The following is a 53432-nucleotide window of genomic DNA, read 5'->3' as shown; positions in this document are numbered from 1 at the left end:
TTGAGGGGAGGGGACGTCATTGTTCTTGAGGGGGAGGAGGAGCATCTCTGATTTAGGAAAGATTTTTTTTTTTTTGGTGCAAATGGAATTTCATAAAAAATGCGGAAAAACTAACGTCATTTAGTTTGTTTTCTTATAATTCAAAATATATAACTTTAGAATACAGAACGAACCAGTTTATTTTCTTAAACATTTGCATTTAATGATGTTTACCATTCTTGAAAATACCAAATACATGAAAAAAAGTACACTTAAAATCGGAAAGAACATTCTCCTTCAGGAAGTGTTTCCAAAAAGGAAAAATAAACTGCAACTGTATTGCTTATGGTATCGCATCTTTTTTTCGTCATCATGTTCGTCGTATTGATAAGAACTCGCCATGAAATAGATGAAGCTGCCAATATGGTAACCATGCACCCAGGATCGTTCCTGCATTGACCGACGTGTAATAAGACACATGTGACCCATCCATCTCCCTTATGAAAATAATACATTAATGTACTATAAATAAAGAAGCATTATTTAAACTTAAAATACTGCAATTTATTTATTGCTTTAGTGGAACGGTTATTCAGGTGAGAGAATATATATTTTTATCTTTTACTTCCTCAATGTATATATTTTATAGAAGTTAAGAAATTTTGTATGATCAAGTCAAGTTTGTAAGAACTTTTTACATGTTAATATTTTTGTTTCTCTCAATAATAGGTGTCAAATAACAGTAACAAAACTACTAGTTCGAGCTTATGAAAATTTTTGTTTTTTATATTTAGCTAAGTCATTAAAGCAATTTGAATTCATTAAATATTTAAGAGGCTGTTTAAAATTTTCCAAGCACATTGTGGTTACTTGACAGCAATTTCACAGAACTATTTTACACAGGGATATTTTTAAGCACAAGATAACATTTCGCTCTCTCCTTTCAAAAACGTCCTATTTCAAAAATTAGCAATTTTGAGTTATGCCTTTTTTTTTTTTTTGAAATCCATGATTGAGTAGCATATTAGTAGCATGATTGAGTAGCATCTGTTCGGATTCAGAAAAGAGAGTTGGAGCAAACACTGGCAGATAACATAGACAGGAATCCCAAGAGGTTTTTTGCGTATGCTAATTCGGGGTAGGTTCGAAATAGTCATATTGGGTCACTGGTTGATGAGCACGGAATTTTAATTCAGGACAATAGTGATATTGTTAATGTTCTTAATAACTCTTTTTGAGTGTTTATAACAACAAATGTATCTCAACAGTTGACACCAGCAAGACACAAACTATAGTACAGCTTGAGGACTTTGTATTTTCCAGGGATGACGTTTTACTTCATTTGAAAAAAATTAAAGAGACTAAGGCTCCGGGCCCTGATAATATTTATCCAAAAATTTTAGTTGAATGTGCAGAGGAATTAGCAGATGTAATTGTAAATATTTTGAATGCTTCTTATCACTCGGGGGACAGCGCCAGAGGATTAGAAGCTGGCTAACATTACACTGCTCTTCAAGAAAGGGTATAAAGGGAGTGCAGGAAATTATAGACCTGTGAGTCTAACTTTGTTGGTTTGCAAAAGTTTTGAAACATTAATAAAAATTAATATTGTAAATTTTTTATAGACTAATAATCTATTGACTAGTTTTCAGTACAGTTTCAGGAAAGGTAAATCTTGTGCAACTAATTTATTACATTTCTATGACAAAGTTACCATGGCTTTGGACAATAAGAAGCCTGTAGATGTTGTTTACATTGATTTTCAAAAAGCTTTTGATAAGGTACCGCATGTTGCTCTACTTAGCAAATTAGCTGATATAGGAATAGGAGGGAAAACTTTCATTTGGGTAAAAAATTGGCTGACCGGAAGGAAACAGAGAGTAGTTGTAAGGGGAAATTATTCTAATTGGAGTGAGGTCTTAAGCGGGGTTCCTCAAGGATCAGTGTTAGGGCCTGTTTCGTTCATTGTCTTTATGAACGATATTCAAAAAAATATTTCTGGGAACATGAATTGTTTTGCTGATGATGTCAAAGTTATGGGGACTGTAGAAAATGAAGAACAAGCAAATCAGTTGCAAGAGGATCTAGATCATCAGGGGTCTGGCAAGAGGAAATTTGGGTGCGTTAACGGACCCTTCACAAAAATCCGATCAACCAAAACGGACCTTTCACAAAATCCCCATCAAACAAAACGGACATTTCACAAAATTCTGATCAACAAAAACGGAATTTTCGCAAATTGTTGAAAGAGCAAATCTCAAATCATAAAACCATATATTTCCACGATAATTTTTGGAACCCTTTTTAAAGTTAAATTAGAGGTATCAGCTTATACAAAATCTGCTAACTTAGCAAAAAAAAATAGTCACTCTTGTAAGCAATAAATAACTACTATGGCCAAATAAATATAATGCTTGTTGTTTGTTTCTTTGAAAAAAAAATTAATTATTGAAAATTTGGTTTATGATCTTGCTTGTTTGTTTTATGCAGTGGTGTTGTTATAAACTTCTCTGAAAAAGGGTCAACCTTCTCTGAAAATGCGTCATAAGCAATTTTCTCCCCACTCATGATTTAATAAACAATAATATACAGCGAAATGAACTTAGAACTGCAAATAATAGTGGGGGGGGGGAAGGAATGTGATCGCTTCATATACGGCTAACAACGTCAAACTTGGTTCACTTCAAACTTATCGCCATTTAGCGTCTTGGGATGCTATGTTTAACTGTTATTTTGTGAGAAAGTTATATGGGTTTGATTTTTCGATAATTAACTTTAATTAAAATCTTTTATTTACCTTTTTTTTTCTTCCGATGCCTATATTTCGAAAGATGTAATCTTCTTACATCCGATAAGAGTATCATGTTTTATTCTTTTTTCAAGCTAACTTCGTTTTATTAGGATGCAAATAAATGAAAAGTCTTTTTATTTTTGTAACAACACTTATTTCAAGTTTTTAAAGCGGAATTCTATTTTCTTTTATGAGTCAAAAATTAAAATGCTGAATCGATGGTTATTTTTTTTTGCTTCAAGTGTGTCCAGATATTAATGACTTGTTTATCATAGGACTCTGAAATGCAATTCTAAAAGAATTTTATCAAAAATATATCTTTTACAAGCCGTTTTTATACTTTTGATGCCTTCACTTTGAGAATTGCAATCTCTTTGCATCCGCTATGCGAATCAGATTTTTCAAATTTTCGATATTTAGCAAGTTTTGTTAAGAGGTAAACAAATAAAAAATTTTTATTTTTGTAAAAATCACGGAGTTTATAATTTCTAAACGAGATTCTGTGCTCTTTAACAGTGGTTTGGGTCAAAAAGTTAAATGCTGAAGACCTGCCTGAATATTTTTCTTACATTTATTTTATATACTACACAAACAATGTTTCTAGTATAATTTAACATGATATAGAATGGTAGATAAATATTGATACTTGAGGTGTACCCATCTCTTTGTGAGGGATGCTGCCCTCCTCCCCGAATACTAGAAAAACACTCAAAAATGATATTCTCGAACAGGAAAGAGGGAAAACACTCAACTTAGTGTCAATCATGCAGTTTGCACCATCTCAAAATCCTGAAATTTTGTTTTTACAAATTATTTGATTTTTCACAAAAAAACAGACCCTGTGAAAAATCCTGGACAGACCCCTGATCATATTACGGGGTGGGCTGATAAATGGGGTATGGCTGTTAGTGTTGGGAAATGCCAAATGCTACATTTTGGGCATGGAAATAAATGTACAAGTTATTATTTCTAAGGTTCAGTCAGTCAGGCAGAAAAAGTTACTGTCTTCTTAATAAGTCAGGATTTAAATTTTAGTCAACTGCAGCATAGCTAGTAACAAAGCCAATAAGAGATGCTTGGGTTTATCAATAGAGTTCTATTTTAAACAAATCTAAAGAGGTTCTTCTGCCCTTATATAGAAGTTTGGTATGACCTCATTTGGAGTATGCTGTTCAGTTTTAAAGGGTTCAATTTCGGGCTACAAGGCTAACAATTGGACTTTCTCATTTATACTACGCTTCCAGGCTTGGAATGCTAAAAATGTACAGTCTTGAGCCAAGAAGAGACCAAGGGGACATGATTCAGTTGTTTAAATTTATTAGAATGAAAGATGTTACGGAGCTAAAGTTTAGCACTGAAAACAGGACAAGGGGTTATTTTTTTAAGCTACTTGAATTTCAGGCTAACATGGATATTAGAAAAAAATTATTATTTTAGCAGGGTAGTGGAACCTTGGAACAGCTTACCGGAAGAGGTGGTAATGAGCAAGGGAGTAGGCAGACTTAGATAAAATGAAAACCTTTCTGCAAACACAAATCCTAACTGGAAAATTTTCTGCAAATAATTATTTTACCTGACTCACCTTGAATAAAAAATTTAATTTGTATTCAAATATGAAAGAGACAAAAAAAAAGTGCTTTAAATCATTTATTTTTTTTACAATAACATATAGTTAGTTCTTATTTTTCACCAACTGAAGAAAACTGCCGAGACCATTATTTTTTTTACACATGTGCTTCAAAAGGTTTTTGGAGAAAGACTTTAACAGAAATAAAAACTCTGGGATTTTCTTAAAAATTCCATTAAAAAAAATTAAATCAACGTTAGCAGTTTGAAAAAAAATTTCTGCAGAGCCAAAAATTTTCTGCGAACGCCATTCGCGCGTTCGTCTATATTATGCAAGACTGGAGTAGGTAGTTTTAAGAGAGCCATTGATCTTCACTACTAAGGAGTGTAAATTGACTAGGAGCAGCCTAGCTGGGCCCATAGCCTGTTGCTGGTCATCACTTTTGTATTTGTATATCTCTGCCATACCTGCATTTCTATAACTTAATATTTTATTGTTACAGAGCAAAAGTATTGCATTCGCATTTTCAAGTATTTTCCGAACATTCTTTTCAAGAATGTCGTATCTTGTGGTGTACTGAACCATTAGGCAATGAAACATCAGTGTCGTTTTCCGAAAACAGTATTGTACAAAAAAGGAAAGTTTTCCATTCTTATTTTTTGATTAAGATCACACACTATTTGCATTTATGTCAGTATTGTAAGAAGAAAAATTAGTAACAATAACGACATATTTTGAGATATTTCAAGCATTATTTTTAATTTGATGTAAAAGCATTATATATTTGAAATGCAACATTTTAAAACTTACCCTTTTTGCTCAGTGTTCTTGAAACAGAAAAAGCATAATATTTTATCGGAAAAGACCTTATAAACGATAAATAGTTCAAGCAGCGGCTTTATATATATCTTTCTTTGTGATATCTTACTTTTAAAATCGCTCTTCTGAAAGGTCATGTTTTTTGATATATGACAGAGTTGAAAGGAGTGAGCGATTCAGGACAAAACACTTCTTCGTATTCAACTGTTATATGCTGACATGATGAAACCTACTTGACAAATATATTAAAAAACAAAACATTAAGTGGATCATTCATAGTAACTACTTTTTGTTGCACAACAATAGTTTTTAGATGCTTAATAATTACTTGCATCTAGTTTGGGGGAATTTTGTGAAAGAATAAAACTTCTGTGTCTTACATCATTCAAGAAAACACAGAGAAAATTCCAAAAATTGGTTTTTGAAACAAAATTACAAAAATATGACAAACGTAACAATTTTGCTACCTTGTATATTTACATGAAATTCAGCTCTGAATTTGTCTAAAGTGGTCCAGATGTCAGGGGTGCCTATCCCCCCACCAAGGGCGATGGTACAAACTCTCAAATGTTACGGAGCTCTCTCTCCTAGAAACCCCTCCCCCGCCAAATCAGCCTCAGAAAACCCATGTAAAATACCATCCGCTGCCTGCCTTGTCTATTGGTCAGAGAAGTCTGACTGCGACAGGAAGGCCCGGGTTTGAATCTCGTCTCGAGCATAGACGTACTTTCTTTCTCCTGTCCTTGTCCTTTCTTTGTTGTGTGAATGTGTTGTTATGCTATGAATGGTTGCGCACCTTATAAACATGTCCTTGTGGCATGTGTGTACTGTAGAAGTCAGACTTCACACCAAATTACTGTACAGTTGGAAAAGTTAAGCTGCACACCCCAAATTGCCAGCCTAGCTGGCACACAACAACTACAACAACAACAAAATACCATCCAGGGATCGAAAATATCATGATATTTTCAAAAATATTGAAAATATCCGATACTTTGATATATATCGGATATTTTGATATATATCGGATATTTTGATATATATATCCGATATTTTCAATCAGTGCAAACTTAAGTCATTAAATAGTAACTGCTTTTTCAAATCACTTTATTTTCTATGCTATTCACTGCTATTATTATAATGCATCAATTCTAAAATTAATGTTTCTTTTATTATTTACATTCTTCATAAATATACATTTTTTAAAAAAATTACAAACTTTCAATGGCATTTAAGTATAAATGATATTTACAATCATTTTTAAAATTTGATAATGTAATCTATTGGAAATAAAATATGGCATAACTGATGCATTTCTTTTAATTTTAATAAAATTATTTAAGCATTAGATGCTTTACTCATTTTTCTCTGGTTAACTACTTTTACAAATTTTATATACTTCAGAAATAAAAAATATGCATTATGTATATATATTCATTATAAGACATTTTTTATTCTTCTGACCAATTAAAATTGTTACATTACCTAAAATTTTATGAATAAAAATATAGAAAGAATATAGTATTATTTACATTTATTAATGATACAGTATTATGTTATATAAATATACTATATTGCTTTTGATTAATTTTAATAATAAAAGAATATTAATACCATTAATACATTTAATAGGGTCAGGTGGGGTGAAACGGGGCGGATTTTGTCTATTTTTTAAAATGATGCCATTTGCAAACCCATAAACTTTTTTTTGTACTTTTTTAAAAATTTCTTCTTTACATTTGATTCTTCCCCTTTAATTTAAGCTGCTTCTCATTGAAATTTGTTGTCATTGACAATCTGAAAATTGCAATTAAAGTATCTGACCCATTTCACCCCACGGTGGGGTGAAATGGGTCATAGCAATGGAAACATACAATAACTAAGAAATTATTACCAAAACACGTACAATAGCTGAAAGAAATTGTTTCCAATGAACCATTTATTTATTTTAACTTATTCAACACCGAAATATTTTGAACTAAAACTCAAAAATATAATGTCCACAACTATCGAATTCTGGTCGTTCAATGTCTTCAGAATTTGACACCTAGAAACAATGTCTATCTTCCTACTCGGGGAAGATGTAGTATTTGCCTGAGTTGGCTTTTCGTAGAAAATTTACGTTGTTGTAATCCTGGTCATTGACTTCTGTCAAGTAATCAACAAATCCTTTTGATGATTTCTTGCCCTTGTATTAGACAAGAGCCCACTTTCCTCTTGTTGGTTCTTGCATAAGTAACTCAGATATTTTCTTCATCCAAGAGTTGGGTTTCATTCAGTTGCTGCTTCTTAGAAGATGTCCTGGCTCTTGCTTTTGCGAGCAATTCTGGCTTCCTCTTACATAAGTGGCATGACGACCTTTTTTCAAAATTCCTGGCCCACTCTATGCCAAGAATGCCACAATTGCATTTTTCAGAATTGGTCTTTATGAAATCCTTAGCAACAATGATTGTATCTTTCTATTAAATGGGAAACCACACTTTGAAGAGCTGAAGCAATACATCTTTCTTCTTCTTCACTTAGCGTTGTAAGTCCACCCGAACCTTTTCGACTTTGTGTGTCGGAGACCCATCTCCTCGGTGTTTCTCTTGGCATATTATATTTCCTTGCAGCTGCAGGAATTTCTAAACCACCTTCAACTTCAATTAGTGCAGCCTCTAAATCAGAGTCTGAATATTTCTTTTCCCTTTTTCTTACATACACCCCAGGCATTTTCATTGAATAAATAAAAAGAGTAGGTACGTAATAGGTTGTAAATATGAATGGCAAGTTTAGCTTTTGAATTCTACACATTAATAATACATACTTTATTTTTGTTTCATTTAAAAATCTTCTAAATTTCCATTTAAGACCGACTTATGGATTTTAAAAGTCAATTTACTCTCATTATGAATTAAAATTCGCTAAGCCTAACTATGCCCCATTTCACCCCACCACATGAAAATAGCAACAAAAGAAGAAATAATTGATATTTTTCCTACCTGTTTTTTGCAAATTGTAGATGAAAGTCTGTTCTAACTGATAACACTTGAGAATTTCAAGAAAAAAAAAAAAATGTGTAGCAAGATTTTAAGAAGTTTGTCAGGCTTCCTAAAAATTTACATGTGACCTGAGAAACAAAATGTCAGTGTAGTGTTCCCAGCAATTTACACAGAAACTTTTTAAAATTCAGAATTGTAGCCAAAAAGCCCCTCATAACTTGTGTAAAGTTTGAGAAAAATTCAGCCAGACCAAAAATTTTTATTAATAAAAATTTACAGCATGACCCATTTCACCCCACCTGACCCTATTTATTTCGCAAATGTCTTATATCGAAAAGAAGATCAGACAAAAATATGATATTTTCAAAATAAATATCGGCTATATATCGGCGGACCCTGATACCATCCCTTAAAATTTCTGTGATACCGTCTGCATCATGAGGCTCAGGGATCAATGTTCCCCCCCCCCCCCCCGCCATGTGCATAATCTTGCAAGTTTAGGGATTTTTTATAAATGGAAGGAGAAAAGAGCAATAACACGAATGCAGGGCCGTCGCAAGGTCAAAAACTAGAGGAGTGTATGAGTTAGGCCGTCCGTCTATTTTTAACACAATTTAACAGTGTGAGAGAGAGTGAAAAAAATTTTCGCTTTTGTTTTAAGAGGGTGTCATTACAAGATTGAAATGTTAGCAATATATAAGTTTAGGGCGTCTTTCTGGGAAATATCATAAGCAAACAGAGACCTTCACTTTTCCCAAAATTGCAGGAAATGCAATTTTTTAAGCTCTTAATAGGAAATGTATTCATGAACAAAGTTTATCATATAATCACTCACCAAAACTAAAAAGAAGAAAGAAAAAAAGCAATGCTTAAATTGCAAAATAAACAACAAGATTGCTAACTCGAATTTTGGTACTTCAAGTTTATTTTTTAAATGCAAGGGGGGGGGGGGGGAGGTGAGATTAATTCAATAAACTTGCATCTTTTTGCATTGAAAAAATAGGTTCATTGCAATCTCAGAACATTTGTCTGTAATATTTATTGCTGTCCTGAACTTTCAATGCTAGTTTTTTCTTTCTTTTTTTTTTGTGTTATTGACAATTTTTTGCTGGTGCTAGAATCTGTTTGTATTACAGTTTTTTTTTTCCATCTTGAATATATTGTAAAATTTTAACTAGCAGTTATAAGTTAAGCTCTTCAAAAAAAAAAAAGAATCGTACATTGTGTCATCATATATTGTAATATCATAATGTAACCCAGACAACCAACCAAATCCAAAAGCCATCTATAAGAGATCCATTGGGTGAAGCAAGTAGACATCACCAAATCCACTGGATATCCATGCCTGGTCTACATATCCAAGTCCATATCCACCAGAAGTCAGAAAGGTTGCACTTTAAAGACATCCCAGGGAGTTCTGGATATTTGGATCTCTTTTGGATATGATATGATCTCCAATGGTTGTTATGGATTTGCGATAGATATCCACGAGATAAGCGTTTTATGTCGATTACGTGGATTAGATAGCCATGGGAGATAGCTATTTAGATAGTTTATAGATATCTAGAATATCCGTGTTGTTTACTTAGTATACTAAGCCTATGAGCAAAATAAATCTGGACATAAAATGCATCCTAAAAATTTTAAATGCTAAATCATTTTAAAAAAAACAGAGATTATTAAAATTTATATATTTTCTCTACTACTCATTTAAAATATTTACTTAAGAAAAATTTAACATTTTTAATATTAAAAATGCAACCTATATTTCCTCAGATATTAAATGCTATAGGTTTAATACACTTTATAGTAGTTTGATCAAAAAATAAAAATAACTACATCAATTTCTTTGACTAATGTCAAATTTAAAATTTGCACTTATATTTTACTTTATTTTGATAAAATCATAATTGCTAACTCTAAGCAATAACCTCCTTACTGCAATTTTATATATTTTATAAACCTTATGTCATAAATTGTATTTGATTAAATCTTTTAAATTATACTTGGTAATTTAAAGTAGCTTTACTAATGAACATGCAACCCCCCCCATACACGCACAAAAAATATGTTTATTCAGCTAGTAATTCACTTTATTTGCAACCAATTTGAAATTTTACATCTAATAATACATTATTAGAAACTCGTGGCTCAAATATAATTTATAAGTAAAAGGATTTCACACAATGCATAATACTTAATAAAGCTTAGTTTATTTGATAAATGTTCAAAAACAATAAACTATCACACTAAAATATTATGATGCATTGTGATTAATGCATGTATAATCTAGAAAAAAATAATAGACAAATATGAAAATATTTATTTTGTTACATATCTCTTAAAAGATGTCGAATTTCAAATCTGAAAACTGAACTTCAATAAAATTTGGTATTCCTAGGCAAAATCACGTACCTTTATATGCTCCTTCCTTTACATGAGTTACACACAGCAATCTCTACTTTTTAAAACTAAATTCTACATAGTGAAAAAAGCTTTAATGTCATCAAAATTAATGCAAAATGTTTTTATTGACTAACATTTTAAAAAATGCATACAAACAGAACATCACAATTACATGAAAATTTGACAGGGACAAAACATCTATGTTTGTTTTCAGCAATCACGAATTGCTTCTTGTTTTCACTTCACCAGTGAATGATGTTAGTCCTTTGATTTTTGGAAAGGAGCTTCGGGAGCACCACTGTTGACTGGCTCAGGTCCTGCTTCTCCAGCAAGCAGTCTCCACCAGCAGCACAGACCACCAGAATCTGCTCCTGCTGTGCGGTTGCTTCTGTATCCTACACACACGCCTTCAAACATGCACACGTCTTTACACATACACACGCCTTCAAACATTTGCATATCTTTACACATACACATACCTACACAAAAACACACGTACCAGCACATGCACACTCATGATTGCAAAAAGCTTCATTTTAATTCAAGATGTCAAAAATTCAGGTTTATTATTATTATTTATTTATTTGATTTTATCTAGTCAGGTTTTGATGTGCCGCAGCTAATTTTTAACCACAACTTTCGTGGCAGAACCTGTTGCCTTAATTTTGATTAATACTGGGAGAAAACCAATTTCTAAAAGTGCAGTCGGACCTCTATATATCGAACTTCTACATATCAAAATTTTCTATGCATCGAAATTCCAGCACGTTTCCGTGTTCATTACATAGAAAAATTGTTTCTATATATCGAAAAAATCTCTATATATCGAAAAAATTTTCGAGACATTCGTAGATTTTTTTTCCACTTTAGACTGTTTGTCTCATGAAAAATGAAGGTTAGGGGAGAAAATTATGTTCATTACAGGTTGCTATGAAACTCATATGGAATCTGGAGCTGAGGGGTGTGTAGATAGGTCGTTGTTCCGTTCTGGAGTTCTTAAATTCCGTCAAGTTCATTTCAAATCTTATTTGTAACCAGTAACACTGCAAAATCAGTTTCAAGTTATCCCTTTTGTCTGTTGATTATCATTTTTAGCTTTAGTAAAAATCATTCAGGTTAAGTAGAATGTGGTTTTTTTCTTTTTCTCTCAATTACATTGTCAAAACGAAAGGACCCTAATGTTGCGGATCAAGTTGAATTGCCGAACAATGAACATGTGTGAAGGCGCAAAAGTGTAATTTCTGTAAATTTTTTAATTATTAACTTATTAATATGATGCTCGTATAAATTAGAAATTGGGTGTCATACACAAAAATTAGCTTTAATTTTAATGATTTAAGAGATTTTTATGATAAAAACAAAATGTTTCTATATATCGAAATTTCTATATATCGAATTTTTTTCCGGCAATTTGCTACTTCGATATATGGAGGTCCGACTGTACTTATTTTGGCAATGCCAATGCAACATCTGGAACTTTGTTAATACATATTACAGCAGAAAAAAATATTTAGAATTTAATGCAAAAATTTAGAATTTCAATTACAATAACGTAATGACATTTGGAACTATACTTGCCTGCAACTTAAGTGGACATCATCACCACACACAGAAGAAAAACCGAGTTAAAAGATAAAACGTCACACTTACTAGCTTCCTCACCCTACCTGCTTCACGAATAAGAGGAGATCACCACCAGTGTATGAGCAGCTACTGGCTGGCATGTTTGATTCAAATGGTTTTAATGTTCCTCGCTGCTTCGCTCGTAAAATTGAAAATATTTAAAGATTGACAGAAATTATGACTAAAAAAGGTAGTATGCATGGGTTTAACGAACAAATCTGATTTCTAAACGGTAGAGCATAATTTCACCCGAATATCGGAAAAGACGCAAATGAACTATTTCCTTCATTTGGTCTCATCTTATTTCTCCATTGTCAAGTAAGCTTGCAGTCGAGTATACAATACTCAAGAAAATTGCAGCCATAACCACAGTTGCAGATGCAACTAGCGTGAAGACCTTTTCACCAAAAAGTCCAAACTGTTCCAAAATATTTGAATTAAAACATCTCCTTTTTCTAATTTTTGTTCTGAAAAACAGCCAAGAAAACTTTTTAATTCAAAAAATGAGAAAATTGCAAAAATAATGGACTGATGCTGCATAAAGCATGTGTTTTCACATTTGGAATTATTAAATTATAAGATATACTTACCTTATATGTTTGAGTGTTAAAGGATATAATTTTAAAAGATGTCGAAAACACAGAGAACAAACATAAAAGAGAAACTACATTAATTTAAATAGTTCCTCCTGAATGTTTTTCTCAGTAATTTTTCCGCTTGGTTTTTTTCTTCTGCTAAAATAAAGAAATAAATATTTGCTATCTTATTTTTCATAACAATTTATGAATTATATATTTACATACTTGACAAACACAGCATACTGCAATAAAAAAAATAAATTAAAAAAAAGACTGGCTTGACAGAGAAGGAACATACAAAAGAAACTACATCAATTTTATTAGGTAGTCGCTGTAAAATGTTCCTCTACGGATGTTTCTCATTCTCTATTTTCTCTTTCATACTATCAAATAATTAAATATTTGCAAAAGAATAATTTGTATATTATATTATGAGTATTTAGTGTCATTTTAAGTGCTCGGTAAAATATGTCAACAAGGTTGATACTCTAAACTCGAACTAAGAGCTACTTGGTACGGCACTAGTGAAAACTACAGTAGTAAATACATACAATGTGAATTTTGAAGCCAGACTTTTATGAGTAATAGTTGGCTAACTTGGATTCATATTTAATTGTTGGAAAATTTACAGCATTCAGAGACTTATAAAAAATTACGCTAATTTTAATATGGTAGATTTCCAAAAACTTGATACTTACAATAACCCCGTCAAATCCAGAAAACTCATCTACATTCTGGCAGGACGAAAACACCTGGGAGAAAAACTTTACTTATGCATTCTCATTAACCTGGCATTTTTAAACGCAACCACTTTTTAGTCAACAGTGGGCTGAGTTTTCAAGCAAATATAATACCACTTGAATTTAAATAAAACAATCGGGAAATTGAAAAAAAAAAAAAGCCAAAAAATGTTTATTATTAAGGAGGAGTAAATGAGACACTTGGAATACATTGGTAAAACCAAAATTCCAGCATATTGAGATTTCATAGCTTTTAGGGAGAAATAATATTAATAGTAGTGCACATCTTGCTAATGTAAACGATGAGGTGCTAAAACATGAATGCAAATAATAAACCCAACATTGGGCCTTTTTGTGCCATCCGACAACAAGGGGAAAGACTAAAATGCAATCTTTATCTTTATAATGCAAACACATATTCAAGCAATGTGCAATTGAAAAAATTAACAAACTGGATAGATGTTTTGGGGGAATGCATGCTTAAATTGAATGGTTAAACTGAACATTCATAAACATAAAAATTTCTAAAAAATAAGCCTTACACATTTCCACAAAACAACTTTAGAGTTTTAATTCTTTCAGCAAAGTAACACAACACATGCAAAGAAATCTATGTTAATACCTAGTCTACTTGCAAGATAGATTTTTATATTTAAAAAAATGAAAAGTTAACATTGTGGAAGAAATGCAGATCGAACATACATGAACAGAAATCAAAGTTAGGGTACCTGTGAACTTAACTCTTCATTAGTGAAAAAATTATCATTGAGTAAAAAAAAATATTTACCAGAACCAGAAACAAAGAAACATACCAATAAAGAAAAGAAAAACTTCAAAACAGTTTAATACTCCACTAAATTTTTAAAACAGCAAACAAAGTAGCAATGGCCGACATTCAAATCAAACGGAAAAGCGGTAGGTAAGGTAACATTCAAACACTTACCTTTTGCTGAACAAAAAATGTTCTAAAATTTGAAAAACACAAAAAATCAGCAGCATCTGAAACACTTATCTAAGAACAGAACATCTACATTAATTAATGTAGTTACAGCAAAGAAAAGTATCCACTACAAAATTGTTATCCACCAAACTCACGCCGTATCGCGATCGCGATTTTGTTGATAAACAATGAAGTTTAGAAGAAGTGTTAGTTTTCTCAGTTCACCACACTTAAAAAAAAATGAATTTAAAAAAAACTCACCTCAAATAAACAAAACTTTAAATTAAAAGAATTTTGCCTCAGATACCTGAATTTAAACAAATCAAGTAATATCCAAAAGTCAAATATCTAGCAGATGTTCATAAATGAGACTTAGATGGATATTTATTTTAAACATTCAGGTTATTGAACAGTCATCCACAAGCTATCCAAATATCTATATCTAAAACATGTAGAAATCTGGATAGCTAGATGACTTGCGAAAATCCATATCCAAAATCTGGATATCCATAAGCTATCCGAATATCCACATCCAAAACATGTAACTGTTTGGATGTCTTGAAGATATATCAGAAATCCATATCCATAGACATAACCAGATATGGATATCCATCAGCTGTGTGGCAAATCCAATGGATATTTGGATATGCAGGCATCGCAGCGTTCCTATATTCCTATATTTTCCTATATTTCTGAAAAAGTTCCTATAATTCCTATAATTCCTATATTTTCCTATATTTTTCAGTTTCCGATTCTTTTTTTTTTTTTTTTGCTTTTCCCCTCGACTTTTGGCTACCGCCTTTTCCGCGATCCACGTGCAGCCGCCATTTTATCTTTCCTACTGTGCAGGGCTCCCAAATGGTTCGCTTTTCCCGCCAAAGTCCGTGTTTTATGGTAAAGTCCGCTTCAGACTTTTAACATTATGATCTGATTAGTTCGCTTTTATATTGTTTTTACTTAAATATCAGATTTTAAAAGTTTTTCATTTCGTTAAAAGTTACTGTTCTCCCAAGCACGCCGCCGCAGCGCGTGTTAAACAAAGTTCGTACGCCCATGAAAAACCTTGAAAAGTTCTTGGGGGGGGGGAAGGTCTCACACACACACATTTTCTAGTGTTTGAAAACCTTGAAAAAGTATAAAAAGTTTCTTTATTGCTTGAATTTATTTATTGTTTGGATTGTGCTTGTAATTCTTTTAAAAATATTTCATTAGTGCAATTTTCTGAACATATATATTCGATATGATTTATCGCGAAAAATTGCTTTCGTGTTTGAGGTTTCAATCCTTTTGCATCTTGTTAATATTTTGATTCTTTTTACAATCCAAAGTGATTTTGACATGTGCTTACCTTAGCTTAGCTTATTTTTCGTTTAATTTCAATAATTAATGAAGGAATTATTTTGGAAACCATGGCAACATTGAACTTACTCGGCTCGGACGCGGAAAAATGCTTCTCGCTTTTGAAATTTCCATCCTTTTGCATCTTGTAAATATGTTGATGTTTTCCACAATTAGAAGTTATTTTAGTATATGCTACTTTAGTTTAGCTTATTTTTCGTTTGATTTTAATAATTAACGAAGGAAATATTTTGGAAACAATAACATTGAGCTTATTCGGACTTCGCAGAAAATTGCATCTCGCGTTTGAAATTTCAATCCTTTTGCATCTTGTGAACATTTTGATGTTTTTGGAAATTTGAAGTTATTTTGACGTATGTTTCTATAGATTGGCTTATTTTTCGTTTAATTTCAATAGTTAACCAAGGAAATATTTTGGAAACCATAACAATAACATTGAGCTTATTCGGACTTCGCGGAAAATTGCATCTCGCGTTTGAAATTTCAATCCTTTTGCATCTTGTGAACATTTTGATGTTTTGACAATTGGAAGTTATTTTGACATATGTTTTTATAGATTAGCTTATTTTTCGTTTAATTTCAATAATTAATGAAGGAATTATTTTGGAAGCCATGGCAACATTGAACTTACTCGGATTTCGCGGAAAAATGCTTCTCGCGTTGGAAATTTCAATCCTTTTGCATCTTGTAAATATTTTGATGTTTTCCACAATTGGAAGTTATTTTGACATATGCTACCTTAGTTTAGCTTATTTTTCGTTTAATTTCAATAATTAACGAAGGAAATATTTTGAAAACAATAACAACATTGAGCTTATTCGGACTTCGCGGAAAATAATTTCAATCCTTTTGCATCTTGTAAACATTTAGATGTTTTTGACAATTGGAAGTTATTTTGACATATACTACTTTAGATTAGCTTATTTTTCATTTAATTTCAATAATTAACGTAGGAATTATTTTGGAAACCATGGTAACATTGAACTTACTCGGACTTCGCGGGAAATTGCTTTTAATGTTTGAAATTTCAATCTTTTTGAATCATGTAAATATTAAAATATTTTGCCCAATCGAATGTTATTTTCCCATATTCCAACTTAGATTAGCATGTTTTAGGTTTAATTTAGTAGAAAATAAATAAATTTATTTTATGGGAAGCATGCCAACATTGAACTTGGTTCGTGAAAATTTGCTTCTCTGAGCTTTCAATCGTTTTGCATCTTATAAATATTTTTATATTTATGGCAATTAGAAGTTATTTTGACATGCTACGTCAGATTAACTCGATTAAATTTTTACTTAAATAACTAAAAAATTAATATTTTTTGTGTTGTTTAATTCAAGCTTATTTAGTTTTCCAAACATAATTTTGATTATCATTAGCTTATTTTCGGTTATTACTGTTTTTTTGTGTGGGAGGGGGAGGGGTATTAAATTTAAACAATTGAGCGCATAACATTTTAAAGTAGCGCCTGTATATGAAACAAAGTTGAATTATGTAATTATATGAAGTTGAATTTGTACATCATTTCATTGTCATGATGCCTGCTGCTGTTGTTGTCGTGTACCAAGTAGGCTGGCAATTTGAGGTGCACTGCTTCACTTTTCCAACTGTAGAGTAATTTGGTGTGAAGTCCGACTTCTACAGTACACACATGCCATAAGGACCCGTTTATAGGGGACAAGGACAGGAGAGAGAAAGTACGTTCATGCCCGAGCCGGGATTCGAACCCGGACCTTCCTGTCGCAGTCAGACTTCTCTGACCACTAGACAAGGCAGGCGGCATGATGCCTGCTAAAGGGGGGAATTTGTTCCCCCCCCCATAAAAGTTCAAAGCACTCATGGCCCTGCAATCATGGATTATTTTTTTTAATGTAAGCTTTATGATTCTTGAAAATATACTTTGAATATGAAAATTGCAAAACTATGCCTCATGTGATCTGCTTCTCTTTGTGATTGAGAATTTCAGACATTTTTAATTAAACTTTCAATACAGTAGATCTGTTTGGTGTGTGATGGATTCATATCGGTGGAGAAGGGATATAAATGCTATTAAAGAAGCATTACAATACAGAAAAACACAAAAATAATTTTAAACTATAGAAAGATGAAGCACAGCTTCATCTATCCTTCAGTGAGACTACCAGCATCCCTGGTTCAATTCAAAATGTATCATTACGCCCATTTAGTTCTATGGAGGCTGCCTTAAGTGCTGCGCTAAGTGCCGCCCCCCCCCCTCCCATCCAAATGTTTGTGTAAATAATATTATTCAATGGATAAAAAGATCAGTTGTGCAGAAGGTGATAAAGGAATTGTATCATTAAAAATCAGTATTATGGTTAATTAACAAATTATTTTCAGGGATTTAGCAGCAGGCAGCTAATTTGCCTTTTGATGCTTCCTTGTGTTTAAATGAATGGTCCTCTCAAGATCCTCTTTTTAATCCTAACTGGTCCTCTTTAGTCCTCTTTTACCCTTTTCTAAAACTAAAAAGTGTTGGGAGCCCTGCATTAGTTTCTAGAAAAGTGAAATTTTATCTGCACAATTGCATTCGATCCTCATTGATTTGGAGGCTTTGGTATGAACTTAAAGAAACGGTTTTGATTACTAAAATGCAGTTTCCTAACGACTTCTCATTTATTTATTTTGAAGTAAGTTAAAAACCTATTTTAACTTAAATTTTCCAAAATGCATGTTTTTGTAAACAAGTGCAAGGTTCTATTTCTTAATTTTTTTTATGAAAGTAGTAAAAACTAACCCCCCCCCCTCACTTTTTGTACTTTAAAACTTTGGGACAGTGGTGGCCACCAAGTTTTTTAGGTCTGGATTATTTTGCTTTAATGACCAAATATTTCTAAATCAAATTATATTTTACTGGGTGTCCTTCAAAGTCATGGGAAATCGTGGATTTCAACTATGATCGAATTTTGTACTGAAAAGTCAGGATTTTCAGGGGGAAAAATGGTCAAAAAGTATCATATCAGAGATTTTTCTGAAAAAAAAATTCAGTATACATTTAAAATTAATTTTTAATTTGCATACATTTAATTTTTACCTGAACACTTTTTTCTAGAAAAGAAAAGGAAATTCACAATAATTTCTTTTTCACAAAAATAAAGAAAATTCACAAAAAATATTTTGCTTTTCCGCATAACGGGGACTTAAAAAATGAAACCTGGATTGACCCCTGATATTACTGTGACATGTGACTTTGATTTCAGCATAGCACATGTTTCAACAACTTATAAAACTTTAAGTTTGGCTTTTACTGCATTGTCAAGTGATAACATAAATTAGAACAGAACTTCACGAATTCCATTCTACTGCACAGCTTGCCCATCGCAGTATGGGATCATGCAAAATCTTTCATTAAAAATTAGATTAGTGACACAACTATTTTAAGAAAGATTTGTGTTCATCTACAAAAAGTTTCGTCTATTTTTTTTATTTTTAAAGAAGTATGCCTTAATATGTTTAGTACAAATTACAGTTTTATGCTCTTTTACTGTTTGTAAAATTGATTTTGTGTGTATTTTTAGACTTATTTATGCGTATGTATTGCACTTATGTCAGGTAGTGTAATTACATGTTTTTAATCGAATAGTAGTATTGCATTTTGAAAAAAAATGTCATACTGGCGAGCTTTGTTATCGAAATTCCTGTATATCCTTTTTTTTTTTTCAAAATATTCCTATATTATTTCGAAAAATTCCTATATTGTTTGCAGAAAATTCCTATATTTTCCATCGAATTCCTATATTTTTTTCAGAAAATTCCTATATTTTCCTATATTTTTGTTGGCAAATGTCACTTCTATCCCTGGATATGCCATGGACCTTTTTGGATGTCTAAGGGACAATTGTGGTTGTCTGGGAAGGTTGGTGATGCATTATGATGTAGAAATTCCCACATTGCCCACCCCTAATTGACAAACAGAAGTGCACAGATTTTAAAAGCATGGATAACAATAATTTCAATAAATGTGCAACTATTCTCCATCACAAAAAAAAAAAAAAAAAATATGTACACCGAAGGAACATTGTGCTTATGTGGTCTATGAAGAGATTACTAATAGCAAATGCTTAAAAGTTTAGAAAAAATGATAATTTTTTAAAGAAGGTGTGGCATAAAAAAGTTATGGAACTACTGCTGGCTACTATACAAGCGGAAACACGGTGTGGCATGGGGGGCCTGTGACCCTATGCAGAACATTATACTATTACCTTTGCATTTAAGCAGTTAATTCACCAGTATTTTGGGATGGCAACTTGGAGTGCCGTTTGAGGTTTATGTCCTGAAAACTTTGTTAGGAGTGTAGTGCAATGTGTATAGGATCATTGTCTAGCTGAAAAATGACCCTTTGGGGGACTTGGTAGCATAGGTAGTACAAGCCCGTTTAAATGACGTTCCCGGATAACTGCAAGCCATCATAGTAGAGCTAATCACATGTCAAAACAAATTGTTCACCCCACTGGTACACCTAGTGTATTTTCCATATGCTGCTCAATAGCAAATGACAGATCAGACTGCTGGCTTGACAGCCTCCATATACGTGTGGATAGGTTAGTGGCACTGACAAGGAGGCCTTAGGGTCTTGGAAACTCAGTCCAGGATGAAATTCAGCAGATTAGTAGCACATCTTGAGAGTATCCACACATTAAAATAATAAAGCGCACTAGCCAGAACAGTCTGAGAGAACAGCCTCTAGTACTAGTATATAAGCAAAGCTAGTACTAGTATATAACTCAACCTTCTCATTAGCACAACTTAGTAAAGTTCTTGTGAGTTTCCAAATTTCAGTTATTTATCATCACAAGCCAAAAAAATTTTGAATGGTTTCCCTGTAAATCTTTTTTGAGCAGTGAAATTAAAAGAAGCAAGGAACATTATTTCAGCAAATATTCTTATTATAATCAGGGAAATAACTATCAGTAAACATAAATCATATGAAAGTCACATGTAAATAAATTTAAATTCTAGAGATACTTTAGTGGGATATCTATTCATGCATAAGCTCAATTCTAGAGATGTTTTTAGTGTATATTTATTGGGGGTGATAAAGTTGTTCGATGTATTTTGTGCAAACTATGTTTTGATCTTAATAACTTATAATTTCAAAAATGTAAGCCAACAACAGACTGTGTCATTAAAAAGTTTTTGCGTATGTTTAGTTTTGGGAGATTTATGATTTCAACTAAAAGGATTGTTTTTGCATGGGTGCTCCCTAGCATATGAGGGGGTGCACCATCACGCTTGCAGGACATTGACCATACCACATATATAAAGAGAGCAAGAACAATTGAAAGTGCCTCAGACATGGAAACTTTTAAAGTCAGGCCTGGACTTTAAGTGCTATGGAGTAACCGACAAGAATGATACTCCCTTAAGAAACTAAGAATCTCGAAAGATGTCTATGGCACAGTCTGTGCCATGGCACTCTTCGCCCCTTTATAGGCATCATTGGAAATGAATCGATCAAAAAGTAAACTACTTAAGAGTTATTTGATCATCCAATGCTGTAACTCAAAAACTCTAGCACTCTCGAGAAGAGAAGTTGGTCTTTAAAAGTAGAAATTCATTCGATTTCGAAATCACTGGTGTTCAGGATGTTATAAGCAAGTTCTCAAATGATCTTGAATATTATTCAATTATGCTTATCAGTAGATCTTAGGCTCAGTACTTCTGCCTGAGTTTGCTTCTAAGAATTAAAGACACACAAAAACCTAGCTTTTGTCTTTTGCACTAGGAAAGGCATATGCAACAGTAAAATCAAATCCCAAATATGCTTCTGTTTCAAAGAATCGCCAAGGGCCGATCCACTTGTGATTTTGCTGAGGGGCAGTGTTAAAGCATAAGTTTACAAATCAGAAAACAAGATTAAAAGTGTGATTTAGGGATCTAGGCTCTTTCCTTTCTCCAACAATTTCCTACCTTTTAGCGTGGAGTCATTGGGTTGTCATATAGCGTGGGGAAAAAAGGTGGGTCCTTTCCGTGACCCAAGCCTGGGTCGTCTTGCTGAAAGATTGTCACTCTAATCATTAAAGAATTGAAAACCTGAAAGTTGGAGTGACACATATGTGTTGGAGCTGTGAATGTTCTTTAAAAATGTCATTACCATTAAATGGAGTGACTTTATGCCAGCATGGCATGAGATTGTGTCACATCAAATGTACCAATACCAATAGGTTAAATTAAGTTATGTGAAAGATAAAACATAGTGCAGCACATTTCATACCTTCTATGTTATAAAAAACAGCATCCTATCTCTTATACTGTTAAGCTGAAACTATGTGTCATAATGTGTTAAGTTACATAGCAAAGATGCATCGAAATGGCAAACGTGATCAAATTATGAAGTATAGTGGCGCGTTGAGTCCTAGAATTATTAGAACGTTATTCGGTTAGCTGCATGAGAACATTGGAAACGCTCCTGGTTACAGGAGTTAAGTGTAGTGAACTTGGCTGCACCAAAAATTGATTAACATGTTAGGTTAGAAAAGGAACAGTTCCTTTAAATTCACTTTAAGAGACGCTAGAGCAAAAAACGAACACTTTGAACACATTGGATTAGGTGCACACCTTAAAATCAGTACAACAATTAAAAAAAATAGCATATAAAACTATCTCGTTTAAAAATATGGTAAATAATACATGTGTAAAATACTCAACCTCATCAAAACTATCATAGTTCAATATCTCGATCAATGCTGCTAGACGGGAAAGGAAGTATAGAGGCGACCTTGGGTCGCGCGGCGGGCCGTAGAATCGACCTCTATGAGCCCTCGTCGGATCACGCGCACTAGGTGCACAAGTTTCTTCGCCTCATAGGCCACTAAAGCACGGGTGAACACATCTTGCTGGCGAGGGAGCCGGACATTTTTCCAATGGGGCTAGGAGGCAGCTCTTTTTTTTACTCCGGTGGATCAGAAGGAGATGGTCAGGCGTCTGGTACACACTGCACCATTTTCACACGTGCTCTGCTGCGCCGGGGGCTCGAAGTACGTCGAGAGGATAAAAATTCCGGAAAGCCTATTTAGATGAGGGCTCCAGGCGGTGCAGAAAGACGGCCGGTAGCTCGAGCGTCAAATTCTGCCGGGGCTGTGATATCGGGGCAAGTCGAGGATTCATAGGGCTTGGTCACCATCTGCTACCATAAGGTATCAAAAAGTCATGCTTGTCCAATTTGCCAGCAAGATGTGTTCACCCGTGTTTTAGTGGCCTATGAGGCGAAGAAACTTGTGTACCTAGTGCGCGTGATCCTCCAAACGAGGGCTCGTAGAGGTCGATTCTACGGCCCGCCACGCAACCCAATCGCCTCCTATGCTTCCTTTCATGTCCAGCTACATTGATCGAGCTATTGAACTATGATAGTTTTGATGAGGTTGAGTATTTTACACATGTATTTCATTCCTTATTGCAATTTAATCATTTTATTTCTTTTCCGCCTTCTCCATGCGACTTCTCGGTTCCGCGCCTGTTCAGCCATGCTTCGTCTCGCGAGTGGCAGGGAAAAACTCAAATTCTTCTCTCCAGAAAGGCTGGGAGAAAAGTAGGTTTTCTTTCTGATGCTTCTTTTTGGTGCTGACATCTAGGTGGTGTGCACGGCGTTAAATGATATTCGGTATGAGGTATATTCTTGGTATTATCTGCTGAAATTGCGACAAGTTTTGTTGTCACATATACTTATGCCACAAATTTTAATCCCTGCTGTCCCAAAGTTACCCCATTCTAGGGTACATTAAAGGATGCTTAACTTGAACATTAATATTATAAAAAGAGGTATTCCTTGTCGATAGACTTCTCAACAGTATCTGAGTCGAGAACTAGTTTGTAATCATATTACCACCTGACATTTGATTTCGTAGTTTTCTTTCTTTGACTAGAAAGAAATGCACTTATAACCTTTGAAGAAATTACATTTTATGTACATAGTAGTCATTCATTTTTATGTGATTAAATAAATTCTACAAAATTAAGTTTTCATACGCATCATATTCTAACTCCTGTTTTTAATATTTATCACCAATTTGTAACTGTTCCATCTCATATAAAAAGTTGCTACATGCTTTTAAAAATGTGTGCTTGAGTTTCATTGAGAGTAATATAAAGTAATAAATCACTGAAATGATAATGCATTATTTTGCCAATAGTAGTAGATTTTATCTTATTTATGTTCTAGTAATTTATCACAAAATCCAATAATCATATAAGGATATATTTTCTGACAAGCTGCATTGCCTTCAAAATAAAAGTTGTGTCAAGTTGCAATGGTTAGCAATCAAGCCTGCCTAAATAAGTTTAAAAAAAAAATAAAGTTTCCAAGCAATGTGTAGAAAAGAGCAATTTTATGACTAAAATTTAAATTTAGACCTCTTTGAGCTGTTTTAAAATCACAAAAATTCGAGCTTTGTTATTAATTGTAGTAAACATACCGTTTCACGGATTTTCCGGCAAAAACACTTCGGGGGTCGCCCCCATATGGATTCCTACGGATTTTGTGGCAAAAATCCCCCATATGAATTTTTGAGCATCAAAAGACCTCTGTGCCAAATTTGGAAAAGATCCGACAAAAACTGGATTTGGATAAGGAAAACTTTCAAGGGGGTGGGGGGGGGGGGGGTCGACCGAATAGCGGGTCGAAATAGTGCCTAATGTAAATCCCTGATCATCAAAGAACCTCTGCCAAATTTTGCAAATATCCAACATAAACTGGATTTGCATGTAGAAAACCTCCTATGGGAGAGTTTTCCCAATAGGGAGAGGGGGGGGACAAAAAACACTATGTAAATTCTTTACTGATCGAAAGACTTCTGTGCATATTTTTGCAAAGATCTGACATAACATGATTTGCATAAAGTAAACCTCCTATCGAGGTTTAGCCCCCATAGGAGTGCGAAAATCTCCCTATGTGAGTTTTTGAGTAGTAAAAGACCCAGGGGCGGCTCGTCGCTATGTGCAGGGTGGGCCCGGCCCACCCAAAAAAATTGTAATTAATAAAATACATTATTAACAAAAATATGGTTTTGTGTTGCAGTTTAAAAAAGCAAAAAGTATGGCGAACAAGAGATTTTCAACATCTAGCCCCCCCCCCCCTCCCTGCATATCTCTAAACATAACCAGAAAGTTTTAAAATCTCATTAATTTTAGCGCTGTGCACAGCTTTGAGAACTGTGGGCTCGCTCGAAGCTACCCCCGAAACTAAGAGCCACGCCTCTGCCCTTAGCCAATCGCAAGGACTGAATCAGAAAGCGAAAAACGGCGGGTGACAACACCCGAAGGAATTCTTTGCAACTCAAGGGTGGGCAAATTTCGCCGAGCCCGAACGAAATCGTAGTTGTCTATAGCGGTTTGGAGGGAAGAGTAGAGGTCAGCGGGGAAGAGTCTAGCAACGTCGCTTACTAGAATAACATGTAAAAGGGCAGAGAATCGGCTGCCCCCTGCCCATGTGTCAGGGAAAACCTTTTATCATACCGTTCCGCTTCTGTTTTTTTTTTTTTTTTGTCTTAATTTTTTCCTCTTCAACAGCTATTACTATATATATATATATATACTAGTGGTACCCGTACGGCTTTGCCCGTAATAGAAAAATTAAAAGGTTTTTTGGTTCGCCTGTATATTTACAAATAATGTATGGTGAATTTTCTCGCCAATTGACTTGTACCCATGTTACAGTTCCACGTTATGATAATTTCGTATCTCGCCAATTGGCTTGTGCCCATGTAACGGTTCCACGTTATGATAATTTCGTAATTTACTCGTCGATCTTATGATAATTTTGTTCTTAAAATTGGAATAGAAAAAGAACAAAATCGAATTTTCAAGAAATCGCTTTGAGATGCACACCCCCATGCTACAAACTAACTTTGTGCCAAATTTCATGAAAATCGGCCGAACGGTCTAGGCGCTATGCGCGTCACAGACATCCTACATACATCCTACAGACATCCAGACATCCTCCGGACAGAGAGACTTTCAGTTTTATTATACTATTAAGCTCTCTTAATTAAAGTGCGGCTTAATTAGTAGTTTCAAATGTATGTTAAAAAAATAGTATTTAGTAGATTTGAGGATATACTGGCAATTTATAATTTTGGTAGAATCCTATTATTGATGTATTCCCCTCCCCCATCAGTTATTTTCACTTCAGAAATAATGACTTTAATAAGGTTTGTCACGGAGGTGGGGATCTTTCCATTAATATAGGCATTTTTCATGGGAAATTTTTTTTTTCTTCGTTGCTACAATCTGCACATGTTAAGCATATGAAAACAAGTTCACTTCTTTTTTTACATTAATTTACATCCCTGAAATTCCAGTTCACGGAGGTGATAAGTCAGAATAATCATACCAAGTTTTTGAAGCAAAATCTATCTTTTTGTTTTTCGACAAAAATCTCACAACTTTAACTAATGGCTGAAAATAAACAAGGAGACTCCCTTGTATCATGGAAAATAAAATTTGATGTCATCACTGCCACATGTTAATGAGGAATGGCATTTTGTGTTTAGGTAACGGAGGTGAGAATTTATTGTGTGACATGACCCCTTGTCCTACTAAAACACAATATTAAAAAAGTAAATACACTTAAACAATTAGTATTTGAGACACTTGTGAAAGGAATAATTAATGAATAAGCATATACTTTTAATTAAACAAGTTATTAAGCAACAAAAACAATCACACAAGGTGTGTGACATGCCATGGAGGTGAGAATTCACATGTTGTGAACCACAAATTTTCTAAAACAAAAAATATTATTAAAAAATTGTTGGCAGATTTAAATAGATATATTTTTGATGAAATTAGAAATCATTGTTAAATGAACTGTAAAAGCTATGTGACAGAAATGTTACACTTTTTGAAGAATGACTCATAAACATAACTGCGGGCCCACCCACTAAATTAAGGCACGAGCCGCCACTGAAAAGACCTCTGCCAAATTTAGCAAGAATCATACGTAAACGGATTTGAACAAGGAAAACCCCCATTGGGTGTTGGGGGGGGGGAGGCTCGTTAGGCAAGTAAAAATCCGACATAAACTGGATCTTTAAAAGGAACATACACATACATAAACATTCAGTTTTATGTATGTAGATTTAAAAAAAAAAACTTTTGAATTGATTATGAAATGAACATTTCAAAAATGTTATCTATTGCTAAAAAAACTTGAGTTTGTTTTCAAGAAATTCATTTAACACATAGACAGAAAGAAATGTATACACATTGTGTATTTTTTTCCCTTAAATATATTTGGTAATTATTATTATGGATTAGGTAATTGTAATAATTAGGAATAAATATGATGATGTAATTATTTTACAACATTATAATTATTCTAAAAGAACTCTTTCAATTAGCGATGGTATTTTCTTTAAGAATAATGAAAAAAAGGTGTCGCAAAATATATAAAATATTCAGGGCCGATCCTAGCAGGTGTGCAGAGTGTGCACCCCACAAGGGCGGCCAAAGCAAGGGGCGGCCGCAGGCCTTATCATATAGTTCTTTTAATCAATCAAAATTCCTCAAGAATTTCTCAAAAGATAACTCGTAATAAGTCAAATAAATGTGCTGAATTTTAAATGTTCAATTATCAAAGTGCCGATTTCCTGACAGCATAGCGTAGTTTAAGAAAAATAGATTGTTAGGGAACATTGTGTTGGTTCATTGTCCATTAATATCTACTCCTTACACACATGATTCATTTGGTTGCAAAATTTATGACGGAACCGGTAATCAGGCATGGATACATGGGAGGGGGCCGATGAGGGAAATGGCCTCCTCCTGAAGAAGAAAGGGCGCCTTCTAAAAGGAGCACTCAGGGCCCAGGGCGGCCACTAATGTTTACCCCCCAAGCTTTTATAGGCCTAAACAATTAAGACATTTTTTATATATTACGTTTAAAAAAAGCAATACTGATTAGATACTCTAGCAAGCATTTCAAATAACAAATTTTGTTTTCAACAATCGCGGCTGCGTGGAGAGACTGGAAAATTGCGACTCCCCTGAGAGTCAAACATTTATTAATGAACTAAAATTTTGTAATTTTCCCCCTTTACAGCATTTTTTTCGAATTAAAATCACGAATGAACTGCCCGGTTTCAGATCAGTGCTCTTGCCCCGGGTAGTAAATTTAAACTTGGCTCCAAAACGAAGATCTAAAAAGATACCATAACATCCTTGATGAGACTAAAGACGGCTTAAAATGGCGTTTTTAGGACTTTAATTTCGGAAAGTTTTGCTGTTTGAACCACCGATCTTAAGGACCCAATTAACTCTCTGATTCACCCCTTCCAACTTAACTTAATCAAACATAGCCTGAAAATGTTGGCTTTAAAATCCAAAATGTGTTTTCAGAGGGCAGCCCTTCTTAATGTCATCAAAAATAGCTTAATGACATTTTTCGTATTTCTTTTTCGAAATTTTTGCGATTCGAAATCCATTCCCAAACATTACTACCAAAGATAGTCTCCATTAGCGTCTTTAGAGAGGCCCCTAATCCCATCACCTCAGTTTCAAATTGACTTCAGTTTCAAAAAACAGTTCGTGAGGGCACACTGAACCCCCGCCCGCTCTTTGATCCATCGTTATCAAACAATGCCTAAAATACGATTTTGGGACTTCAATTTCTAAAAAACTTTAGAGGAGAACTGCCTGGTTTGTGTAACTTTTCACGGTAGGGCATATACCCATCAATCGTCGAAGTGAGGTGGACAAAAGGTCTATAATTGTGTTTTTCAGATATTAATATCGAAAAATATCCGTAAGATTCGCCGAAGCTTCCCAGTTTTGTTAACGTCACCAAAGATAGCATAAAATTGCACTTATAGAAATATCCGCTTGAGAGCCCCAAAACCCTCCCTTCCCAAAAATAGCCTAAAATGGATTTTAGTTCCGAAAAATATTTCGGTTCGGAATTTTTTTCACGTTTCCCCTATCGTTTTCAAATATAGCCAAAAATGGGTTTTTAAAACAATAGTGCCGAGAAATTACAGGAGGAAAGCCACCAAATCCCTTACCGTCACCAAAGACAGCCTAAATTTGCGTTTAAAACTTCAGTTTCGGAAAATTGTCGGGAAGAGCGCTGATCTTTCCTAAGCTACGGTCACAAAAAATAGCTTCAAATTTATTTCAATTTTGAAAGAATTTTAGAAAAGAACCAACATTACTTTTCCCCTGAAGTCCCGAAAAAATTCCTAAAATAGCGATATTTGATGTCAATTTCGAAAATTTCCCCACGCACCTTTAATATACCCGACTCTTTTCTCTTGCAACAAAACACAACCAAAGATTACTAAAACTATTTTTTGTACGGCAATTTCGATAATTTTCTAGGAGCAATCCCCCTCCCCTGATTCCCCCCCCCCCCTTTGTCCTTTCTCTGATGTCACCGAAGACAGACCATAAAATGCGTTTTTACGACTAGTAAATTTTGGTATCTATTACTTTCTTCAAAGATATAAATTGTACCTAAGACGTTTCTTACTATGAAACTTTTCTTCCTTTTAAGTTCATCATTCTTGTTTTTTTTTTTTTTTCTTTTTTAAATTAGAACTTGATATAGAAATTCGAAGAAATATTTATATGCACGTCAAAGATTAGTCAAAATATGCAAATTACTCTTGAGGGGCGGCACATTAGGTCTTTGCACACGGGCGGCCGACACCCTAGGATCGGCCCTGAAAATATTACTGAAATAAAAGAATTACAAAATAAGAATATTACTGGAAAAAAAGAATCAATGCGAGACTAAAAATATCATTTTTCTTTCTTTGTCAAATCATTGTTAAAATGAGATTCGCTTTTTCAATCCTCTGTGATGCTGAAATGAAAAATCTCGCCCTTACTAAGATTGAAAGAACGGTAAACAAACACCTACCGCTGCAAATCTCGGCGTTCCTCGTAAAAAGTAACCCTTTATAAAAAAAGTTATTAAAAAATAAAAAGTCGCCAATCCGCTAACTCTTTCTGCAACGTTGTTCATCAGTCCGGACAAAGGCTTAGGTTTCCATCGCCCCAAAGAACTGTTTCCCCTTCCTTAGTCCTACCCCCTACAGGGAGACCCCTTACTAAGTGGGCGTGTCCTTGGGATAACGGATAACACCACCTTTCAGAACCTATCTACTCGCCCCTCACCATTCTCGAGGTGTTACGCGTGGTCAAATCGTCATAGTCCGAAGTTCCTACAACAAACATTTCCAGATGTCTTCATTATTTTACTGAAAATTTTTCAATTGCAAAGAAATATTTGATCTAGTCTGTGCAGCTCGAAGCGTCGTTGTAACCGGAGTTGCACGAAAAAGCTGTTGTAAAATCCGGAGCCACTTAACATTAAAATAATATGGCATACGTTTGGAACTTTGAAAAAGTGACGTGACATCCGGAGTGTCGTGAAATCCGGGTGTCGCTATAATGAGGTTTGACTATTTTCGGTATAAGCTGAAAATAATAAATAGTTTCAATTAAAGATTTTTCAATTTATAATCTTACTAGTGGTACCCGCTCGGCTTTGCCCGTAATAGAAAAATTAAAAGATCTTTTGGTTCGCCTGCATATTTACAAATAATGTATGGTGAATTTTCTCGCCAATTGGCTTGTACCCATGTTACAGTTCCACGTTATGATAATTTCCTATCTCGCCAATTGGCTTGTGCCCATGTTACGGTTCCACGTTATGATAATTTCGTAATTTACTCGTCCATCTTATGATAATTTTTGTTCTTAAAATTAGAATAGAAAAAGAACCACATCGAATTTTCGAAAAATCGCTTTGAGGTGCACACCCCCGTGCTACAAACTAACTTTGTGCCAAATTTCATGAAAATCGGCCGAACGGTCAAGACGCTATGTGCGTCACAGAGATCCAGACATCCTCCGGACATTCAGACAGAGAGACTTTCAGCTTTATTATTAGTAAAGAAAAGAAAAGAAGAAAGATAAAGAAAAAAAAAAGATTTAAAAAAAAGATACTTTTCAAAACAAATTCTTTCTCATTTTATTAAATTTCTGTGAAAAATGGGCTTAAAATTGGAATAGAAAAAGAACAAAATCGAATTTCCTAAAAATTACTTCGAGGTGCACACCCCCGTGCTACAAACTAACTTTGCCAAATTTCGCAGAAATCGGCCGATCGGTCTAGGCGCTATGCGCGTCACAGAGATCCAGACATTCAGACATCCTCCGGACAGAGATACTTTCAGCTTTATTATTAGTAAAGAAGATTACATATCAATTTATAACTTATTTAATTTCTACTTATATTTTTAATGTACATTTCTTTTTCCATGATACAGAAACAAAATTTAATCTGTTGATGTAAAAATTTGGCTTCAAAAGCACGAACTAATAGAATATCATTAAACAAAAGTAGCGGAAACATTGCAAAAAAATATTGTCATTACTAGATAGTGAGATGAATCGCATTTTCGTGTGCTTTTATGCACCATATTTTTATTACATATTTCCATTTCCCTGATCACTTACTTTCCCTTACGTGAAAGTCAATTTCGAGTGTAATTTTTAATCCATTTGTCCTCTATGAACAATTTTATTCCAACCATCAATTGCAGTAATACTTTAAGATTTCTTTTTTTTTTTTTTTTTAATTTGACTCAACTGTACTAAATTTCGACAAAAACTTTTTTCGTTAGCTTAGCAAATGGTAATTTGTTGTCATCAGTATTGGATTGTTGTCCTTTCTCGCTATTCGGCTTTATACTTGGCAAGAAAATATTTCGCAATTATGTACTGCCTTTAAAAAATTTTAGAGGTAAAGCTTAATGAATTGAAACATATTTGCAGATATTTACATAATTATAATTGTAAAGAATTTTGAAAAGGAAGCGGAAACGAATAAGAGAGACTAACAAGATCAACTTTAGTCATAATTATAATTGTAAAGAATTACACTAATGTAAAGAATACATAATTATAATTGTAAAGAATTTTGAAAAGAAAGCGAAAACGAATAAGAGAGACTAACAAGATCAACTTTAGTCACGTTTATAGTAAATTTGAAATCAAAGGGCTAAGAAAGAGCTAACACAAAACTCTCCTGCTCAAGAGAAAATGATGTAAACATTGGAAAAGTATCGTCTCTTGAAGAGAAATTACAACTAGCTATAAATTCAGAAGGAATAAAAAAATAATAATAACACAATACAAAAGAAACACACACACACAAAAGGATTCATCCAAAAATAACACGCAAGAGACCGAATTATTTGAAGATAAAGGGCTTCTAGACAATTAGACAAGGTGCATTGTTAATAGTACCACCGACTGCGTGAATTCAGAAAGAGCATTTTCAACTGTAGGAAAGTTGAGCACTAAAATGAGTTCCAGGCTTACAGATAATCCAATAGATACATAATGTTTTTTAAATTAATATTGATTTTTATTATGACATTTTCCTTGCATTTTATATTTGTTCACAATACGTTTTCATAAATAATGCAATTTTTGTACAAAGTTATGAAATGGGACAACGAAACAATGTTTTCAAGCATTTTCAAGACATTTCAAATAACAGTATTCCGAAATCAAGTTTTCAAAATACCGAATACCGGTATTGAATTTTTAGTCCGGTATATCAATCCCTACGTATAACTGAAAATACTCAATCGTAACTTCACTAGAAGCATTTTTTCCACTTCCAGCATTGGTTGCGTTGCTAAAATGTGCAGCATAACGCGGGAAATGTTTTGCAGTATGCAATCCATTATACGTTTAAGTTTATTATAACTTTATATATATATATATATATATATATATATATATATATATATATATATATATATATATATATATATATATATATATATATATATATATATATATCTTTCTGTGTATTTTGTTTTTCCTTCTTTGCTCAAACTGAAAATATTTTCATGGTTTTCTTCTTTTGTTTTTAAGTTTTATCAATTTTATTTGGACCTGCCTTATTTGAGAAATACTACACTGTTAAAAATTTTCCGGAAAATTTACGGTAATTGTTACTGGCATCCATGTTGCCAGTAACTATTACCGTAAAAATCAAATGTTACTGTAAAATTTTACGGTTTCCTCGGTAGGCCACAGCAACCAGTTGGCGCTGGGATCGCTTATTTCTCCGGTATAAATTACCGTAAAAATCAGCGATGCGTCGGCGATGCAATTTTACAGTAACAATTACCAGAAAATCTTCCTGAATTTTTAACAGTGTACTGACAAACTAACTTTGTATTTCACACTATACCAGCAATAATCAACATTTAGATTGTACAGAACGGATTGTAATTTAAAATGGTTATTATAGATAACATAATATTTGATCTTATTAACCTTTTAAAGTGTACATAGATGAAACCAATAAATATATGTTGGTTTAAAATTCCAGAGCTATTGAAAAAAAAAAATTTTTCACTCGGTATAGTAAAATCTGTCAGGTACAAGTAATAAATATGAGTACAAGAAATAAAGTAAAAAATTGGTTTTACTACTCGAAAATTCATGTAACTTTATATTCTGTTATACTGTTTTCATAGGAAAAAACGAAATATTCACACCATTAAAAATAACCAAGTTATTTTTTTTTTAATGCCTATAGTTATAGATTAGTAGTTTTTGCAGTGAAATTACAGAAGTTCATTTAAAATCGACTGCTAATTTCACCATGATCAAAACTTTTACAACAAGAACTTGATTCTTCTTTGTGACATCCTTGCTGACTTTGCTGCCATATTTAGGGCTTATGTTATAAAAACATTTGTCAAATAAAAATTGTTAGAATAACATAAACCTTGTGGACACCAATAATAAGAATAATAATAATAACAATAATAATAATAAAACATGCATTTGAAAATTAAATTATGTAGGCATCAAAATAATAATACTCCCTAAAGTGATAAAAAGTAAAATTATGACAGTGTTTGATTAAAGTGAACCTTATTTAGATACCTTATGTTAAAAACTTCAAAAAAGAAAAAAAAACGAATATTTACCAACGTTTTACTTTTTATGCAAAGAAATGCATTTATACTGGTTTCTAAATTTTTTTTAACTCCTTGTAATTTTAGGTATTTTTGAAGAATTTTGTAATACATATGACACTGGTGTTTAAGATTTTTTTTTTTTAGATAAATTGACATTTGATCATAGAAGAATACGGTCGAATAGCCAAGAGCTCCAGAAAAAAAAGCAGCAGAAGGAGGTCCAAACAGGGTAAGCTGACATATTCGAGCTCATCAGATTCAGGGCCGCACCGTCTCTATGTGCAAGGTCGTGCGGCGCACGACGGTGCCATAGCCAAAAAGTAATGAGCAAGAGAATGCTCAAGACTAATAACCTCCAAATGCGATAACCTAATTAAATGTATGACTAGAAATGCATGATTAAAAAATAGTTGAAGACAACTTAAAAATAAAAACCAAATTTATTTGGTAATTTAGTAAAGTTAGTTAAATAAAATTAAAAACATTTGAAACAACGCGAACTAGAGCTGAGCTATATCAATCTATTATCTATCTATTAAAGAAATAATCCCGCATCGTTGCTTAAAAGCAAACGGGCGCTCGAGTCAACTAGCCAGAGAGAAAACACCGAAGAAGTCAATTTCATACTCGAAACCTTTCCTTATATTCTAAGTGAACTCATTAGCATGCGGATGCCAAATCCACTTCTGATACACGCAGTATAGCACTTGGCCAATGAGCATCGGACACGTGCCCATAGGCGTCGGAACCGGGGGAGTTGAGGGAGCTTAAGCTCCCCCTGGAATATTTCAGACCGGCTCAGCTCCCCCGGAAAATTCTTGCACTGCTGTTTTTTTGCCGAACATTGTTTACCTCAAACCTGATTTCAAAAATGTGATCTGCCTTTTTTGGGAATTTCGGAATTTCTACCCAATAAGCAACAAAAACAGTGAGCAGACGGAGTGGTCAGTGCACTTGAGTTCACCTTCACCTTTTTTTTTTTTCACTGTTTAAACACTCTTGATTGCCGAAATGCGGGAAAGTGGACTCTACTCCGCGGCCTGCGAAAATCAGTACCAGTCATAACCAAACATTTTTTTGGGGGAAGGGGGGGGGCACCAGAGCCTTCACCAAGAAGGGTTTTGCTCCCCCCCCCCCCCAGTTTTTTTAGAAATGGCGTCACCAATTTCATATTAGTGATGATGAAAAAAAAGCAGAAAGGAAACCTTTGCAATCTTAAGAACATGTAATAGAAATAATAAGTGAACAAATAGAATGAAAGTGTCAAAAAGAGTTTTTTTCTGCAAAATTTGAAAGCAAATGCAATCTCTGAATATTATTTAGGAACATCCAAGCAAGGTTATGCATTATGATTTACCTCTGTCTAGAATACATTTTTAAGATCACTCAAATTAGAAAAAACATCCTATTTTTGATTTTTGGGCTAATATCTCTATAATTCTGGGACAAAAGATTAAGTGTCTAGCAAGCTGGGGGTGATGAGTCAGTTTGGCATTTAAATATGAATAACATGGGTGCTCCAGATATAACTAAAAATGATTGCTAAGGTTGTTTGTACTTGTTCAAATAATTTCAACTTTCCAAAAACTTATCTCATTTTAAGTTATCTGACCCCTCAGATTATACTTTACGAAGTAACAGTTATTCTTGTTTTTTTGCTTTCTAAATTACAATTTTTTCGTCACTTACAGATATATTTTCATGACAAAATTGTTACTTTTCATCTACTATTGCATAAAAAAAAACCCAACAATATTATTTTATTAATATTTTATAGTTTCTATCAAAGACTATTACAAAAACTTATCTGAAGAATATAATACATAACGAACACTTCATTTTAACACATTTCCAACGTTCTGTTTCTCCGCCCTCCTGTTTCATCTATACGCCTTTTTCTAGTTCTCAGAAAATAAGAAATTCTTCTAAATACTACGTTGTCGAAGCCTCCCCTTTCCTCCAAAATTATTACAGAACACCTCAAATTTTATTTTCAAGGCTCCAATTCCCTGAAAATTACCGGAAGAGAGTCCCTGAATACCTTGCCCTCCAAAACATGAGAGATTATGTAATGTTCCGTTTTTGGGACTTCAATTTAAAAAAAATTGCTGGACCCCTTATCCCAACAAATATGATCCACAGTCTCGTGTTTCAGCGACTATAATTTCGAAAAATTTAACGAGAAGGAACCTCTGAACCTTTTCTGATAACATCATTGAAAAACGCTCTCTAGTAGGACTTCAAGTTTAAAAATTTCCAAAGTAGAGCCCTAGTACAGCCCTTTTCTCTGACATCATTGAAGGTTGTCTACAATTACTTTTTCAATTGGGCGGGAGATGTAAATCGCTTCGAAAAATCGATCGAGGACAATCCTTCGAGTCATATTTTCACTAAAGTCAACAAATATGGTACAGAATCGCGTTTTTAAGACATTAATTTCGAAAAAATTTCAGGGAAGGTATTCAAACATTTTCTCCCCTTGACATTACCAAAGATCGCATATAAATTCGTTTTTAGTACAAGAATTCTGAAAATTTTCTGGGGGAGGATCCCCGAAACTCCTCTATTTCTACGTGCTCATCTTCGAGTACTGACTGACCTTCTTTCAAAACCAGAAGTTTTATCACCTCATTCTCTCCACAAACAATTGATACAAGATAACAAAAAAGAGATGGAAGCTTCGAAGCTAATTTCATATGTAGAAAAAAAATTTAAAGCCCCCCCCCCACCAATTATTTTAAGAGGCCACTGCTTCTGCCCCTTAATACCAGACACTTCTCATAATGTGTCCCAGCTCCCCCTACTTCTACAAAGTTCTTACGCCTCTGCGTGCCGATCTGTTACGATGCTTCGTTGATTACGTAAAGATCGTGACGTCATAGATCGGCGACTGCACGTGCGAGATACGTCTTCAGGCATCCGCATTAGAAGGTAGAAAAACATTGTTGAAAATTTTCTCCCATACTAGGATTAGGCAGTTGACTTATACTATCGTGAGATAAGTTGTGAGATGAATTAGTTAAGACTTGTTAATTATTATTTAAGGGGCGCTAGGCCAACAATGCCCCCCCTCTCACCATCTTATGAACATTATTTTCTTATACATTTAAAGATAATTCATTTCCTAACAAAACTCACTACCAGCTCTAGTTTTACAAAAAGATTTTGAATAAATATAAACATGATTAGTAGATTAGTTAAATACAACAACAAGCAAATTCTTTTATCACAAAATATCACTCAATCCGATTCCAGTCCGTTCAAACTGTTCCATTTTCCAAGTCAGTAAAAAGTCCGAAAAAAAAATCAGTCCAATGTCATGTAAACATATTCAATCTGCAAAAATTGAAAAACTTGGCGAGTATATAAATACCTGGTATAAACACATTTGAGCAGTACATATAAACTATAAAACGCAAAAATGACGGCCTAAGAACACATAACCATGTGTACCCACGGACGGTAACTTTTAGTGTCCTTGGGTCGCACCTGATTCTTCTTTCAATGTGAAGTACCTCAAAATGTTGCCTTGTCATCAGCGACCGAAGTTTTACTTTTCAACAATGATGATTAATTTGAAGGGCTTGAAGATATAGTGTTGAAGTATCCCCCACCTGTTGTAGGCTCTACAGAACGTCAATCGCAGCTGTTTTCATTTGAAGTCGACTTTTCTCGGTTTTTGTTGGTTTAATCTAAATCAAGTTTTCTGTAATGGGTTAATTTTGTTAAAGGTTTCATTTTTCATGTAAATTGAAGTTGTTATACAGGTAGATAGAGAGCCACACTAGTCATGTATCTTGTTATTTTTTGTTTAAAAACATATTAGGTTCCCTTAAGAGTAATAATTGTTTTAACGAGTTCACTGAGGTTAAAAATTAAGGATAATTAAAAACAGGGGAAAAACCTCAGGTATGCGGTTAATTTTCAAAGTTTGATTTCAGTCGGGTTTTTTGTTTAATGTTATTTTCAATGGATGTTTGAAGTATTTCATTTTAAAATGGCTTATGAAAATTTATCGAGTATAATTGAGTTCCTCAGACCTATTTATTTACTTTTTCTTATATGTCCATGGGTACAAAGGCCCCTGTCCATGGGGTGAATGGGTGCTGTACCAATGGTCAAAAAAGGTGATTTTAAAGAAAAAAATTTTGCAGTTGAAAGCTTTGAGATTTTCACTTGACAAAAATTTCTAAATTAAATGCTAAGTTGTAGATTCTGCCAGAAAATTTTACCAATCGATTATCCATTCACAGAGAGCGGCAAAAATTGAAAAGTAAATTTTGTCCATGGGTACAGCAGCTTCCCCTACTATTTTAATTAGTTTTTTCTTGCTTTTAGGGTTATTATCCTTCAAGACCACAAAATGGAAAATGAAGATGGGGCAGAAGGGGATGCTGAAACGTACCCTCTTCACTATGCTGCCCGTTTTGGGACCAATTCAATCCCAAAAGAGATGCTATTTGGTGAAGTGAACCCGTTGAGTGAGAACAGTGAAGGAGACTACCCTTTGGAAATCGCCGTCAAGCACAATTTTAATGCGGCGAGGGTCATTTTATCACTCTGCGTATTAAAAGAAATTCATATCCGGTGGGACAATATGGACATTTCTTCATACGCAATGCTTAAATGTTTAGAATATATCTCTTTATGTAAGCAAGAGACTAGGTTGATGAAAGAAATTAAATTAAACGCATCGTTCTCATTACACGATGCTGCTTCGGCAAGTGTGGCCCAGTTGTCAGTATACCTGGAGAACAATGTAATCCGGAGTGAATGTATGAAGTACAACTGGCCACATGAGCTCACGATATATGCCAACCTAGTCTCCTTTAAAATCACAGCGGCAGAAAAGAGGAGAATTTTAAGATCTCAGTTGCTTCAGCACTTTACCATTTCCTCCAAAAGATTCCTCCCCGACATCGTCGATGAAATTTTAAGGAATCTTAAGGAATCAGAAGTGGAAAAATGTGTTGAAGCTTTCTCACCAAAAGCTTGAAAGCCTTACCATATTGAATTTTTAACCAATAACGTCTCAACGTTTAAAAAACGGTGGAGGTTCTTAATCGACGCGTATATACAGGTACCCCTCGTATAGCACGTCTAAGTCCTACGGTATAGTATCGAAACCGTGTTATACGAGACTTTTTATAAATTATTCTTTGCTTATTTTTTAAACTAATTATTCATGTAGGGGAATGAGGGACAAAGTACTTAAGAACAAAGATTACTTACTTTTTTCAAAATGAACAAAATTAGAAACTTGTTTTCAAAATTACGGTACATAAAGAAACTGAGACCTCAAATTCTCCTATGTTCTGCCGCTGAGAATATATTTTATAACAAAACGCATTGAAACATTCATTACTTTTGTACTCAGTAGTAGAAAACGCATAGTAAAAAATTTAGGAAAATCAAAAATTTGGAACAATTTTTATCCTGTTTGGATGATTTCAGATCGATTGACCCTGTACCTAGATCCAAAACTACTGCTGAAGTTTCATAGTTTTCATTCATATCCGCTTTTCACCTGCTGCTTTCAAGACAGCTTTTTCAATATTTTATTAAATTTTTTTTATTTATTTTTTATTTGTTTTTCCCAAACCCATGCTGTGCCTTATGGAAAAAATCATATTTTTCTAAAGAAATCCATCAATGAGAACCATAACATGTTTCCTGTTTCCAATAATTTTGAAACAATATGCAAAACTGAAATAGCTTGGAAATCATTAGTCATATCTATTTCCTGATTTGTGTATTGGTGTAATTATTGCTTTTTTTTTAGATCTATAAATTCACCTCTTTGCAGACTTGCAAAAATTACATGGTAAAATACCAAAGTGTCACGAAAAAATTGTTAATTTCAAAATGATATTTTGCAACAATCTTATGTTCTTTACTTATAACTCCGTCATGTCCCAGTGTTTTATCATTTTGCATATAATCAATAAGACTTTTAACCTTATTAACTTCCACTGAGTAAATATACATAGAATTTATTTGATGTGTGATATTATTATTATAGTTTAATACCGTTTATTTCCACCCAGCAATTTGTAAAAAAGTCAAACTTTTCAACCAGTTCATTGCTATTAACTACATTGATGGAACTCTTTTTCTTAACCCCTGTAATATTTTTAATAATATTCCATTGTTTTCTTTCATCTTTCAAAGTTTGTACCAATTTTTTATTGAAAAAAAAATCCTCATTTTTTCTTTTTTAATCAATTTTCTAAACTGTTTGTTATATTCTTTATAATTAGTTATGTGTTCCTTAATATAAGGATTTTCTTTTGATTTTTGTATAATTTTTCTTTTTTATCAATCATATTTACCAACTCTTCTGTAATCCATTGTTATATTCTTTATAATTAGTTATGTGTTCCTTATTATAAGGATATTGTTTTGATTTTTGTATAATTTTTCTTTTTTATCAATCATATTTACCAACTCGTCTGTAATCCATTGCGTTTTAAATTTATTAGTTTTTAAATAAAATCTTCTTGTTCTTTCCATGGATTCCTTGATTTTATCGATAAAAATTATAAATATCATCAATCTCCATCTTTTCATCTAATGAGCTTGAGAAATCCATTTCTTAAATATCCTGTTCCAAGGTACTATAATCGATGCATAATTTAATCTTTGTTCGCTACTCCGACTGTGTTTCAAATGTTCTAACAAATTTTCGTTATCAATTTTTACTAACACCGAATAGTGATTGGTTAGTGTTGTTTTATATACTGCAACTATTATTGCCATTTCTATTCTAAAATTACTTTTATAAAAAAAACATGATCAATACACAGGATGAGCTCTTGTCATTACATCTAGTTAGCAACTTTACAATATTGCTCAAAACCCATAGTATATATGATATTAATATGATCATTCGTAATAGTGTTGCTCAGAAAAGTAACAATGTTTATGTCATTAATATTTCATATGTTTTTACATACAATTTCATTTACCTTTTGTTCAAGCTTTGATATATATTCATTTATACTTATGTTCAATAGCCTTGTATATAATAATGATATAAAGATTAAGTTCCCTATTATAATACAAATACAGTGACTCAGCAGTAGTCATTTTTTCATTTTGATCAGTAAAATAGTATTTCTCTTTTTTGGGACTAATTTCCGTGGGGGGAGCAGGTTTTTTTTAACAACATTTTAAAATGCGGCCCCCCCCCCCCTTTGTTTTTTTCCCTTGTGATGCAAAAGGTCATGCTTTCCTTTTTTGTGTCGTTTCTATTAATGCGCTGTGTGCTATCATTTTTGATTTGACCCTAAGAGGGCGACTGGTATCAAGACTAGTGATGCAGCGCTCCCTTTTAAGTGGGATAAAAAATATCTCAAATTTTACAGGGTTGTAAAATACTGTAAAATAGATAGAAAATTCTGCATTTTGAAGCCTTATAAGGGGTAATTGGATAGACAAAAATTTCGGGACAAAATAGGCAAATATTTTTTTTAAAAGTTATATTCTTAAAATGTGCTTTGTAATGTAAGTTAATGCTATAAAGAAATGGTGTACAGATTTTGGAAATAGGTAACAAGAGAATAACTTACTGCTCATTTGAACAATTCAACAACTCATAATTTATACACTTGATAAGAAATAAAATTGAAGCACACTTTGCTCAGGAGTTTCAGAGACTTATTTCTTTTCAAAGATTCTAGAGCAATTAAAATTATTTAAGGCACCTCATTTGCACTTTCCAGTCTCTGAAATTGAGTACTAGATTGTACAGTTTTACAGTATTGTTCAAACTTTGTAAGAAACGACTATTTTAAGTTTAAGAGAAAAAGTAAATAGATTTCTTATTACATTAACTTTTTTTTCAATTACAAGTAGTGCAGAAAACGAAAAGGAATAGAGAATATTTCTTTTTCGGGCTTAAACAGATTAACAATATACACGTAGAAGTAAGATAAAAGCAAGCAATGCAAAAGATTTTCCAAAATACTGCATTCGGGATTAAATAAATTATGAAACATAATGAATATTTATAATAAATAGATTATGAAACACATGAACTTCATTTATGAAACATATGAATCACAAAAGTTTATTTCAAGTAATATGTTACAGGAACGTGAGAAACATGATTTTTACATTTTTGATGCAGGATGTAGCAAGGAGCTAAATTTGACATGTTTTGGCATTCCTCCCCAACCCTCTCCCATTAGTTAGAAATTTTTAAATTTAAGGTTTGTAGCCACACTTTCCAAATTCTCAAGCAATTGAGAAAGAAATTAGATTTTTCAAGCACTTCTCATTTTTTTTAGGAACGAATCATGCAATTTTTTGGGAATTGGGTGCCTACCTCAAGGCGGGGGCCCTAAGCTTGTTTAACTTTTAGGCAAATCCTGCCCTGGTTTGTTAAAATAAATTACTTTTGCAGCCAACTAATGGCCGATTTTGTGCTTTTGTTGACACCTAAAGAAACCAAAGTTCAAGAAAATCTTTGTACGTAAGACTACATTCTTGAGCATTACCTCCCCCCCTAAAATGAAATCCTGTATCCACCCCTGCCTCCCATAAATTTGCCAATGATAAACATTCGTTCACCTGTGTTAAGATCATGGTCTTCCATCGCTCAATAACTGTTACTGTTCCGCATTATTTCTCAATTAATCCAAGCAGTGGCGTAAACAAGGAGGGGGGGGGCACCAGGCCCCTCCCAAAATGTTCGTTACTGATGTTGTAATGCTTATTCATTTCATTTCAAAAACTAATGTCCCCAAGCATAACCTAAGACCGCATGTTTAGTCCTTCAATAGGGTCGTTTCCGAAATTTTAAAAGTATTTTTTTCTGAAAGAGCTTAAAATCATAGGATCTGACCTATAATTTTTTTAAAATAATTTAACATAGTTTTATATTTAAAAAAAATTCTTTTAATCGGTGCACAGATTCAATTTTCTTTTTTATTGCTTCTGCACATGACATCACAAGTGATGAAATGCCATTCACTGATGCGATTAGCTCAGAGAGCAACATTTCATTCGCATCTTTACTCACATGTACTGGCAACGATATGGTTGATAGCAAGCGTTTAATTCGCTTCTGAATTATCATAACCTGGAAACGCCGGTAGACAGCAAGCGTCAGCATTCAGTGCACCAGTGGAATGCATGCCAAAGTTCATCACTTGTCACGTCATAAAGGCCACGCCTTGTTTGAAAAATCAGACTTTTAAACAATTAATTAAAAACTAAACCTTTTGAAAATAAAAGATTTTTCTCGCTCGATGTTTTTTTTTTCTTTTTTTTTTGCTCATTCTATCAACTTTAGTGACAAAAAGTAGTTTTTTTGGCTGATGGATAGCACCCAATTTTGAAAATTTTCAAAGGAAGAACACCAACTCCCTACTCTACTGTTATAGCATATTGCCTAGAACTACGTTTTTTGAAACTTCAATGTCAAAAAATTTCTAGAGACATCCCGAACCCTGACCTTCTACCAAATGTCATCAAAGATGGAATAAAATGCGTTTTTAGAACGTGATTTCAATAAACTCGCAAAGAAGGATCCCCGAACTTCCAGCCATTCCTTAACGTTACGACCAAAAAGATAGCCCGATGCGCCTTTAAGATTTTATTTACGAAAGTTTTCTTATGGACAGCATACATTCCCTCCCGTCCGCTATCTCATGTAACCTCTCTCAAGATGGCCTAAAATTGCGTCTTTAAAACTTCTATTTCGGATAGTTTCTGGGAGGAGCTCCAGGCCCAGTAACTTCATTTAAGGTAGTCTGAAATTAATTTCAATTGGAAATAAATTTCGAAGGGTCCCCATTCTCTCTTTTCTATAATGAGACGAAAAATTGCCTAAAAGTAAAATTTGTAACGTCAATTTCGAAAACTTCAAGGAAACCTCTTCACTGAACACGATAAAAAAAATTTGCTGAAACTGTTTTTAATACTTCAATTTCCCAAAATACAACTATTTAGTAATTAAAGTATTTAAAAAATAATAAAATAAATAATTAATAATTATGTAATAATAATTAACGATAAATTTACAAACTGATTGTAGCAAAATAATAATAATAAATCTTTACATCCCTTTTAACATTAATAATAAGCCTGCACTAACGGAGAGGATATGAGAACTGTTCACATGTGCCCCTAAGTGTTGTGTTCACAAGTGCCCCGTCATCTACCTTAGAACTAATTTTCAAAAATAAAGAATTTTTAATTTAATTACAAAATTTAAAAATTGGCATAAATTTACATGAATGTTCATATAAGGGTTTGCAATAATTAAATTTAGCTTACTAGTTAGTTTAAAATATGTTTTTACACCGAAGAAGACAGTGATAAACATTAGCATCTGCTAGAACAAAGAAGCTGTCACCACAGGAGCATAAACTGGCTCCTTGTTCTGAAAGTTTGGTTAAGAAGTAGGGCTGGTACTGCCATTCCTTGAGAATTTTTTAAGATTTTTTGCATGACGTTATCCTAGTAAAACATACCCTATTCACATGTGCCCCGTGCTCACATATGCCCCCTTTTCCCCTACTTGTTACAATTACGCGATAATTAAAGAAATAAGAATGGATTCTCTTAAGTAAAGCTACAGACATAATTTGAACATTATAGAACAGTTTTTCCCCCCAATGGCAAGGCAAGGAACAAAAAGAGCAACAGAACAAAAAGATTAACAGTACAAACAAAAGGTCAAAAGTGACCGCAGTCATTGCCTCAAAAGTTCTCGAGTTCGGCATTAGAGAGCTGTTTCTGAGTTGCCGAAAAGAGATGAACATCGACGAAGGTGTTCACGGTTCATCGGATCTGTCTAAAGTCCCTATATGAAAAATAGGGAGTCTAGATCTGTCGAATCACAAAGTGGACAGCTCGTTCTTGAAATTCCAATGCGGTTTAGATGCTCCGCCAGACAATCATGTACAGTCAGGAGTCGGAACTGCTATAGAACAGTAATATGAGCTTTAAAAAGCTGTACTTGCCTTTAATTTTCCAGTTTCTGGGTTTTTCCACAGCACTGTCATACGCTCCGGGTAAGTAGAGAAAAACTCACCGCGATCGCACCGCTGCCACCGCAAGCGTTCGGAAACGCAATCAGCTGATTTTTGGTGCCACCAACCAGCGTTCGGAAACGCCTGCGGTTGCTATACAGCGGTCAATGCGGTTGCAACCACTCCTACCACGGTCTCGACCGGTCTAGGAAGATTGGGCGCCGGGAACTTTGGGCGCCGAGCACTTTGGACGCCGGGAGCTTTGAGCGCCGAGCATTTTGAGCGCCGAGCATTTTGGGCGCCGGGAACTTTAGGCGCCGAGTACTGTGAGCGCCGGGAACTTTATTCACTGAGCAATTTGGGCTCCGGGAACTTTGGGCGCCGAGCATATTGTGCCCCAATTGCTCGGCGCTTAATGTTTCCGACGTCCAAAATACTCGGCGCCCAATGTTCCCGGCGGCGAATTTTGAAACGCTCTCAATGCTTGCGTTCGAAAAGCTCAACCGGTAGCTACCGGTGAACCGATCACGTGACATTCAATGATCACGTGCTTCAATCAACTAATCATCAGCTTAATACGGTAACCGGTAGATGATAGAACGCAGCGGTCAGCAACCGGTGCTCAGTGATCGACCGGTTAGGATCGTCGAAGAAAACCAATTACAGTACATTGGCGAAACGAGAAATGAAAACGAGAGCATTCTATTAAACAGCATGGTAACCTGGATACATTAAAGCAACCCCGAGTAAAATGTAAACAGAGCCGCCCCTTTAAATTGTGAGGTAGGAATTGCAATGCGAAATATTGCTGTTTAAGTTTTAGTTTCACGATTTGCTGTTTTTTGTGTTATGAAATATTTCCGTTTTCGTAGGGTTTCTTCAGAATTTTAATTTATGTCTGTATTGTTGTTATGTTTGCAGACTTGCCAACCTAGACAAATGAAAAATCCTGCAATTTGCATGATAAAGCCTGCAATTTTATTTATCAACGTACCGACATATCAAAATCGCAATAATATCTTACTTTCAGAACAGAAAAGTTTTAATCATAATATGCTAAGATTAAAATGATGGCATTGTGTTATAAACGAATTTTTTTACACAGAAAATATGGATTTTATACACAGAAATAAAACAATTTGAAGTTTAATTATTCTTTTATTAATAGAACTAGTAATTAACTGTTGAGGTATAATAGCAAAATGAATACTATTAATCTAAAGCATTTCTAAACAATTAATAAGCATATACTTGTCAAGATATTACATTTGATAAGAAAATTTTGCTTTAAAAAAAATATTTTATGATTTTAAAGAATTAAAAGTGCAAGATTTTGCCTTTTTTAAAAATAAATCATCAAACTTTTTTTCGAAGCAAGGAGCTTTCATTTTGGACTTGACTGTCAGCAAGCTTTCTAAATTTTCATTTGATAACTGAGAACGAAACTGAGTGTGGGTTTTGGTTACCATGCTAAAAATTCTCTCGCATTCTGCATTACTGTGTGGTAAAGTAAGCAGAGAGAGCATAAATTTACATAGCAGATCATATTTTTTTTCAGTATAATTACTCAGTTTCGCCCACTTCACATCCATTCTTTTTTCAGTTACAATATCCTCAGGCAAAGCTTCTACTTGGAGAGAGCAAAACTGAACTTGCAGTTCATCTAGTAATGCATCAGAACTTTGATATTTTAGAAGCTTTGTCAACACTGGAAATTTTTGGCAGAAGAACTGTACACTAGAAAATGAAGATGTCTCTAACTTATTCAAGTTCAATACTTGAGCATTAATTAATACTTCATCATTAAATGGGAACTTACGATACATATAATCACAGACAGTAGTGAAATAAATCCTAACTGACTTAAAAAACTCTTTTTTTTTACTTGGTTTTAAGGATTCCACCACTTTTGAACATGTTTGTCCAATCACAAGATCTGAATCTAACCTCTGATTTTCCACACTATGATATTTTACATCTAACAATGAAGTACTGGTTTTAATTGCTGAAGGAACAATAAATCTGGATAAAACATTCCTAAAAGTTGTAATTAAAATTTCATGAAGAATATGTATTTGTGGAGATCCTGACTGCAACTTGACATTGGGTTCTTCAAAAAGTGGTATAGTATGAGTTAAAAATAAGCAATAGGCTTTACTTAAATCAGAAGTTAGAAACATAAAGATTCTTTCTTCTCTCGAAAGAATATTTTTGGACAGTTTATGATCACCAACATCAGGATCTAATTTCTGTCTTTTAACAGCGCTAGATTGAAAATTAGCTCTAGATGATGTTGACTCTACTACTTGCATGTTAAAACGGCTGCTTGTTTCAGAGGCCTTTACTTTTGGAATTTTGTAATCTTTTAAAGTATTATTTGAATTAGGCTTGCTTTTCAGTTCTTCTTTGAAAAAAGATACCAACGGATCCCACTGCTCCAACAGGCGTTTTAGAGAACGCCCTAATGAAAGCCATCTAGTTGATACATGTTTTATTATTTTTCTTGTCTCTGTATCATGCAATGCCTGAAATTGCTTTAATTTTTGTTTTCTTTTGGAACTTTTATCTAAATAGTAATATATGTCAATAACATATTCCTCGACATTTACAGGGAGCATAGCTGCACCTTTTTCAGCTGCGAGATTTAAAAGATGGCAAGGGCAGCCAATAACACATAAATTGGAAATGCTTTTACTCATAATGCCAGCAGCACCAATTTTTTTTCCTATCATCACAGGGGCATTATCAGCCCCGAAAGCTAGGCAATTGTCCAGATCAATTTGGTTTTCATTCAATGCGCTTAATAAAAGATGAGATATGTTTACCCCAGTTCCATCTGATTCTAAAACAGGTGAACACAGCAAAGAAGACTCAATTTGCAATGAAGATTCATTATAATATGTGACACAAATTGGATATAATTTACAATCAGTTTTGTTACTACCATCAGTAGCAATTGAAAAAGGACTTTTCTTCAGTATTTCCACAATACTTTCTTTTTCAAACTTTGCCATCTCTTTAATGACTGCAGTAGTTTTGGTCCTTGCGCACCCATATTTTTTTGCGATATCGCTATCGGGGAACATCTTTCGGAACAACGCTCCAACGTGATCACTAGCATGAATTGCGACATTATGCTCCACAATAAACGTAGTAAAAAGAGCTTCCGCACGGATAACATTCAAGTCTTGATTAGACTTAAGGGCATCAAGTTTTTTATTATTTTTTAAGCTAGCCGAGTTCCGTGTATGTTTCTCTGTGCTTATATGTTTTTCTATGTCAGCTTTACCTCGATGCAAAATGGAGAAGTCACAGGCACAGGTGGAGCAAAACGCAAAGTGTTCGCCTTTTCTTGACGATTTGATTGACGGAAATTGTTCAGTGTAGCTTTTGCTGAATGCCGTCCGATATTTTTTTGACATCGTTTCGCACTTTACAATTTATATTACTCAACACGCAACACAACATACATGTACATTTACAATTTACATTACACAATTCGCACTCGCACCGGCTGACACAAACAACAAACAAGTTCTGACCACGTGAGCTAGCAGGAAAACCGTCAAAGTTAAAGTTATTTTAGTTCACCTGTTTCTTCCAATGAGACACGCTACGTGATCAACGACGTACTCCGTAGAAACAAGCGAGTCCCATGTCGTAGCCTACGAAAATTCTGTCCGTTAACCTCTGTGCTGCATTGCATTTTCGTAGGCTACACCTGCGTTTCGGCAGTTTGGCAAAACGCCAAAAAACTGTTTGAGAGCTTTGCGGGCGGTTTTTTTTTCTCTTTTCAATCAAAATGAATATTTTTTTGAAGAAATGTATTAATTTTTGGTGCTGTTAAGTTTTTGAACAAAAATCCGGAGATATCAGCGCTAAATCCAGATGTGTCGAAAATAACGTAAAGTACGGAGACTCAGGCCTAAATCCGGAGGGTTGGCAAGTCTGTGTTTGGAAAATCCTGCTCGCTGTAAACATTCGCACGAAACTCACATTGAAAGAGACGCAGAACAGATTTTAACGTGATAGATAATACATGCTGTTTCAAAATGAGTTTCTTTGACTGTTGATTTTTTTACATTCTTGAGAATAGTAACTGAAATACGATCTGAGTGTGCTTCTCATGTTGTTGATGTTTTAATTTATTTGTTTTCTCTGAACAATGTTGAAGATTTTGGTTAGTTCATCAAGTTTTTTAAGGATAAAAATGTCGTGAGAAATTCTGTAAAAAATACTACCATTTAATGATCTAAGAAATACATTTTATCTCAGAAAAGAATATAATCCTTTTCATTTAATTTGTAATTTCACCTTCATCTGACTCAGTTTTCAGTTTTATAAAAAAAAGGGGGGAAAGGGATGGGTGGGAAGATATTGAGTCACTGCTCCTGTGGTCTGTGGGGCTCGTGAGAATTTGAGCGACCAGTGTCAGGCAGGTACCACGGTACTTGGAAATTTCTCACAGCCACACCACCATGCTCAGTTTTTAGAATGAAGCTGAACTAATCATTCCCTGCCCATTAAGCATGTCAGATAATAAAAAGAGCAGCTCTAAAGCATTTGACCTTATTTGTCATTTAAATTTTTAACAACGAGCGTACATTTTAAGCACGGGGATGTTTTAAATATTGTCAGCCTCTGTGAGTCCGGGCCCCTATGCATTTGCCTCCTCTGCCCCCCTTGTCGTCGGCCCTGTCAATGAATGATGAAGTAAAAATATTTACAAAAAATGTCATGTTATTTAACAAGAAAAGAGTTTTAAAAATACAGAACTTTAGGACAATCGCGACTATTACAATGAACTTTGTTTTCAAACGGACAGGTTGCAAGCAGAGGCGCTTGAGCAGAGCATAAGCAGTATTGCGCTCCGCAAAGAGCAGCACTGCGAAATTCTCGCCAACCGTTTTGGCAGCTTCCGAATTTCCCCAATGCATAAAATGCTCGGCGCCCAAAGTTCCCGGCGCCCAAAATGCTCGGCGCCCAAAGTTCCCGGCGCCCAAAATGCTCGGCGCTGAAAGTTCCCGGCGCCCAAAATGCTCGGCGCCCAAAGTGCTCGGCACCCAACGTTCCCGGCGCCCAAAATGCTCGGCGCCCAATAGTCGGCGCCCAATCTTCCCATTTCGGGTCTCGACTTGGTTTGCGAGATCACGTGGTATGGTTCGGCCAATCCGTTCGTGTATCAAATTCTACGCGCGTTGTGATTAGAGCATCTCGGTCTAGGAAGATTGGGCGCCGCAGATTGGGCGCCGACTATTGGGCGCCGGGAACTTTGGGCGCCGAGCATATGGTGCCCAGTATTCCCGGGGCCTAAAATGCTCGGCGCCCAATGTTTCCGGCGTCCAAAATGCTCGGCGCCCAATGTTCCCGGCGGCGAATTTTGAAACGCTCTCAATGCTTACGTTACGGTAGCTACCGGTTAGCTAACCACGTGACAGCTAATGATCACGTGCTCCAATCAACTGCTTAGACTGGTAACCGGTTGATCATAGAACGCTGGGGTTAGTAACCGGTCGACCGGTGAGGTTCGTCGAACGCAAGGAATGCTTGCGTTCGCCGAGTTCAACTGGTAGCTACCGGTTAATCGATCACGTGACATCTAATGATCACGTGCTTCATATTAATACGGTAACCGGTTGAAATAGAACGCAGCGGTTAGCAACCGGTTACTCAGTGGTCGACCGGTTAGGATCGCCGAACAAAACCAATTACAGTACATTGGCGAAATGAGAAATAAAAACGAGCGCGTAATATTAAACAGCATGGTAACCTGGATACATTAAAGCAACCCCGAGTAAAATGTAAATAGAGCCGCCCCTTTAAATTGTGAGGTAGAAATTGCAATGCGAAATATTGCTGTTTAAAGTTTTAGTTCGTTTTAATTTCACGATTTACTGTTTTTTATGTTGTGAAATATTTCCGTTTTCGTAGGGTTTCTTCTGAATCTTAATTTACGTCTGTATTGTTGTTATGTTTGGAAAATTCTGCTTGCTGTAAACATTCGCAATAAACTCACATTGAAAGAGACGCAGAACAGATTTTAACATGGTAGATAATACATGCTGTTTCAAAATGAGTTTCTTTGACTGTTGATTTTTTTTTATATACTTGAGAAAAGTAACTGAAATACAATCTGAGTGCGCTTCTCTTATGTTGTTGATGTTTTAATTTATTTGTTTTCTCTGAACAATATGTTGAAGATTTTGGTTATTTCATAAAGTTTTTTAACAATAAAAATGTCGTGAGAAAATTTGTAAAAAATACTACCATTTAATGATCTAAGAAATACATTTTATCTCAGGAAAGAATATAATCCTTTTCATTTAATTTAATTTCACCTTCATCTGTCTCAGTTTTTAGTTTTATTAAAAAAAAATAAATAAAAATGGGAAAGGATGGGTGGGAAGATGTTGAGTCACTGCTTCTATGCTCTGTGGGGCTCGTGAGAATTTGAGCGACTAGTGTGTGCCTTTGCACATTCCCCCCCCCCATTTCCTAGAAAAAATTAAAATGACACGTTTGGCTACCACCAACTACTCGCAATCAGTAGTCATTGGCCCCAGGAACTGTAAGCTTTTCCATTTCGATTGTTTTATGCTCCGAGCTTGTGTCACTCCTTAACTGTACTAAATCATTATAGTCTAATAGTTGCGAGTTCATTTGTATGCTAATGATAATAATATTTTCAGAGCTCTAAATTTTTTTTTTTTTTTTTTGAACTTGTTAATTTTGCCTGAATGAACTGACAATTGATAACAATTTGCAGATTGCACCAAAATCTTAATTATATTAAAATGTTCCCTATCAAAGAAGTTTACAGCAAATATTGTATAATTGACTTTCAATTCATAGCACCTGTGATAGTTAAGTTAGAGGGGGGAGGGGAGCCAAAGTGAGTGCCCTTGGCTAGTGCATTCTTATTCTTCCACACTTTGAACTTGTTCGTTTCCGTTTTTTCCCTTACATTCATGGCATGCGAAAAATCCGGAAAACTTGCAGAAGGGGTTGCTATTCATATTGTATTGTAATTAACTCTGAATTTGGAGCACTTCAGAAGTGATTGGTAGTTGGGGGAAAGGGTTCCAAACATAACAACAATAAATTAAGATTCAGAAGAAACCCTACGAAAATGGAAATATTTCACAACACAAAAAACAGTAAATCGTGAAATTGAAACGAACTAAAACTTTAAACAGCAATATTTCGCATTGCAATTTCTTCCTCACAATTTAAAGGGGCGGCTCTGTTTACATTTTACTCGGGGTTGCTTTAATGTATCCAGGTCACCATGCTGTTTAATAGAACGCGCTCGTTTTTATTTCTCATTTCGGCAATGTACTGTAATTGGTTTTGTTCGGCGATCCTAACCGGTCGACCACTGAGTAACCGGTTGCTAACCGCTGCGTGATCATTAGATGTCACGTGATCGATTAACCGGTAGCTACCAGTTGAGCTGGGCGAAAGCAAGCATTCCTTCCGTTCGACGAACCTCACCGGTCTACCTGATACTAACCGCAGCGTTCTATGATCAACCGATTACCGTTCTAAGCAGTTGATTGGAGCACGTGATCATTAGCTGTCACGTGGTTAACTAACCGGTAGCTACCGTAACATAAGCATTGAGAGCGTTTCAAAATTCGCCGCCGGGAACATTGGGCGCCGAGCATTTTGGACGCCGGAAACATTGGGCGCCGAGCATTTTAGGCCCCGGGAATACTGGGCACAATATGCTCGGCGCCCAAAGTTCCCGGCGCCCAAAATGCTGGAAGTAAAAATTAACAAACTAGATAGATGTTTTGGGGGAACGTATGCTTAAATCGAATGGTTAAACTGAACATTCATGAACATAAAAATTTCTAGAAAATAAGCCTTAAACATTTCCACAAAACAACTTTAGAGTTTTAATTTTTTCAACAAAGTAACACAACACATGCAAAGAAATCTAAGTTAATACCTAGCCTACTTGCAAGATAGATTTTTATGTTTAAAAAAATGAAAAGTTAACATTGTGGAAGAAATGCAGATCGAACATACACGAACAGAAATCAAAGTTAGGGTACCTGTGAACTTAACTCCTCATTAGTGAAAAAATTATCATTGAGTAAAAAAAAAAACATTTACCAGAAACAAAGAAACATACCAATAAAGAAAAGAAAAACTTCAAAACAGTTTAATACTCCACTAAATTTTTAAAACAGCAAACAAAGTAGCAATGGCCGACATTCAAATCAAACGGAAAAGCGGTAGGTAACATACAAACACTTAACTTTTGCTGACCAACAAATGTTCTAAAATGTGAAAAACACAAAATCAGCAGCATCTGAAACACTTATCTGAGAAAAGAAAATAGCTATATTAATTCATGTAGTTACAGCAAAGAAAAGTATCCAGTACAAAATTGTTACCACCGAACTCACGCCGTATCGCGATCGCGATTTTGTTGATAAACAATGAAGTTTAGAAGAAGTGTTAGTTTTCTCAGTTCACCACATTTTAAAAGGAAATGAATTAAAAAAAAAACTCACCTCAAATCACCAAAACTTTAAATTAAAAGAATTTTGCCACAGAGACCTGGAATATAAACAAATCAAGTAATATCCAAAAGTCAAATATCTAGCAGATATCCATAAATGAGACTTAGATGGATATTTTTTTTAAACATTCAGGTTACTGAACAGCCATCCACAAGCTATC

The 53432-nt window shown here is 34.3% G+C and overlaps 1 long non-coding RNA gene across 1 annotated transcript; it reads left to right on the top strand.

The window, feature by feature from the left end:
• The first annotated feature begins 452 nt into the window (after positions 1–452).
• On the top strand, positions 453–40188 carry LOC129218520 (uncharacterized). The gene is made up of 3 exons (XR_008580335.1): positions 453–575; positions 33901–33985; positions 38095–40188. It is a non-coding gene; the product is annotated as an uncharacterized LOC129218520 (long non-coding RNA).
• Positions 40189–53432: the final 13244 nt, after the last annotated feature.

This window comes from Uloborus diversus, chromosome 3, assembly GCF_026930045.1.
Source record: "Uloborus diversus isolate 005 chromosome 3, Udiv.v.3.1, whole genome shotgun sequence".
In the NCBI taxonomy this organism is placed as follows: domain Eukaryota; kingdom Metazoa; phylum Arthropoda; class Arachnida; order Araneae; family Uloboridae; genus Uloborus; species Uloborus diversus.
This window is presented reverse-complemented; position numbering and strand designations above follow the sequence as displayed.